This window comes from Miniopterus natalensis, chromosome 11 (assembly GCF_054644295.1).
Source record: "Miniopterus natalensis isolate mMinNat1 chromosome 11, mMinNat1.hap1, whole genome shotgun sequence".
Classification (NCBI taxonomy): domain Eukaryota; kingdom Metazoa; phylum Chordata; class Mammalia; order Chiroptera; family Miniopteridae; genus Miniopterus; species Miniopterus natalensis.
The window spans coordinates 14,974,974-15,047,062 of record NC_142091.1 but is presented as its reverse complement, the minus strand read 5'-3'; the positions used below and the strand labels follow the sequence as shown (position 1 = coordinate 15,047,062).

The 72,089-nt window shown below is 43.4% G+C and overlaps 2 protein-coding genes across 2 annotated transcripts in view; both read right to left on the bottom strand.

Annotated features, from left to right (window-relative positions):
• The window catches only part of POGLUT3 (protein O-glucosyltransferase 3), a 19,813-nt gene extending 8,956 nt beyond the window's left edge, over positions 1-10,857 (bottom strand). The window contains exons 1-4 of the mRNA XM_087821558.1: positions 10,656-10,857; positions 3,755-3,952; positions 2,906-3,192; positions 436-652 (exon numbers count right to left, since the gene is read on the bottom strand). Coding sequence (XP_087677684.1) covers positions 436-652; positions 2,906-3,192; positions 3,755-3,952; positions 10,656-10,857 — 904 coding nt within the window. The remainder of the gene's footprint in view (positions 1-435; positions 653-2,905; positions 3,193-3,754; positions 3,953-10,655) is intronic.
• A 4,788-nt stretch (positions 10,858-15,645) lies between these two features.
• EXPH5 (exophilin 5) lies at positions 15,646-47,435 on the bottom strand. Its single transcript, XM_016218211.2, has 5 exons — positions 47,277-47,435; positions 45,482-45,644; positions 36,163-36,211; positions 28,380-28,515; positions 15,646-24,368 (listed from the first exon to the last, which is right to left on the bottom strand). The coding sequence occupies exons 1-5, from the start codon at positions 47,326-47,328 to the stop codon at positions 19,003-19,005; spliced, it is 5,766 nt and encodes a 1,921-aa protein (XP_016073697.2). The 5' UTR covers positions 47,329-47,435; the 3' UTR covers positions 15,646-19,002.
• Positions 47,436-72,089: the final 24,654 nt, after the last annotated feature.

Below are 72,089 nucleotides of genomic sequence, written 5' to 3'. Positions count from 1 at the left end.
TTAAAAACGTTGGAGTCATAACATGCAAATTATATTGCTATCATATTTTCTTACACATGCATAGAATTTTATACTTCTCAAAATTCTCTCTCACTTCATCTAGCAATATAAAAGCACTGGAGTCAGAATTAAGCTAAGTGACAATTTTACCAAATATATATGTTGAAATAGTATTTACAAGTGACCAACTCAAAAGAGATTCAGATATGATAGGTTGGGACATTACTAGCCCAGCTCATGTATCTTTAACTTTTGGATTAGAAGAATCCTAAAGAAACCTCTTTAGAATTTAGGGCGCTGTTTTTCTTTTTTCTTGGTTAGAAAATAAGAAAAATGGTTATTTAAATTTATCCATATACTCTCCCTGCCTAAGCATCCCCTTCGCCTTTTCTTTTCACCTCTAAGCTTTTTCTTAGATGATGAGCCTGAATTTACCTGTATTTCCCTGAATAGAGAGGAGATCATTTGTAACACCCCTCATTGCTTCAAGTGTGGAGTGGGTGACGTCATACGTAGGAAGGATAATATCTCGTGAATCCAGAGAGCCACACCATGAAATGATAGGCAAGGGGCCAGGCGTCTCATTGACTTTTCGATGCTCCAAGGGCCAATCTCCTAGATTAATGTAAAATTCTAAATCTGGGAGAAGGACCTAGGTAAACAAAAATATGAACATCAGCGCTGGGAAGACCTCAGTCTTTGGTATAAATGCTTTAGTTCTTTGGCTTCCTTAAATATTTCTGATAAAACGGAACATTTAAAAATAGCATCAAGAAAGAGGAGAATGCCTCCCAGCCCTCAGTAGTGTCAGAAAATCTAGGCTGAGGATGCTGCAGGGCCAATTCACTTCACCAGGAGTCGGCTACCTCTGTTCAGGGGTGACGTTTTTAATAGTTTAGTATTATAGAGGTTGAAATTGTGTAGATAGGTATGAACGGGTGGCTGTCTTTCTGGTCATTGCCCAAGTGAGAATCTACAAAGATAGACTCAAGCTCTTGTCTTCCGTCTCTATAAAACCTCTTTATCGCATCTGCCTTTGATTCTGGAATCTGCTGCCCCTCTCCACCTCCATGGTCAATGCCGTAGGTTTAGGCCTTTAGCATCGCTGGCCTATCCTGCTGCAATAGCTTACTTACTAGGTGTTCTGATGCTAGACTCTCCCCACTCTAATCTGCTCTCCACATTGCTGCCCAGATTTCAACAACCCAAGTTAATATCACTACCAGGCTTCACAGAGACGTAAGCCTTTAAGGACCAGGTCTAAACTCTCTGGCTAGAATTCAAGGCCCTACTACCTTGCTCCAGCTCAGCTTTGAGCCTCATTTTCCATCTGCTTATGTGCCAGTAAACTTTAGGCTACTCTCTGAAAATGCCACCCACCTTAATATGTAATTCTCTGCAGTTGGAATGTTCACTCAGTGCTCTCCTTTCTCATCTTAAACCCAAATCTAATCTTACCGCCTCTATGACTCCCAGGCATTTTAACCTGGGTCCCTCCTTTTCTCTCAGGCCTATCATGTTGGGGTACAATTACTTATTTGCATTCACATCCCACTCTCACTTCCAAATAACAAAAACAAGTCCCACTAGAATGAGGAGCTCTAAGACCAGGAGTGAGTCTCATTTATCTTAGATTTCTTCCCAGTCACCAGGCAAAGAACCTGGAACAACAGGGAAGGGAAAGAGATGTGACTATATACCCTACTGCTTCTCTAATATCATTTACAAGCTCATTAATAAACCCCACACCAGGAGGTCTCACCACAGAGCAGGGTTTCTCAAGCTCAGCACTGCTGACGTTCTGTTGTGGGTAATTCTTTGCTGTGGGGGGCTGTCCTGTGCATCGTACAATGTTTAGCAGCATCCCTGGCCTCTACCCACCAGATGCTAATAGCAACCCCCTAGTGGTGACAGCCAAAAATATCTCTAGACATTGTCAAATGTTCTCTGAGGCAAAATTATCCCTAGTCAAAAACCACATGAGTACAAGATACAGGAATACAGGCCAGGGTGCCTGGTAGCAGCCCCAGAAGAAAGCACCACCTTTAGAATCAGGTGCCCCATGTGTTCATATTGTGGGATGGTGGGGAGGGGGGAGGCAGCTGCTATTTAAAATCAGAAATGATTGCAGCAGCACATTCAGCATGCTTGGGAAACTGTATTACTCATATCAGGAAAGTTGGCTTTTGGTTAAGAAAACGACCTTGATGGTCTTTCTGGCTGAGAAACGTAAAGTTGCCCATCTTCACGCCTCCCTCTACATGGTCAGGAAAAAAGAACAAAAGTCACTTGCAATTACTCTGCTTAAGAGTTTTGCAAATGGGAAAAGAAGGGCTGAACAGAGGAATCGGTGGTGGGAGGTGGTTGAAAGTCTGATTAACACAGTGATACCGGTTTTTAAATGTTAGAGTTTTTGTTTATTGATTAATTGATTTTACTATGTGCAAAATAACCATTCTCTGTTACTCCACCCTTCAACAAAATGTGCCGTACACAGTGTCTTTCAGAGGTGCTTAGGGCAAAACAAGGCAGATAATTTTCTAAAGTCAAGTCATGCTGAGGTTGGTAAGAAGAGAGCTGCAGAAAGTAGCGTCTGAATGGAAGGAGCATTCAGCAGGAATGGAGAACTTGAGGCTGCCGACGTCTGAGAGTTCACAGAAACCTTGGGATGCCCTGTACCCAACTCATCTGGGATGAAGGCTAAAGTCATTTAATGTAAATAATAAAGGAAATGGGGACCCATGGATGTGGAGAGCTTACAGACACTCAGGAGGTGGACACCTTACATGCACATTCCCAAGCCTGGAATCTCTTTCCATCCTTTGTCATTCTCCTAAGCATTTGAATGTGATGACTACGTACTTAAATTATATTGTTTTTAAAATCAGTGAATTCATGCTCGTACCTTTCTCGCCAGTGACAGCAAAATCTCATCTGAGAACATTTTGAAGTCCGTGTATTTCCCCAGAGGTCTCCGGTAGATGTGGTTATTGAGAATCGTGTAATGAACGATGGCACCCCTCTCTTCCCCAAACCTTTTTGGGACTTCATTCAGCATCTGCTGGAGATTAATGCTGGGGAAAGGAGCAAAATCTTCTGCAATCTGCGGTTCTTTGGTTGGACAAGAGAGAGTTTCTTGCCAGGCCCGGGGATCCTCTTCTGGACACTCACAGTACTCGTGGTATACTGGTCCTAGGGAAGGCAAAACACATATAATGCCACTTTATTAACCAGCAAGGCAGAGAGTTGTTCCTGGCCCTGATGTGAACATGGGAGGACTTCTTGGTGAAGTCTAAGATTATGCAGACAGGGAAAATCTGCCCTGAACACATCAGTGGGGAAAGCAGTTATGTCAGAATCCTGTGCTTCTACTTTCTGTCTCCCTTTCGTATCCTCCTAGACAACCTGGTACAGCACGTGCTCTCTCCCAATATAACCTACCCTCAGTTAGCTGACAAATTTATTTCTAATGGGTTGGCTGATAAATGAAATGCAATTTACCTTATACAAAGAATGAAGAGTACTGGAAATGGAACTACATGGCTAAATAGACAAGATTTTAAAAAATTATCACTTAAATCTCTTTAAATTACTTAGTTTTCTTTTCCTTAAAATTTCAAGTTAAATTGAGCTTCAGCAGGTACGTATTCTAGGTTTACTTGGTTACATATGATTTCAAGGTCATCATAATCCATTCTGAAAGGCCTAAAATCTACGCATGAGGCTGGCTCTGGATTAGGTAATAATCACTTACCTTTCAAAATATAGGGAGACTGGGCAACATGTTCATCACCATAAAGGACCTCTATCTTCAGCCCTTCATTGACAGTTTCATACATCCGATATCTCACCAAAAATGTTCCATCGTTCCTGTCCAAAGGTTTAGGGACATGAATCCGGACTGACTCTTTAGGTGAAAGAGATTTGATTACTACTTTGAATTGTGTTTGACCTGAAAGAAAAAGACAAATAACTCTACTACTTTGTAGTTGCTTTGCTGTAACAACCAGTGGATAGCTGTCTCTATAAAGAAGTTTCTTATTTTTCTAGTATCAATAGTTTGGAAGATCCTTGAGGCCAGAAACTATTCTGGTTTTTGTCTTCCAACCAAAGACCTGAGTCAGCACTGATTCATTAGTGATTCAATCAAGATTTATTGAATGAAAAAAATTAATTCATAAAAAAGCAAGGAAGAGATTAACTTTATGCTTATCTGATCTTTTCTCATCTGGTTAGGTTTAAAGCCCAAGCAGTTAAAAATCCGTGAATCTTGGAATAACAGAGCTCTAAAGCAATCAATCTTTCTCCTTGTAAGACACACAGAAGCTTTCTTTGTAAACCACTGTAATACCAAATAATCCCCATTTCTGAGGAAATTTTCTTCTTGCTAACCCAAATTTCAAGTTATACGTCTCAGTCCATTTCCTAAGAAGAGAGAGATTATAGCTAGTTACCAGACCATGCACAACTACACACACCCACTCATACACCTTTATAACTACTAGAGGGTACTTCTCTAAGCTTGTTTCACCAGGCTGAAATGAAATAGTTACACAATTTTGTGGGCTTTCTGTTCTAGGGTAAAAGGTTAGGGTTCGGTGGTGTGCAGGCAGGCTAAATAGCCATCTCAGACACTGGATAAAGAAAAACGGAATTTATTTAATTAAAAGGGAATGGGGATATCCAAAGGTAAGGGCTACACAGCACTGAGTCAAAGGGTATTAGGCCGTGATGGCGGCAAAACCATACTTGGGCCAGTGAAACAAGGCAGAGCATAGAAGCAGCGACAGGAGAGCCCAGGCTGGGCTGCTGGGGCTCACTGGGAAGTCAGAGGGAGAGGGGGCCTTGGAGACAGGTTCAGGGGGTGAGCCCAGGACGAGCTGCTGCTGCCCACTGCTCCCCTGGTCGCAAGTCTTGTGGGGTCCCCTCCAAGTGATGGAGATGGTGCTGGGATTCTCCCCTGCTGGGGAGCGCACACTGGGTCCTTTGTCCTGAGTATATTTATCTCTTTCTTGCAGGTGGGAATCTTAGGGGAGGTCTCAGGGGAGGGTCTCAATAGAATATTCATCAGCTTTCCAGATGTGCTCTTTCAGGGTCGTGGTCTCCACTGATTGGTTGGTGCCAGGGAAAGGGGTCCATAGTCAATGTACCTGGTCCTGAGGCAGCCAAGGTGCCATTTTTCTGGTTTGGCTGCTATTTTGGGCCTGGAGCTGAAATCCAACTGAGGCCTAGATGTTATCTTTAGGGAGGAAACACTCAGGGGGTCTAAACCACATGACCAGCAATATGCTGGGGAGGACAGGTTACCCTGGGGACAAGGTTCTTGTTTTCCCAGTTTCGCCCCTTGCTAGGCATCCTGCCCTGGTGAGTCTCCGTACCTGCGTTTCTGTACCTGGCCCATCTAACAGCAGGTTTTATTTTTTCTTATGGGTTAGGAGAAATGATTCTCAGTCTCTTCAATTTGGTAACAGTAATGTAGTATCTGACATCTTGTTATTAAATAATTAAATACCAAACACATATGTTTTCAGAGATTTGAAATAAATGTGACAAAATTATAAAAGATATCTGCTAAAAGAAATGACCTATAATAAATATAGGGAGTGGTTGTAAAAGGAAGATAATAATATAATGTGAAATTATTTAAAGTGTTGGCCAATTATCTGAAATGCTTAATGAAATGCTCAAGTTATTGATTTGCGTTACTGGTTCTAGAAAGGCAAGTAGAGTGAAAATCAGGGAGGCAGAGCCTGGGGGCTAGAAAGCCATTTCCACTAGTCCCTCCCAGACTAGAAACAGTACAGAAGAGTTTTCTTGTCTCCTGACCAGGTAGTCCTGCTCTCCATAAATTTATGATTTTAATAAACAAAACACATATAAGACAAGCAAAGTAATGACTGTGAGATCTTTTGTTTATTTTTATAGTAATCTTTCATACCCATGTCATTGTTGGCATAAATTAATGTTAGAATCAATGCAAAATAATAATAATAGAAATAAGCCATTCCAACCTCATAAAAGAGAAAAATGCAATTGCAAATTGCTTCAAAATGGAGGAATGTGAATTCGCATGTGCCCTGGGGGCTAATATAATGCAACAGAACTGGAGCTCAGCTTGTTTTTATACTCCAAAAATTCAAAAGCTAATGGAATGAGAATGCAGTGACTATGTAGACAAAAGGAGGTTGGCAGTTTCAAAGGCTTACATCATTAAAATCAGAAATTTTGAAGACTTTTGATTTGGAAAGAAATAAAAAACATTTGAAAAAAATATTCACTTAGCACTTCGTGCCAGTCCATGAGCTTGACGTTTTCACATGCATTTTCTATCTCATTTCCTACGAGAACTTGTTAGGTAGGTATTGTCACCCCCATTCTACAGGTCAGGAAACCAAGGCTCCCTTGAAGAAGTTAAGTAACTCACCAAAGTCACATACATAGGAGTCGCTGAGCCAATATTTGAACACAGCTTGAATCCTTTCAAAGCCCACCCTGAACCCACCTGGTCACACTGCATACTGTTAGCACGCAGGTTTGCAGAATTCAAAGTTGGAGGAATATCCTCTGGCACTCCTGGTGAATGGAGTTATGGCCACTCCCCCCATCCTGGTTGTTTAGAAAGTTTATGAAGGCTCTCTGCAGCTGCAACAAAAGTGTTGGCCCCACAAGACCAAGGGAACAGAGTCCCTCCCAGGAGGCCAACTGGTTTTGCCTGGAGGCTAAATGGAATCCTCCAAAAACCTCTGTCTGTCTGCCTGCTGACCATGCAGGACAATCCTGTTACTACTGGCGATTTGATTGAAGGGAAAGAGCATTGAACTAGGTATTCCACAGTTGGCTCTGACATTTAATAGCTGTGGGGCCATGGGCAAGGCATTTTAACTTCACTGAGCCTCAGTTTCTTGTGTGTAAAGTGAAAAAGAATAGTATCTCTCCTTCCTACATCACAATTTAGGAGTACACACTAAATAAAGCAAGTTTAGAAAGTAAAATGCTGCCCAACTAGGAGGTAAGACTGTTTAATGAGGATATATTACTGATGAAGGTAGGAGAGGACCTAGTAGAAAATGAATACAGTTGACCCTTGAACAACCGAGTTTGAACTGCACGGGTCCACTAATATGCTGATTTTTTTCAATAAACATGCAATTGGCCCTCCACTTCCGTGGGTTTCACATGTGATTCAAACCACCACAGGCTGGCTGAAAACAGTATTTTTTACCCACGGTTGGGAATTCATGGATGTGGAGGGATAACTCTGCATTATTCTATGCCATTTTATACAAGGAACTTGAGCATCTTTGAATTTTGGTATCCGTGGGTGTCCTGGAACCAATCTGCCTGTGATATGGAAAAACACTGTAAGTGTTTTGCTGGGGGTGAGTACCCCTAACCCCCACGTGTTCAAGGGTCAGGTGTATTTGTACCCTACCATCTCGACACATTCCAGCCCCCTTCCCTCCACCCCCTTTCTTTTCTTCTACAATATTTACTGAGACTCTCTGCCAGGCACTGTGCTAGATACTGGGAATATAAAAATAAAAATATCAACAGGTTCTACCGATATTTATAATAGAAGGAAATGCTCAATATACGTGAGGGGGTTAGTGAAAATAAAGATATAGGTAGGTTCTTTTCCCCATCCAAGGTCGTAGACACCCGAATCTCTGTCTGTGGACTCGTTTGAGATCCCCTGATTTAGACCATATGAGTTCCCAATACGTTTCTATACCTGGAGATACGCAACGTAACAACGGTATTCAGACACTGTTACATGAGAGCGATAATTACCGTAATGAGGGAATCTTGGTAAGCCATGTAAGACAAGCTACAGCTTGGGGAAAACTGCCCCCTTTCCAATTAGTTCTTGGAGCAGGAAACATTTCAGAACTTACAAATGAATGACAGTGGCAGAAGATGTAAGAAACTGGTTGAGTTTGCTCTTCAGAACTATAGTGGCCTGAAAGGAAACAAGTCGAGTCTAAGGGAATGAACGTGAGGTTGTCGGAAAAGATTTGGTGAAAGTCTTTTTTTTTTTTTATTCTTAAAACTTTTTGCCTGACTATAAAAACAGTATAATCATTTTGGGGTAAATTTTTCTTGGGAAAAAAGGAGAGTGAAAAAAATTTCCTTCCTTTCTTGCTATCACCACTGATGACACTAATGAGTGAGGTACAGGTTAATTTATTGATTGCAAAATTAGAATGAAACTGTATAGTTTCTTTTCTGTTTATTCCACCCTTAACCTAATATAAGTATTATTAAAGAATCTTTAAAAAAGTTACTTTGAAATTTTAAAAAACTAAAAACCCCACAAGACATAAATTTGACTATCTTAGCCTTTTTTTAAAAAAAATATATATCTTTATTGATTTCATAGAGAGGAAAGGAGAGGGATAGAGAGATAGAAACATCAATGATGAGAGAGTCATTGATCGAGCCTGAAACCCGGGCATGTGCCCTGACTGGGGATCGAACCCCGATCGCCTGGATCCTAGGTCGATGCTCAACCGCTGAGCCACGCCCGGCCGGGCATCTTAACCATTTTTTAAACCCTCACGCAAAGATAGGTTTATTGATTTGAGAGAAAGGAGGGGAGGGGGGAGAGAGAGGGACAGGGATGGGTTGCCTCCTACACGGCCCTGACCCGGGGACTGTACCTGTAACCTAGGCATGTGCCCTGGCAGGAATCAAACCCATAACCTTCCGGTGCACAGAACGACGCTCGACCAATGGAGCCACCTGGCCAGAGCAACCATCTTTTAAGTTGTACAGTTCAGTAGTATTAAATATATTCACATTACTGTGCAACAAATCTCTAGACCCTTTTCATTTTGCAAAACCGAAACTCTAAACCGATTCAACAACTTGCCATTTTCCTGTCCCAACAGCCCTTTGGCAAAACGGTACTTTTAATGGCTATCAAATATTTCATCACATGGATACACCATACTTTATTTAGCAATTACCTCACAGTTGGCTATTTAAACTTATTATAATAAACAATTATAATGCTGCAAGAATATCCTTGTATGTAAAAATCTTTGACTATATTCTGATCATTTTATCAGGACAGATACCTGGAAATCAGACTACCAGATTAAAGGGCAAAGGCATTTTTTTTTTTGTGAATGTCACTTACAAATGACATTTTCTAACTGTTGAAACTAATTTTTTCCTGTACATTAGGTTTGTAAATGTTTAAGACTTGCTACATTTGGACAAGTACTTTCCAGAAACACTTGAGCAGTTCGTGTTCCATTTGCAGAGGACGAAGGTCACCGTCTGAGAGTAACTTACTGCTCCCTTAACAGCTCTGAGTATTATTACTACTTAAAAAAAAAAAGCCAATTATTTTTAGAATAAAAAAATGACACTTTATTTGAATTATAGTTTTCATTAATAGTAAAATTCGCAGTATTTCATTTTGAATATCATTTTTTTTCCATATAGAAATTAATTTTTTCAGTTTCCCATCTTCTTTTCTTTCTAAAGTTCCCCCCAAAAGCATTATAAAATTAATTTTAGAAAAATAAAGAAACTATAAAGAAGAAAAACACATCCCATGTGAAAGACTTTGAATCTGGGTTTCAGAATCTTTTCTTCTAATTCTTTTTTTTTTTTTTAACTTTTTATATATCTTTATTGATTTCAGAGAGAGGGCAGCAGACGGGGAGAGAGATAGAAACACCAATGATGAGAGAATCATTGGGGATGGAGCCCGCAACCCGGGCATGTGCCCTGACCGGGAATCGAACCCCGATCGCCTGGATCCCAGGTCGATGTTCAACCGCTGAGCCACGCCCGGCCGGGCCTTACCTTCTAATTCTTATGACCCTGGAAAGTCTGTCTAAAACTAAAAGTTTTCCACTGGCAGTGGAAGAAGAGGCATTGGGTAATTCTGATTGATTCTTTGTTGATAAAACGGGGTGCCAATTAGCTGGACATAAATGAGACACACATTAGCAAATCCTGACTGGCAACAAGGTGAAACCAGCAGGGCACGTTGTAACAAGTTGCAAAGGTGAGATGTGAAGAACGTGGGAGGACGACTGGGCCCAGGGACTGGAGACAAGACCCACCCTCGGTAGAGGGAACACCTCCCGCGTTCTGAGTTTCGCTAATTCCTGCAATCTACTGGCAAGATCTCAAAACTGTAAGAGAACAAAACTCCAGCGAGCAGCTCCGCCTGCAGCCCCGACGTCTCCTCTCCGCGGGAGTTAACTGTTTCAGACCCGTGGGGCCGCAGCGATGCAACCGGACGCGCAGCCCGGGCCGGGTAGTCGCCGAGGCGCTCGGCGCCAGCTGCCGCAGCTCGGACACAGTCAGACGCGGCGAGGCCACTTCCCGCGGCGGCTCCGGCGCCGCCCTAGCGCCCTGGGTGCCGCGCCTTCGGAACCTCGGTCCCTGCGCACTACATGAGGCGGGGCCCTGCGACTTCATTCATTTAATCCACAGACTTTGGCGGCGACCCCCTCCCCGCTTTGTGTCCGCGAGGGGGAAGGAAGAGGGTGCGACCAGACCCGAGGAAGGGCGACGCGACACGCCCCGGGAGGGGCGCCACGCAGGCGGCGGGAGGCTTCCCGCGAGGCGCGGTCGCGGCGGAGGCGCGCCGCGGGGACGCGGGGGCGGGGGAGCCGGCGGCGGAACGCTACCTGGGGGCGCGCGAGTGAGGTTGTGGCCCTCCGAGTCGACCGCCTGCAGGTAGAAATAGCGCACGGGCAGAACGACGCCCGCCTGCAGCCCGGGGCCCCACGCCAGGCTCCGCGGCGCGCTCACCGGCGCCCCGGGGGCCCCCGCGGCCGCGAGCGCGGCGAGCTGCAGGGACAGCAGCCAGGCGGGCGGGAGGTGGCGCATGGTCACCGGGCCGCTGCGATCCCGCTCGGCGGCGGCGGGGCGGGGCGGGGCGGGAGCGCCGGGGGCGGGGGCGGGGGCGGGGCGGGGGCGCGGGGGCGGGGCGCACCCGGGCGGGGCTGCGCCCCCGCCCCGCCCCCCGCTCTCTCCCCGCCCCTATGCCGGGGCGCGCGGTGGCCAGAAGCCCTGCGCACCGCGTGGGGTGGGCGGTGGACGGGTCCCCTCCTCCCCGCCCCCGGCGTCCTGGACTCAGCCGGGGCGCAGATCGTAGATCTGACCCAGAGAGACCGGGGGTGAGAGTCGCGCCCTGATCGCCGTGGCCTCGGCGCGCCGGGCCTCCGCCTCCGGCTGCTTGAATTTGTCACCTGTTCAGAGGAAACTGATTTTTAAAGGAGGCGAGCTCAGGGGTGACTGCCAGGGACGGAAAGACCCTGCAATGACCTTTAATCTAGCTTCGGGGAAATGCCTTTAGACAGGGAGTTTCCCTGGTGGTGGACAGTGTTCCTTATACGTTGGAAAGATTCTCAGGAACTCGTAGTAAATCGCAGGTAAATTGTAGGGCTCAAGTGTGGCATTACTTTCATTGCTAAACTGTATTTTGTGGGGGCATCTGCACGTTTTAAATGGAAAGCTTTGCCCTGCTCTAGCTATCACTTAAATATTTGGGACACCTTGTTCACATGCTTCCAAAATCAAACTTAGAAGATTTCCAGAGAAATAATCGGAGGGTTAGCTGGTACTGGATAATAAAATGTGGCCTAATAAATTATATAACACTTGGGGTAACACCCAGGTGTTGCTTTTGGTTTTTTTTTTTGAGAACGTGTCAAAGAAGGCATATAATTGTATCTGAACACTCCTTTCGCAGTACTGAAACTGTACCAACCTGTTTTCTTTCTCATCTTAATCCACATCTTAAAAAGCTATCTCTTCAGATCAACAAGTGTCTGGCGAGATTTTTTTTTATCATAAATAAAGTTTAATTTACTCAGCAAGCATTAATTCAATGTCTACTATGTTTTGACTTCAAAGCTCCTGTGGTTTAGTGGCCAAGAGAGACCGTGGCAGTGTAAATAGCGTAATGGGTGCTAAAATATGGGTGTCGGGAACTGTGTGGGGTCTGGGATTTTAGCCTCTTACAAGCTAACAAGTTAGTCTTTATAGTTTCATGGATGGTATCAAAAGACACAGACTCCTGGGTGAGAGACAGAGAACTTTATTAGCCACTGCGAAAGCAGTAGCCAGAGCTTCATGTTGGTTTATGTTGGATCCTGATGATCATGGGCTGAATTGTATTCCTCCATAATTCGTATGTTGAGACACTAACCCCAGTACCTAAGAATTTAACTGTATTTGAAGATAGGGCCTTTAAAGAGATGATTAAGTTAAAATAAGCCATTGGGACAGGCCCTAATCCAGTTTAACTGGTGTCCTTATAAGAAGAGGAAATTGGGGCACACACAGAGACACCAGGGGAGTTTGGGCATAGAAGACAGACCACATGAGGATGCAGAGCCGTGTGCAACCCAAGGAGAGAGGCCTCAGAAGAAACCAAACCTGTAGACGACTCGATCTTGGACTTCCAGCCTCCAGAACTGTGAGAAGATAAATTCTGTTGTTTAAGCCACCCAGACTATGGTATTTTGTTAGGATGCTCCTGGAAAACTAACCTATCCCCCAGTTGGGGGGACAATGCAAAAGGCCTATCATGGATGCCTGCATTGCAAGAGAAACACACGGGCTTTAGGAGATGACTGCTTTTAGCGTAAGGTAAATTAAGCATGCTCTGTGTCCTGGAGGAGATGTTCTCTCATCCTTCAAGGTCGCTTGCTGCAAACACGTGAGAAACGGCAGGGGTAAAGAGTGACCAAGAACTGACATTCTTGGCCTACCCAGCAAAATGTTCAGGGACGTTCGGGGCCCATGGCAAACTGCCTCTCCCCATGTAGGTGCGTCATATGAAGGCCAGTTGGCCTAATCTTGGTAGAACTCAGAGAGGCTTTCTGAAAAAGATGACTTCCATGCCGAGACATGAAAGTCATGTTGCAGCAAGAGGGGGAAAAGGCCTTTCCTGGCGATAGAAAAGTCACACGCAAAACTTAAAGTAAATTGACATTTCAAGAAGTTTCTATTCCCTTTGACATTCATCTCATACTGAGTTCCAGTCTCAGACACGGAATTATAGTCTGTGTGGGACTCTGGAAGGTTTACATTTAATATACTTTTATGGATTGCACTGGCTCCTGGAATCCTCGAATTCAAGCTATGTAAACTTCACAGCTATTGCTTGTCCATGCAGTTCATAACATTTCTGCCCCTTTCTAGTAACTGCTTCTCTGTTTTTTACTCCACAATCCACAGTTAACAACGAAGTTTTATAAAGCAGCACCTTAACCCATGGCCACGGCTGATTGGCCTATAGTTTGGAACCTGTCTCATGCTGAACTAACCAGAATCTTTTCTTTGGGAGTTTAAAAATCAGAGTTAAGAGATTTCAATTTGTAACTGACTGTTGTCTTAAACAGAAGCAATGCAGACTTTACCATTTTTTGCCTTGTAGATGAGAACTCTTGAGTTGTCTATATAGTGTACAGGCTCGGTACAGTTCATAAGTGGCATCTTTGCCCTTGGTTTCAGGGATATCTCTGTTCCTTATGATAAATTCCTCTTTTGATGTTAGAGAACTGTATCATTTTCAATATCATTAATTAATAAAAAAAAGCTTACATGGGCTTAGGTGAACTTAGATCCCGTAAAATGCATAAATATTTAATTATTTCAAAAATATTTATTTAGCACCCAATTTATCATGCATTCGGTAAGGTACTAGGGATATAAACTTCCATTTATTACAGTTCCTAGGGTAAATTTTAGATTGTTAAGACAGTTGGTTTAAATATTAACTTGCAACCAGAATCTCATAGTTTAGGTGTATTTTTTCTTAAAACACAACTGCTCATTGGTCCAGCCTGAGTTAGGTACTCATCCTGAACCAAGCAACTGTGTGCAGACCCTTAAGGTCATGCAAGAACATTGATTCTTCCACAGTGATCGTGTGGTGGTGGGGTCGGTCAGGGAACGGAGTTCCCGGAGGAAGGAAAAAAGCATCTCCTGGCTAGACAGTTATATCAGCATCCACTACATATCTCCAAAACATTTCTACACGTACTTCTGAGTTTACAAGGACAATATGATCTGCAAAGGATGGCTGGGGAAGAAAGCGTAGAGGGAAAATTAACAATAGCATTTAATTTATTTTTTAAACAGTGTGCTCATTTTTAGAGAAAGAGGAAGGGAAAGGGAGAGAGAAACATCATGAGAGTGCAACATTGATAGCTCCCTCCTGCATCCCCCCTACCAGGATGGAGCTGCAACCCGGGCATGTGCCCTTCATCTGAAATCAAACTGGCAACCTCCCGGTGCATGCGATGACCCCCAACCACCTCAGCCACACAGGCCAGGGCAGCATTTATTTTATTAACACACATTTCCTAAAAGTTTCCATCACAAGGGAAAAAAATTTTTTTTTGTATCTGTATGAGAGAATGAATGTTAACTAAATTTATTGAGATAATCATTTTGCAATATATGTAAGTATTGTTATTATGTTGTATACCTTAAACTTATACAGTGTTATATGTCGATTATATCTCAATAAAACTGAAAAAACAATGTTTCACAAAGTCAAGTACAAATTTCAGTTTTTTAAAAGAAAATAAGATTAAATATTCTCCTGGATAGTAAACCTTTTAAAAGATCATCTTTAATTTTTTATGTGTATGCCCACTGATATATTCCAAGTGCATAACACCATCATAATTATATACATATTTCTATATATACATGTGTGTATTTGTGTTTTTTGAGGGGGTCTTGCTACCCCTCCCCTTCCCTGATGTTCTTGAACATACCCTCCAACAGCCTCCCACCTTCCACCACTACCCACCCCCACTCCCGGCCAAAAAGCAACGGATATTAACAGCCTTGTATGTGTCCCTCCATATGTACACATGCGTATGCAGGCTTTTGGTTAATAATTGCAAATACGAGTTTTGCTTTTCTCACTCAGGGGTAGTACTCATGCAAATTCTTCCAAGTCAACATATGTAGTTTTATTGGTAATATTACATATGCGTATGTCCCATAATATATTCAGTCATTTTTTATTAGGTATTCACTTTGTTTCCAGTTTCTGCCACAAGTGAATATTGTAGCAATAAACATTTTTATGTGTAGGTCTATACATACTGTTGCTTTTATTTCTGTTGCTTTCTGGGGAGAATGAATATGGTGATTTAGTGCGTTGGCTCACGCATCTTCCTGATTCTGCATCTTCCCGGTTATAATAGAGACAGCAGCCCCCATAGTAATCCACTTCTGTGGCACGGTTTCAGGAATTGGTCCTGAAATTTCAGCTTAAGGTCCGTTTCCTCAGCCCTACCAGTGTTGAGCAGGAATTAACATTGCATGTCTTATCTTCCAGTTGGAAAGGCCTGTTTATCTCTCATCAGTGCCACTGGGCAGTAGATGACCCAGCTCCATGTAGCTCCCTCTTCCTCTGTAAATGTGGGAGTTCTCAGAGAAATATCAGACTTGATTCATTCCTCCTTTATTAGGCAACCAGGTACAATGATCTCATTTGTCGGCTGGCTGTTTTGGGGTACAAATAGAAGAGAGAGGCCACTGTTTTTTAAAACCACTCCTATGGTTGGTCTCGTTCAATAGTCACCGAAAAGATCTGTTTGAATACTTTTGTACCCTGCCTCTCCAATTTGCAGTTTTCCTGAAACTTTCACATTTAAAAATCATCCCTTGAGGATGGGAATAAAAACTAAGTCATGCAGTGCATCTGTTTAAATCATTTATTTCAACACAGGCATTGTTTTAAATGTACACTTTGTCTCATTTCACATCTAGACAACAGGCCTGAGAACAAGTGCATGAAAGGATTATTTGACAACATTTTAACCAAAGTGCTTAAGGCTCATTTGTTTCAGGACACAGCAGTGCCTGCTACAAAGAGCGCCAAAGTAGTAAGACATCACAAACTTGCTTTGAAAATAAAATATTTACATATTTACACTGTACATTTAACTGGGATATTCTGAAGCAGTATTACTATTATTAACAATCAGCTTCTACCAATAAGGCCTCTTCAACCCTCTGGCATCCAGTGGAGCATATCACCTTTACAGAAGTGTGGATTTTCCAATTTGATTCCCATCTTCACCATCACCTAAGTGGACTTTCTTTAATCACCTCCAATATAGGCACAAAGTTACCTCCTACACAGTCACTTTTATTAGTTTATCATCAGCCCAAACCTTGTTAGTAGCAGCTGGAGTTTTACTAACATCAATGTATTTACAATGAAAAGGAGTAAATTCTTTAGAGGAAAATCTCTAAAAATTAAAATAATCTCGTTAGGCCCTATTTTAAATGGGCTTTACATGTAAAATTTTATGATTCTAGCCCTAGCCGGTTTTGCTCAGTGGTTAGAGCATCGGCCTGCAGACTACAGGGTCCCGGGTTTGATTCCGGCCAAAGGCACGCACCTCGGCTGCAGGCTCCATCCCCAGCCCTGGTCAGAGCTTGAGCAGAAGGCAACCAATCGACGTGTCTCTCTCACATCGATGTTTCTCTCTCTCTCTCCTCCCTCGCCCCGCTCTCCACTGTCTCTGAAAAGCTGAGGATTAAAAAAGAAAAAAAAGGAAAAATATATATGGTCATAGAAATCCATTATCTAAACAAGTTAATAATTTACCAGATACTTATTAGTATTGGTTCCCTCCTGGTTTATTCCATTTATGGGAATATTTATTGTCATAATGATTACATCTTTCAGAAAACAAATTATTAGTATAAAAATTACTATTATAAATTACTATTGCTATACCAAAAATGAGTATTAAAAAGCAGCAGTTTTCATGTTAAAATACATAGAAATTTGCTGTAGTTCTTTAACGGAGTGTTTTATAAAAGTATAAAACTATATAAAAGGTGCTATGTTAATGAATTTTCTGTTTTCTAGATTCTTAAGCCAGACCGACAGCAAACATTAGAAATCGTGCAAGTGAGCGTTGACCATCAGTTACCTTTGAATCAGATACAGCAGATTCTAGTGCAAAGAATCAGGGCCCCAAAGTAGTTGTTTAACCTCATCTTAATTTACCTATGTTGAGAATAAGTTACAATGTTAATATAGTCTAAACTCAGTGAAAAATAAACTAACTTCATTTCATCTTTTGTAGCATACACGTATAGTCAGGTATTTACTGAAACAGAACTCAAAAACCAATCACTAAAAAAGAAAACCAGGAATCTTAATATAAAAACACTAACTGAATATTTTAAATTACATAAAAAGTATAGGTCATGGTATATGAAAATTTTACTTAAATAATCAGATAAATAGAAAAAGGGAAAGTAGAATTTACAAACATGCATAACACAAAAATATAAAATGTTATTTCCTTTTTGCCACAGAAATTTAAATTGAAAAATTCAGAAGTTGATTTAAAATTCTACTATCAGTCTCTTGAGGATCAAGACTGGTCAGAGCCTGAAGTTTAAAACAATGTACAGATTTAAGGATTAGCTTTCAGGGTGGTTACCACATCTTCTGGTTTTGAGTCCCATGGGAACAATGCACTTGCCCTAGCATTTTGCTTCTAGGCAAGGTAATGATTAAGAGGGATTAATGATCATATAGCACTGTCTTGAATTTTATCAGTTCCAGATCTCCATACACTTCACCAACACCTACCATTATCCTTAATTTATGCGGATACAACAGACTAGGTGAGGGAGCAGATATAAACCAAACAAGATGAAATCCACTCGAGTTGGCCTTCGCAGTACGAAGACCCAGGATGGCATGCTTTCTGTGGTTTTAGCAAACTACCTTTATTCTGATTAGGAGGAGAGAAATCCCCAGAAGTTCTGCATGGCAACTAAAGAGTTAGGGAAGTCAGGTTATCAGAGGGCACGGTAAGTTATTTAGTCTAGATAAATTATTGAAAGAACCGCAGTGACGAGCCCTTAGAAGCTCTGCCTTGTCATTTCCTAAGGGTTCGGTAAATGAGCCCACAAAGAAGCCTGTGAATCTCAGGGTGTCAGATCTGACCTGGCAGGAGTTTGGGGACTAGGCCAAGGCTACCGCTTGATACTTAGGGGACTAAAATGCCCCACATGGAATGGAGAAAATAGAAAACTGTAGTGTGGAAAATAGGAAAAAGCAGTTGCTGAGAGAGCTGCAATAGGGATGTCAGTCTCATGAAGGGGGCGTCTACTTATCGCCCCTGCTCAGTTATGTTCTTTCCTAAGCAGACATTCTGTGGCCACTTTCTGTCCCCTCAGGTCTCCTGGCCCCAGTCCTTGACTTGATTAAAATTCAGATCTTAAGAATTCAGCCAATTCCTACAAACCACCTCAAAGGAATTCCTAAGAGTACAAGTGTTGTTTGGTTTACTAGGAATTCAGCTCCTCACCTATAATCTCAACAAGCACTTCAGACATGTGCCTCCCTGGCTCCACTGTGGATATAAGAGGATGTCCTTATAAAAATTCACTTATCTTTGAAAGAATAAAACCAAAACGCCCAAACTCCAAACCCCCTAAATGTTGATGAGTCAAAAAGGGGGATAATATTTACTCCATTGTCATCACCCCTACATTTCATTTAATGCCATGATACGAGGAGTGGGCCAGAGGAGGCCATACAGAGTTTTGCAGTTGTACTGGGTAACTAATATATTTTGTATGTGTCTGGGATATTAGGGTTGTAAATCAAAATGAAAGGTGTTAAAAAAAAAAAGTCAGGGGGAAAGTAGAGCAGAAAGTCAAAATTGAACAGTGAATTAGAGACTAAATTGGGTTTTGGAGAGGAAGGCTCCAAAATAGCAGATATTCCCTCAAAACAGGAATTTATTGCTATGGAATTCAGGAAACATATATATATGTTTAAACATATTTAAATATATATATGTGTGTGTGTATATATAGAGGCTCGAGGTGGGAGGGGGGGAATTTGGGTTCCTTCAGAGCATGTTCTGCCCTAGGTATTTTTTTTATCTGTCCTTCCCATGGACACACACACTTACACTTTATTTCCATCACAAGCTTTGGGAGAAAAGGTTATGAAAAGCCTCACAGTTCTGACTCTTTGTCATTTTCATCCAGGTAGTATTCATCATCTGTGGTTGTGTCTGTGTCGCAATCTGAGTCCACAGGGTCCTCTTCATAGATATTCAGTGGTGCCTTTGGAGATAAGCCATCTTCTGGCATCTGGTTGCTAGGAGAATCTGAGCTCGACGGCTCTGATGGGTTAGGAGGGTGAGTTACATCATCTTTCAGGAAGCCAGGGTTCTTCAGAAAACTTGGTTTCCACAACCTTCCTTGTGTGAGTGACCTCTTGACATTCTCCAAGAAAGCCAACTGCTGTTCTTTCCCAAATATCCCATAGTCGATAGGTCTGAGTATCGATGTTGCTGACTTGGGACCCATTTCTGTCCTGTCCCTATGCAGAGCCCAACTTTCATTTTCATCACAGGAAGAAAGTTCAGAAGAAGATTTGAATCTCCTACCGTACTCACTGTTGTTAGCGAACTCATTCCCCAGGGTCAGTTGGCTCAGGGCATTGTCAATAGAAGTGCTTTCAGAAAAGTGGCGCCCCCTGGCTTTGGGAGGATGGCTCTTGCGTAGCAGATCGCCGTGCACGTTGATGCTTTTTAAACTCTTTGACCGATAGGGATACGGCTCAGGTTCCCACTCCTGAGGTGCAGCGCTCCTCTGTTGTTGCTGACAACTGGCCAGTGGGATGCTTGCTGCAGATTTCTCTGCAGGCTCCAGTGAAAGATGAGGGTTCAGCCTCCTCTGACGGTCAGGGAAGTCAGCTTTCCTGAGGCTGGCGAATGTGGGGTGGGCCTGGGTTCCTGACTCGCTTTCCAAAATCCGAGCTACTGTTACATCTTTAGAATTCTCATACTTTGGTGGTGATTCTGAGATATTCCTAAACTCATTCTGATGAGGCTGGGAAATGCTGTTAGATTTCTGATTGTTTGGGTGTGTAGAAGCTTCTCTGTTGGATATTATAGTAACCTGGAGAGGGTTCTCAGATTTCTTCCCATCTGTTCCATCATCATTCAACCTGTTTTCATCTGTGGGTTCAGTGGACTCTGGAGTAGGTGCAGGAGACAGTGGGTTGCACTCTGATGTGTCGAGAGAGAAACTCCTGAAGCCAGAGCTGTTCTCATTTTGGGGGAAGATAGTAGCTACATGTCTTCTGGGGCTTAAATCATTAGCTGGAAATTTTCTGCTTGCTTTGGACATGGCGGCCAATCTGTGTTTAACCAGAGATCTGTTTTTCCCTTTTTCTAGGTCATCCAAGCCGGTTTTATTTTTATTGCTTCCTGCAGGAAGTGAGAGCTGGTCCCATGCCAACCTCTGCATTTCCTCTTTCGCCTTGCCCTTCTTTGTCAGCTTGACCTCCTGACTTCTTTGAGGTGGTTCTCTGGGTTCAGGCTGCAAACTGTGGAACTCTCGTTCACCCGAACAGGTCTCCTCCTCAAGATGCAGTTTATGCAAAGCTGGAGTAAGAGCAAAAAGTTGGCTTTCTGAGTCAGCAAGTGCTTTATCAGTCTTTTTTTGGAAATCTGCCCCTCCGGCTCTCCTAGGTTGCCATCCATTCGAGCTGTCATCTTTCGCTAGGCCGTTGATGGCTTTCTGAAGACACTCTGTGCTTCCAGTAGCTGTGATGGCTCTACCACCACCTGCACACTCCCCAGAACGTCTTCTGGTTTGGGGGTTTCCAGTGTTCCCCTCTGAACGGGCTGAAGGACTAGAAGGACCGCTGTGAGCAGATTCAACGGAGGGCTGGCGATTCTCGGATTTGTCTTGTGTGGCTTCTCCCTCCTGAAGCACTGATGAAGCATGCAAGGTTTCACTCTGCAACTCCTTCCCTCTCTTTTTCCTGCTCTGTGAATCACCTAGGGGCATTTTAGCTAAGTCATCTGGGGAGATCTCCCCAGTTTTAGATTCTCCTTTACGAAGAGAAACACCTGCCTCAACAGAAGCCGTTTCTGAGGGCCCAGTACTTGGTGACTGTAGAACAGTCTCCTTTTCAGTGTTGTGAGAAACACGGCTGCTGTTTTCCTGAGCAGAGCTGACCAGCACCTGTAGATCTTCAGGTGCAGATGTCCCTGATGGCTCTTGTATAGAATAATTCCGTTTCTCTTTTTCTAAAGCATCAGGGGATGTTTCAGTCCCCATTTTGGTCAATTCGGTAAGTGAGTCGATATTTTCCGTATACTTCTGGAGGAGGCTACAGAATTTTTTGCTGTGTTTCCTGGGCAGAGTGTAATACACTGACACTATCTCAAGACACTTGACATTCTCTTCGTCACCAGAAACAGAAAACATACTGGTAGTCTTAACTTTATGTAATGTTTTCCCACTTTTTCCCCCTGACATAGCTGAAGAAAAAGGTAAAGGGTCTTCATTTGAGGGGGAACGTGTGCCTGTCTCGGAGGCAGCCGTTGGACCACCGTTTTCAGCGCATTCTTGAAAGTGCTCCTTTTGGTGGTGTCTTTTGGCTAAGGAACTGTCCCTAACAGATGAGTCACTTTCCAGAGGGTTAATGGTTCTCTCCCAGGGTCTCCGTGTTACAGCAGAAGCATCCACGTCTGAGACCAAGCATTCTTCTCTTTCATCGCTTCCGAGGGAGGCATGCGGTACCCCCGAAGGACACGACACGGCCCTCTTGACGAGGAACGGAAGGGGCCCTTTTCTGATGAACGCCGATCTAGCGTTTGTCATGTCTGTCACCCTCAGGGTGGCTTCAGGTGTTACTGAGGCTGAGTTTGAAGCGACTCTGGAACAGCTGCTTCCTGACTCAGAGGCGGGGCTGAGCCTGTTGGACGGGCCCTTCCCTCTTGGGCCTTCCCCATGACTCTCAGTGTGGAGTGGAAGAGGCTCCTTCCTAAATGGAGGAGCCGGCGCCTTACTTTCTGACGTCCTGCTGTCAAGGAGAAGACTGGCTGCTTCTCTTGGTAAGCCACCAGGCGTCGTGCGAAGCTCGGGAGCCTTGGGGTGGCTCCGGTTCAGCTGAGCAGCGTCACTGCTGCCACTTGCGGGCGTCGATTTGCCGTCTGTTCTGCTCAGCTTTTCAAGGTAGGAGATACGCCGTCTTACTTTTCCCTTCCCCTTTCCAGCCCTGAAAGCAGGATGTGAGTGGCGTTTGCCATCAACCGCTTCATGAGGTACAAGCACACAACTGGCATCACTGCTTTCATTTTCTGAGGGGCTCAAGGCAGACCGATTACTTTCACGCCTGCTATCGCTGTCTTTTTCTTCTTTTTCTCCCAGAGATGGATCTTTGCCCCTAAGACTTTTCCTGGAGAACACCGTAGCAGGAGGAACCACCAGAGCACCAAGGAAAAACGTATTCGCCGGTGAAGGCCCTGGTACGGCCCCGGCTGGCAGACCTGAAGAGTCCCATGGGATGCTGTGGCCAGCGGCCGGTTTGCTCCTGTTGGTGGAATGAGTTTTGGGACACTCTTCTTCCCTGGTATGTAAAACAGGCTTTTCTGGAGACTGTGCGTTTTGGTTACCAGTAGGGTCAGCGCTCCAGTGGCTATTTTCAGTAGTGCTTGAAATAGCTTCATTGCTTACTGTAAATTCCTGGTGACAGCCTTCGCTCGGGCTGGGGAACGGTGATGGTGTTCTGCCCTCGTGAATGAGAGGAAAGGAAGTTGCTGGGCCAAGTTTTCCGTTTTCAGTGTAACTCTTATCTTTTCTTGGTTCACTGGCCTTATCTCTTGGTGATAGATGAATTTTGGAGATCTCTTTCCTGGAAAGGACTCTGGGTGACTTTTTGGAACTTATTGTGGTAGATGCATTAAAAACAGATCTGTTGGTCTTGGCTGAGTCTTGGGGGAGGGGACTTTGAAAATCAGCTAAAGGATTGGAGGTTACTGTCTCTGAAATAGGTTGGGGCATTTCACTTGTCGTGTTTGTCTGGTCCATCTTGTTTAGTTGTTTGTCTTTTTCCAAAATAGATCCATTCAAGTCTCGCTCGTCACTCACTTTTGTGACCAAGATAATGGGTTGGCTTTGAGTAAGAGGTGGAGAAGCAACTGGATCGCTGTTGGTCACGGTGACGTCCGGGTAGCTTCTTACTGGAAGAGAGGCAGGCTTAATTTTCTGCCAAGGGACTGGGGGACTCTGAGAGCTGGGACCCTGACGATTCCCATTGTCATCAGGAATCTGAGGGAAGGGACTTCTGAATGAGGAAGCTGGAGTCTGAGCAGTTCCAAATGAGTAAGGTTCTTTGTGCAAACGCACTTCTAGAGGAGAACTGTCCTGCTGACGTTCTAACCCACCGGATTTGATGTGATAGTTTGGACCAGCCATGGAGCCAATATCTGGTGTGCCAAAATGAGTCATCTGGTTCCCATGGCCTTGTGACACCTCCATGTTCTCCAGTGTGGATGTCTGAGGATCACACTGCCAGGGAGGTGGCTTTTCTTGGTCTCTGGAAATATTTGTTCTGTAACAAGGCGAAGACGGTCCACAGTGTTGAGAAGAAACACCATGGCCAGGACCAGCGGATGTACTATTTGCTTCAGCAGGAGTCATCTCAAAGTCTCTGTCAGAGGAAGTGAATGGTTTCCTGCTTTGATGAAAGCCCAACCAAGAAGAATGTCCTTCCTGTTGGCCCCCAAAAGGACTTTGTCCAAATCTCTGTTCCCTGCTTCGTCCAAAGGTATTGCTAAAGAAAGACCTAGCAAATGGGTTGTCTTGGTGGTAGAATGGCATGTTCTCTGAGTTCTCAAGTGGGTCAGGACTCACTGCGCTATCCATGGGGGAATTTAAACTTACATTTTGGTAAATACTCTGTGAATGATAAAATTCATATCTCCTATTCTCCTGAAAACACCTGGGATACGTATTCTGGTCAGCAGGGTCAGTTTCCATGGGTGATGGTGCCCTCAGGAACTCTTCCTGGTTCGGCCTTTCTCTAGAAGAATCTGATCTATTCCATATGATGGATGATAAAGGAGTTCTCTTTGGGCTCTGCTGGTGGCTTGGTGGTATAAACCCACTCTTACTCTGACTTGTGGCTGGAAAATGTATGCTTCTTGCAGTGAAACACCCTGTAGCAGGTGAGGCTAATCGTTGCCTGCTGTCAAAACACAGAGAAGCACTACCAAAAGTGTTCTTTTGGGCATAACCTTCTTTTAAGACTCTGGGCTCCCTTGTCCTGTACATATCATAAATAGTCCTCGTTCTAGGAGTAAAGGTTCTAAAAGCTTCTCTAGGAGCTCCTGGTCTTAGGATGTCATAGATAGACATATTAGAAGTTTCACTGGAGCGATTTTTGTGCCTTCCTGTGGTATTACCATGTCTGTAAAAAGGACTGAGCTGTGTTCTTGATGCATAGTTGAGAGGTGTTCTTGCATTCACGGTGCTTGAAGACTGTTCCTGAGCCAGCGTGCTATCCAAGTCATCTAAAACTGAAGAAAAAAAAAAGATGAGGAATTTTCTTTGTATAAAATTTTCTTTTCTTTTAATTAATTAATTAATTTTTAAATATATTTTTATTGATTTCAGAGAGAAGAAAGGAGAGGGAGAGAGAGACAGAAACCTCAATAATGAGAGAGTCATTGATCAGCTGCCTAGCCCGCAACCCGGGCATGTGCCCTGACCAGGAATCAAACCCTGATCACCTGGATCTTAGGTCGATGCTCAACCGCTGAGCCAAGCCCAGCCGGGCTATTTTATTTTTTAAAAAATAAGTTTTAATTGATTTCAGAGAGAGGAAGGGAGAGGGAGAGAGAGAGAGATAGAAACATCAATGATGAGAGTCATTGATCAGCTGCCTCCTGCGCGCCCCCTACTGGGGATCGAGCCCACAACCTGGCATGTGCCCTGACCAGGAATCGAACTGTGATCTCCTGGTTCACGGGTCGACTCTCAACCACTGAGCCACGCCAGCCAGGCTGTATAACATTTTATAGTCTTATAATAATTTGAGCTGAGGTCTCTCTTCAAGAAACATAATCATTTATAATTTTATATTTATCATATTATCATAGATGTGATGACATTAGTTTTGATTATGCTTCTATGATAGTCTGACTTTTACAAAGCTGTAATGGAAGTTTCTTTTTCATACTTTTCAAACCATACTTTTTCAAAGTTAATCTTCCATAATGCCTTCAAGGATATAAAGGACATAAACCTACATTTTTTTCAAACGACAGATTTTAATTGTGGTTTCTTGTAGTACATCTTTTATGTCACTAAGTAGCTAAAGTATTTCCAACTATGTTTACCTCAGAGGATTGTAACAGAAATGAGAGTCTGTAGACATCTGATTTCTTAGTTCCACCATTAAGAAAACAGCATCACCACCAAAAGTTTAGCACCTAATTTATAAACATGCTTATTTGGATGGATTTGAGCAATACCTAAAATTTAAAGCTCTATATAATATTTTTAAATGATATGCGAATGGTAGATTGTTTTTCCTAGAAAAATTAAGACTGATTAACACTCCTTTATTTTATTAAAATTTTGATTGATTGGAGAGAGAAACATTGATTTTTGTTTGTTTCTTGTGTGTGTTTTTCTTGTTAATCCTCACCTGAAGATGTTTTTCCCATTGCTTTTCAGAGAGAGTAGAAGGGGGAGAGGGAGGGGAAGGGAGAGAGAGAGAAAAAAATATCAATGTGAGAGAGAGACATCAATTGGTTGCCTCCTGGACATGCCCTAATCGGGGGTGGGGAGCAAACCTGCAACTGAGGTACATGCCCTTGACCAGAAATCGAACCCACAACCCTTTGGTGCACAGGCCGACGCTCTAACCACTGAACCACACCGGCCAGGGTGAAACACTGATTTTTGTTGTTCCACTTTCATAAGACCCATTAGCACTCCTTTAATACAGCCCTTTCTATGCGTCAGGCACAATTCTCAGCACTTAATTTATTAACTCATTAAATCCACACATAACCTTGTAAGATTGGTATTATCACCAGTCTCATTTAAAAGTGAGGAAACTGAGGCGCAAAGAGGTGAAGTAAGTTGCTGAGGTCACACAGCTGGTACATGGGTCCAGGCAGCCTGTCTCCTGAGGCCACGCACGAGACCGCAGGGCCACGCCAACCTCTGTGCCATAAACGTTCACGTTTCACTTTTTCTTTTAATGAAGTATAAAGATGATTTCACTATGAGCTCATAATGTTACAAGGCTGTGAAGCTGCCACTGTCAAACGATATTCACTTTTCTCTTGGCAGCAAGGTCAGAGAATGGTGTCCGCGTTAGGGCCCAGGGGCCTCCCTATACTACCAGGGACCTGGGCTAACCCAAGGCCCAGGGCTCATGCGTACCAGGTCCGCGGTCTCTGGGTGCTCAGACAAGTTACAGGATATTTTGGTTGGTATTTCTTTGAACTGTGTTTATTTCATCATATTTGACATCTTTTCCTCAATAAAAACCTGTTAGATTTTAAATAGGACCATAATCTCTTAAGGTTTTAAGCTTCCCTAAAGCCTACATTGCAGATATAATCTTACCATATTCATGTTACAATGAATATAAGTAGATTACATATTTATTGAAGAGATGTTCATCAAAGAAAATCAAATCTGACAGGACAAGTAAGTTAATGAGATTTTTGAAATTGCTATGACTTCTTGGTTTACGGAACTCTTTCATTCTGAGTTACATAAAATGGTGCATTCTCCTGGGTTATTTAAAATTTTTTTGTCATTAAAATATATGGTTTTACCTCTTCAATGACAGGGAAAGTGAGGCACATCAGCATCTGACTGACTGTATATGGGACGTACTTGTGACATGTCAATTATGTTAGGGCACGTGCTGAAGGGGTTTTGGGCATCTGTTCTGATTGTCCCTACCTTATATTATTTGTAAGTTGGTGCTATTAAGTTTGTTTAGCCAGTAGAAGAACTAATCTTTTTTTTTTTTTTTAAAAAAATATGTTTTTATTGATTTCAGAGAGAGGGAGGAAGAAGGAGAGATAGAAACATCAATGATGAGACAGTCATTGATCGGCTGCCTCCTGCACGCCCCATACTGGGGATCGAGCCTGAAACCCGGGCCTGTGCCCTGACCGGGAATCGAACCGTGACCTCCTGGTTCATAGGCTGACGCTCAACCGCTGAGCCACACTGACCAGGCAGAAGAACTAATCTTGAGCATTAAGGATCTGTAACTAAGGAATTCTTCAGGGAATCATCATGTCAATGCTTTAATGAAAAAAAATGATCTCATCTCTGAAATCATTTATCCCATATATCCACAAACAAAATAACCAAGCAATGCCAAACTATCAGGTGGGGCAAAAGCAAAACAACACACACACACGGAGCCAAATCTATGTAACGAGCAATATTAATGTGCCTTTAAAACTAATTATAATAAAATCTGCTGTTCTCCCTTTCGAGCTGTTCATAGTTTTCCTTTCCTGAAATAAAGTCTTCTGTTGACTACAAAAGCAATACGTGGTTATAACAGAGCATACAGGAAAAAATAACAGGAGAGGTAAAAATCACCTGGAAACCTCCCCAGAGGTAGCCACCCCTAACCTCCCCACGGCAGCATTTTCAATTATTCAAAATCACTTAGAATCCCAAATTAGCAATGCTGTTTTACTGACCACTCTTGAGGTCTAAAAACTCCCATCCTGCTTCTCCTCTTTCAGTTCAGAGAGGCCACGTCATTTTTTTCACTTCATGTACAGCAGCTCCTCTCTACTAGCAAAACCTTTTTCTGAACCCAGATTTCCCTCTGGGTTTCTTTCCTCTGAAGCAAGTTGTCTGCAGGGAACCATCTCACCAAAAGGCCTCCCTGGGTTGGCGGTCCAGCTGGGTGCCTCTCACTGAGCACCTCACCCGTCCCAACCACAGGGCCAAGGAGATGCCCCTGCCTTTGCCAACGGAATTAATTTCCTCAAGGTGAAGCTGTTGAGTGACTTCTGAGTTCACTTTTCCAATGGCCAGGTTTACTTTGATACAGAATAACCTATGTAAAGGGGAGCTATGCTCGTATGAAAATCACATTCATGGGCCTGTCGTACTTTTGGAATCTGTTTCTTTATTGTTATCTATTGTACAGGGTTAATTATTTAACAACAATTAGATTGCATTTAGGTAGGTCCTAATCAGTAACAATAAAAGTTTATTAAGGACAGTAAACTTTATAGATATATTTCCTAAAGCTGTATTTCCTTTTCAACGGAGGTGAAATATTAAACATTGATACTATCCCATAGATTTATCAGCCTTCGTCTAAAAATATTTGCTTAGGTTATATTTAAATATGAGTCTTTAATATTTGTGTTAATAGAATATAACAGCATGCTTTTTAAGTAAGGTAAACAAGAGGACTTAAAAAATAAAATACAGAGCTCGGTATGTTTTGAGCATTTTCATACAAGCTGTAATTATTCTTTGCTTTAGTACCAGGAGTTGCAAAGGTGATTAATGTGTAGACTTACCTCGGAAAAACTCACTGTCCAGCAGGGAAACATCCCACGGAGGCACAGCGCTTCCCTCCCTCATGCCGGCTGGCCTGGGGACGAATGCACCGCCAACTGGTTGATTTTCCAGAGGTGAGCTGTACAGTTTTACCTGCTAATTTTAAGATAGAAAATGCACTATTATTTCTGGACCTTCTGTAGTCAGAATACTCACATGTTCCCACAAGAATGTCCCAAGCTTAAAAGTACTAGTTCAAGGACTGCCATTAATTTTCCTAACACTTGTTTCTCAGCTTACAATGTTTTGTTGTTTCTGTCATTTTCAAATGATCACAGACTTCTCCGTACCTACATCAATTCTTCTTACTATGAGTCTTCAGGCAAGATACTGAGTTTTTTCTCTGCCAAAGATTCCTACTTAAACAGCACTACACAAACCTTAGGGAGATTCCTCAAAAATAGCAAAGAAATTGCTCTCTCTTAAGTCGGGAGTGTTGTCTCCTTGGCCCCAATGGCTAGGATTTTAGATTTCTTAATGCTGCACCTATTCGATCAAGAGATGCTTAGCTGAAGCTTGTAGTGGACCTTCAGATTTTTTGGAGGAAAAAAATCCGTATTTCTAGCCACAGAGTTCGCATAGAATGGTGGAGCCTCCCAGACAGCCATAAGATGCTGATGAATAGTTCTGAAACAAAGGTGCTCGAAAGTATCACCTTATAAAGTTTTTTAAAAAATCATTGCTAGTTTTACAAGACTTAAAAGAATGATGTAGGGCTAAAGTTGTTTTCTTTACTAGCAAATGTTTATTTTGATTTCATCAGATGCATCACTGCCCTACTTTCAAGCTTCATTTGTCCTCATAACCTTGGGGGAATTATCCACTCCCACATCTTCACTTTCTTTTGCCAAAACTCCATCTGCATTTCCTCCGTCAAACCGGCTCTGTCACTCCTGGCTCCACTTAGCTAATCCTGCACCCATCCCTGAGCCAGGCCACAGCCACTTCCCTCTCTGGCGTCTCTGTGTTCAGTCCACTCTCCTACCCAGTCCTTGCCCCTGGAGCCCCCGTCTTTCCTAAGTTTTCCCTTCCCTTTTGATGTTCACCATGACATTTCATCTCACCCGAATCCGAAGAACAAATCTTGAACCTTTCCAAAACTCCACTTTTTCTCCTGCTCCAGCACCGGTCTGTCCAGTTCTAAAGCTCAGGTTCCCTTAATCCTTACATTCCTCACAATCTAGTATTTTCACTCCCTCCTGTTTCCATTCGCAAGATCTAGGTCAGTTATTTTCTCAGAGAGGCCCTGCCCAAATTTCATTGACTTGTGGCTTCCAGTTCTATGGGCAAGCCGCAATTGAATGCACGCAAAGGAGATTTATTAATAAGAAAGAAACAACCCAATCATCATTTGTTGGTCACTGGATATAATTTAACACAAATATAATTGTAACCAAATGTTAGAAGCAAAACATAACTACAGTGAGATACCTACTGTAGGCAATAAAACCAGAAACGAATCATTTGAGGAGTTCGATCAGTTACAGTTACATTCTTTTCTTTCTAAAATGCATCAAAAATATCGTTCCCTTTTGTGCCCTTCCTACTGTCTTTTCAAGTCTTCATTTGTGCTAATAACAATTAGTCATGCACCTTATAAGTTTATTCTTCCCAAATCTGCAGTTTTGGTAGTTGGTACAGACTAGGTACATCTGATTAAGAGCGAATAGCAAGACTCATTCTCTCTCAACCATTTTAACTCCCAAACTTCAAACAAACTTCAAATTTCCTCTCTGCAGACCAGAGTGCATCCTTTTCGCCTCCTGGATCACAATGCTTTATAATGAAAATATACACTGAAGTGAAATACAGGAGCCGAGGGCTCAGGTGAAGAGATGAGCCCCTTCAAGCTGGGAAGGATTAGCACCACCTGGATACCCTGTATATAACCTCTTTGGGTTATATGTCTGCTGGATCCTCTACTTCAAGACCAATCCGACTCACCCAACATGTTGAGAATGTTTCCAACACACAGAGATCTAAATTATACGACTAAGAGAAAATATGGAGAGTTTATTTACACTCAATTTTAAATCTGCTAGTCAGTGGTAGGTATCAGACCCCTATAGACACCTTTTATTTAAGCTATATGTGAGATGTTATTTTTAGCAGCAGCCACTATACGTTAATTGTTCTAGGTAACGTGACTAGGGCTTCATATGGATTATTTAATTTCATTATTTTAACAACCCTATGAGGTTGGTACTATTAGAATTCCCACTTTGAGAAAAGTGAGGTTCTGAGAGGTCAGGCCTTTCTTTGCTCCAGGTCACACGGGTGGAGGGAAGGATTCATTTCCAGGCTGCTGGATTGCAGAGCCCATGCTGAGTCACTTCTCTCTACTTTTTACTTTAGTTTATTAGTTTATCAGTGTGCTGTATCCTGGCGGTAGGCATCTTCCGAGGCCAAGCTCAGGTCTTAGAGCTGCTGGACAGCACCTGGAATTTCCTGATACCCAGAGCGAGGCAACGAGCCCTGGGGCCCAAAGCACCCGGATCCGCAGTCAGGGCTGAATTTTGGACTCGGAATCCCCCTCAGAATAATGCTGCATGCCATGGGGTTGCCATAAACAATGAAGTGCACTTCCCGCTCCTGGCCTGGAGGTTCAGACACCTCTGCGCAGCAAAATCATGCCCAGATCAGTTTCCAGCTCTTGGGCTTCGCCTTCCCTCCCCGACTCTCTTCAAGGGCCCGAGCTCTGAGGGCACCACACGCAGCTCGCTAAAACGCTGAGCGCTTCTTTCTAGGCCTCCGGGTCTCTGCCCCCGCCCTTTGCTCTTTCCCTTCCTCTTCTGTGTGATGTCAACTCACCCTTCAGTCTAATTCACGTATCATGAGCTCCGGGGGCCCTTCTGCAGCCCTCCCAGGAAGTGAGTATATTTGCATGCGCCTCTGGTATGATAACCTGATATCAAAGTCGTTTACATTCCTTTCACTTTTACTTTCCCCTAGGCCTTTCCCCTTCCCCCCTACCACACATTTCAGTCCCCACCCTGATCTGAAAAACCAGGGATTTGAAAGCAAATGAATCAGGACCCTAGAAGTGGGCCAACCTCTAAAATAACTAAGAAAGCACAGTATTCTTTGGGCCCCAAGCAGCTACCGTAGCATCAGCATATAAGAGGTTGACGAATATTCACTGAATTGAATCCTCAGACTACTCTCCCCACAATATTATTTCACACTTCCAAACTTGAACACATTTTTGCACACGCATTTGCTACCAACTAGCTTATACTTGATAACATTACTCATTTATTCAGTTTCCAGCATACTTTCAAAGTAGCCTATCTCATTTGATCCTTAGAACACATTCGTGAATTAGATAAGGATTACCATTCCCATTTTGCAGATGAAAAAACTGAGTCCTGGTGATATGAATAATAAATGGTAGCTACTCACACTCCTATGATCTGATCCCTAAACCTGTTCTCTCCACTAGGTCACTTTTTTTTTAAACAAATGTCTTTTTAAAAAATTATTGATTTTATTTATTTTATAAATGTCTTTATTGATTTCAGAGAGAGGAAGGGAGAGGGAGAGAAAGAGAGAAAAACATCAACCTGTTGTTCCACCTGCGCTCATTGGTTGTTTCTTGTATGAGCCCTGACTGCAGATCAAATCCACAACCTTAGCGTATTGGGACGATGCTCCAACCAACTGAGCCATTGCTTTTTTTTTTTTTAAATCCTTACCCGAGGATATTTTCCCATTGATTTTCAGAGAGAGTGGAAGGGAGAGAAAGAGAGAGAAAAGCATCAAAGTGAGAGAGACACATGGATTGGTTGCCTCCCGCACGTGCCCTGACTGGGGCCGGGGCCGGGGCCGGGGGCTGGGGATCAAGCCTGCAACTGAGGTACGTGCCCTCGGCAGGAATCGAACCCAGGACCCTTCAGTCCACAGGCTGAGTCAACTGGCTAGGGCTGAGCTGTTGCTTTTTACTGTTGTTTTGCTAACGCAGGTATCTTCAAGTAGATGGTAAACTCTCTGAAGACAGGAACTTTGTTTTAAACATTCCATGTCCTCGCACATATCTTCAAGTAGATGGTAAACTCTCTGAAGACAGGAACTTTGTTTTAAACATTCCATGTCCTCCATGCACACTGACTGATTTACAATGTAGCAAGGTAGAAAATTACATTTATAAAATTTCTGGTAAAGATTATTACAGAAATTGAGACACTGAATATTCATAATAGTAGAATTCAGAAAAGTGTGTGTGAGGTGGGAAAGTGTAACGGTTAGACACATGAGTTCTACAGAGGTCCAGACCCTGGGTCTGCCCCTTAGCAGCTGTACAACTTTGGGCAAGTCACTTCACCTTTCTGTACCTTAGTTTCTTTTTTGGTAAACTGGGAAAAAATTATAATAACAGCAGCAACAAAATCGCCACCTCATACGATGAAATAAATGAATAGTTGTAGAACACTTTAGAATGGTGTCCAGCACTTAGTAGGTCCTTATTGTTAGTCATTACCATTCTTCTGTGGTTTCAGAGGATTCCTTGGGAGCACTGATGATGCTTGCAGTCTAATGAGCTAGAAAAATGTCCCTCAGGGTTAGAGGCCAGATTCTCAAAATGCTGGCTTTTAAAATCTCAGTTACACTCTCAAACATGGTACATAGAATAGGCTGAACATAATGAGGCCTTTGAGCCAACTCCAATTCACTCTGCTGATCTTGTTTGCAATTCTGACCCAACGAGACAAACAAACCTGTCACAGAGTAACCTTAAACTAATTGAAAACTTCCTGGGGCAGCTAAACCTGTAGAACAGCTACTGAAGCAGAAGTCTAGCTCATCCACGTTATCAAATGTCAACAAAGTAATTTTTCAAGGTGTTCCTGAATTTGTTCTGTGTCTGCTTTCCTGCAAAAGCAAATTCACCAATTCACTTTGTGGCTTAAAACCGCTCTTTCATTTCTTCTTCCAATTTCTGAGTGCTCAGGTTGTGCCAGGCAGTGGGGATACACAGGTGGGCAGACAGTCCTGGCCTCAAGGAGCCCACACTGGCCCAGAGCGGTAAGAATATTGGAGGCGTGTTTCTAGGGGTCCAGAGCTGGCATATCACCTAACAGTAGGCCTCACAAAAATTCGTTCAGAGTTGAGGCATGATCCAGTGGCCAAGGCCATATGTTTTGTTTCTATTCTCACTGATGGTGACCACTGTGACCCTGGATTCCTCACCAGATGGTTCTCAACTGGCACCAATTTGCTCCTTAAGGAACACTTGGCAATTTCTGGAGATTAAAAAATTTTTTTTGGGTTTGTTTTAAATATATCTTTATTGATTTCAGAGAGAGGAAGGGAGAGGGAGAGAGAGAGAGAGAAACATCAATGATGAGACAGTCATTGATCAGCTGTCTCAAGCCCTCAACCCGGGCATGTGCTCTGACTGGGAATCGAACCTCGATCTCCTGGATCCTAGGTCGATGCTCAACCGCGGAGCCACTCCGGCCGGGCTGGAGATTTTTTAAAAGTATTTTTATTGATATTTTAGAGAGAGAGAGGGAGAGAGAAACAGAGAGAAACATAGATGGGCTGCCACCTGCATGCCCCCTACCGGGGATCTAGATGGCAACTCCGGCATGTGCCCTGACCGGGAATGGAACCGGCAACCTTTCGGTGCATGGGACAACGCCCACCCAATTGAGCCACACCAGTCAGGGCTGGAGATATTTTTGATTGTCACAATTGAATGGAGAACTCCTGCTATCTAGTAGGTAGAGGCCAGGACACTACTAAACATCCTACAATACACAGGACAGCCCCACAACAGAGAATTATTCAGCCGAAAATGGCAATAGCACCGAGGTTGAGAGAAACTCTGAGCTACATGTCTCTTAAGTTTCTCTCTGTTTTCTCAAACCCTTTGTAAACTGAAGCAAATGTTTAAATAGCAGCTTTCTTCTCTTTTAACTGGAAGGTTATCTAATAATGTAGTACAATCTCCTATAAAACACCAGGATCCTTTTTGCACCATTCCCGCCAGGCTGCCAACCAAGTGATGGGAAATTCATTACCTTGAACCTTAGCAAGAGGCAGGCGTAAGGGGCTAGGACTTCCAGGAATAAGTAATAGAAATCTACATATCATACAAAATCTTTGTTTTAGGCAGCAGTTTCATTATTTTCTCCCTCCCACTTTTTATAAAAGTTATTAACCAGGATCAACAGTCAGCGGTAGGAGTTGCATTTATTTTCCCCGAGCTTGATCACTACTCTAAGGAAAAGCGCGAGAACAGGTGCCTCCCTGAGCAGGACGCCGTCCTCGCAGAGAGTAACGCTCTGCGCTTGCCACCTCAGTCCACCGTTCCCTTAAAGGAGAGTCCGCAGCTGGGGCTCGGGTACAAAAAGGGCTTTGGGGCTGACGCAGCTGAAGGCATTATTAACGTCTGGCTGTGGCGTTACAGAGACCCAGATTTCCTAATCCTGGCTCTATCACTGACCTTGAGTATGACCTTTAAATTCTCTAAAGCTCAGTTTCCTCATCTTTAAAATGGGCATTTTGCACATTTCCTCTGGGGATGAAATGAAATGACCTCTGTCAAGTGCCTGGACGAGAGCAAGTTCTCCATTAGAGTGTGGCAGCTGGAGCTGGTGCCTTGGTTGGGGCTCAAGCACACAGAGGAGAGACAGGGTTCAGTGTCACCGAGGAAGGAGGAAAGAAGTAGCATTACTCTGGAGGAGAGAGGGGGCTCATTCTGTTTTTCCAGGGCCTCTGTTTATATGCATTCCTCGCCAGAATTCTACCCCATGCTTTTTTTTTTTTTTTTAAATATGTTTTTATTGATTTCAGAGAGAGGAAGGGAGGGGGAGAGAGAGATAAAAACGTCAATGACGAGAGTCGTTGATCGGCTGCCTCCTGCACGCCCCCTGCTGGGGATCGAGCCCGCAACCCGGGCATGTGCCCTGACCGGGAATCGAACCACGATCGCCTGGATCATAGGTTGATGCTCAACCTCTGAGCCATGCTGGCCCGGGCTCCCCCATGCTGTTTACAAAAAAATAAACAAAAAAGAGAGAGAAAGAGAAAGGTAGGTACCAGTACTAAGACCACAATGAACTGAGGAATACCTGTACCCTTCTCCTGCCCTCAGATCTCTTCCATGGTTCTCATTCTTTCGTCTCCAAACCACAAGAGTTACAAAGAAAGACGCAGGCATGGGTAGAACCAAAGTCAAGACCGTGAAGAAACAAGAAACAGAAAACGGACAGCTTCTCAATCTTGTGAGCTTATGAACACAGAGATCGATTTAAGTCTAAGCCCTTGAGGGAGTCACGTCAGGTCAGTGCCCTCATGGGTACTTGTTTGGGCCAAATGCGCCTCACCGATCAGTGGCTTCCTCTTTGAATACAAATGATGATCTTACCCAGAAAAGGTCCAGCCCGGACCCACATGGGCTTGCAAAAGTGGTGGGGATGCCTCTTTGTCTCTTCCTCTGCCCAAGGCTTTAGCGCTGTTGGGGGGGGGACATGCGGTAAAATATCAGATGCCACCGATGGTGGGAGTGGACACCCAGCGGCCTGGCTCCTTCCTGGCAGAGTCTGCCGTGTGAGCGTTTCAGGGCCAGGGCCAATGGGAAGCCAACCACAAATGGAAAACTTGGAACTCCCTAGGAGCAATCTAAGCTTAAGTAAATGGAAAGCTGAGCCAGAAAGACTCCTGCTTAAATAGGTAGCCGGCCAGGGAGTGCATTAATTCTGAATTCCTTAGCATAACCTTTAGCTTCCAGTTACTTACCATGCCGGTTCCCCTCACAGGCACAGGAGGTCCTGCGTGGCCGTCATACCTGTGGAAAGAATTTTAAATCATTTCTTTGAAGACGTGCCTAACTTTTAGCAGGAGGAAAAACCAACAGCCATCTGCCATTACGCCCTGAAACCTTGAGAAGATACATTTCTAGTGCTCTGGAGGAAGACATTTCTCGGTGAGCGCACTGTTGAAAAAAAATTCAGAAACCTTTTCCTGTGATTGCTTAGGATGGATGATTTTACGTCTTTGTTACTCAGGGAGCCGAGAAGAAATTACGTAAGAGTGGGTTTGTATCTGAACAGAGCATAAGACATTATAGCAAATGGTTACATGTGTTGAGTGCTTACTACGTGCGCAGGCACCGTTCTCACACTCCGGGCTCCTGTGAGCTCTTGTTTTGGTTTTGTTAATCTTCACCCAAGGATATTTTTCCCATTGATTTCCAGAGAGAGTGGAAGGGGGGGAGGGAGAGAGAGAGGAACACTGATGTGTCTCAGGGCATGGGATCAAACCTGCAACCCAGGTATGTGCCCTTGATTGGCAATCGAACCCACGACCCTTCCTTCCCGGGGCCGACGCTCTAACCACGGAGCCACCCGGCCGGGGCTCACGTCAACCCATTTAAATACAGAAGTGGATACTGTCTCCTCCCGTTTTACAGACGAGGAGATGGAGCTACAGAAGAGTTAGAAGATCCTGCCGAAGCTCTACATCAGCGGTTTTCAACCTTTTTCATCTCGTGGCACACGTAGACGAATTACTAATATTCTGCGGTACACCAAAAAAATATATCTTTTTGCCAAACCGACAAAAAAGGGGTATAATTTTGATTCATTCACACCAGACGGCTACTGTGGTGTTGGCTGCTGTCATTTTTTAAATTTGACAGTCTAAGGGACAAGAGGTCAGTGCCCCCGACTAAATAGTCAGATATTGCACGTTGCAAGAATTCTTGCAGCTCACCGGTTGACAACGGATGCTCTATATTAATAATATTTATAAGTTAAATACTGCTTTTAATGCTTCCTTTCCCTACAGCTGTATTGAGCCTGCATGACTCCTACACGCTCGGCACTACTTGGAGTGCTTTGGAGGAAACAAATATAGGGGGCATGCAGGAGGCACGGGGCCCCGTCCTCCGAGAGCATTTATAACGGGAAAGATTAGATACGCAAAGAGCTGAAGTACAAGCCGAGATGCGGTAAGAACACTAAAGAGATGTAAGTAAAATGCGCTGAGAATGCAGAAAGGGCAGTGAGGATTCCTGGGAATGAACCGGGGAGTGGACGGGAAGGGGACCCGGTAGGAGAGACGAAGGACAGCATGGGCCAAAGCCCGGAGATGGCAAAGGGCAGGGGAGGCTGGCAACCGGCAAGTAGTTCAGTTTGCCAGGAGCCAGGAGAACGTGCCAGATTGTAAGGATTCTTCCCAGAGCCCTGGGCGGCTGCAGCCTTCCCGGTGCACCCACACAGCTCGACACTCACCAGCTGCCCGGGCCCCCAGTCGGATTCACGACGAGGGCATCGGGTGCAGGAGTCAAGTTTCCGAGAGTGGCAGGCGTGGAAGATGCAACTTTAGAGGATGCCTGGGGCACAACTGGGACAGAGCACCGTGGAGTGCCATGGTGTACTGCGAGTTTAAGGATGCATGCTCCCCGAGGGTGAGCAGAGCTGCGTGCCGTTGTGGATTTAGGCAGCAGGTGACAGGACTCAGCCGGCGTGGAGGCCCAGAGTCTCTCTGCCCACTCCCAGGCCCTCGTAAAAGTCGAGTTTCTGATGCGAATGGCTTCCACTCGTGAGTCAATAAAAGCAATCGTGGCATCATGAAAGTTCTGCACAATCCTCTGGACTTAGTGCTTTCAAGGGATACAGGGCCACCTCACCTTCTGCAGTTATTCCTACTGACCCCACGTCTTAAAGATCTCTCACCTACATCCCCACTTCTCCAGCTCCACAGTTTCTCTCCTGGACTTCTCTGCATCCTTTCTTTATACTCTCCCTAGAGAAATCTGTCTAAAAATGCAAATTTAATCTTGTCAGTTTCCTACTTAACATCTTACAAGGTATCATCCAACATCTGAACGTAACAAGGCTTTTCTTTTATCTGATGAGCCCCCAGGCAACCCTCCCGCGCCAAGCTTTTTCTCCTCTCTTCTATAGGTACCTGCATGCCAGACTTACCAAATTTATTCTTCCCCCATAAAATACTCTCTCTCGTCTCTATCCCTTTGCAGATACCATTCAGAAATTCCCATTCAGTAGATTAGACTATGGCTCAAGAATATTCTTTTAAAAAAATATTCTTTCCAGCCCTGGCCGATGCGGCTCAGCTGGTTGAGTGCCGTCCCATGGAGAGGTCAAGGGTTCCGTTCCCTGTCAGGGCACATGCCCAGGTTGTGGGCCCGATCCCCAGTAGGGGGCATGCAGGAGGCACCCGATCGATGTTTCCTTCTCTCCCTCCCTTTCTCTCTAAAATAAATAAAAACATATTTTTAAAAATATTCTTTCCTAACTAAAACCCCTGGTCATTTCCCCCACTGAAGAGCTCCACTTGCGTGAACACAGGCAATTCAGACCCTCCAGGTCCTTCTTCCTGTCCTGTGAATGAATAGAGCCTGTTGATTCAAACTCAGAAATCCCTCTCAAAACCATCCCTCTCTCTACATCTCCCTGCCTTTTCCCCCGTTAAGACATTTATCATCTCTTGCCTTTATTATTAGTCCCTCACCTGTTCTCCTGTCTCCGGGTTTTGCCCTCAATTCAATCCATTCTCTATACCAGTGATTTTCAACCTTTTCATCTCATGGCACACGTAAACTAACTGCTAAAATTCTGCAACACACCAAAAAAAATTCTTGTGGCGCACCGGTTGGAAATTGCTGCTCCACGCTTCTGCCGGAGCGATCCGTGTAAACGGAAACGTGCCACCTCCCTGCTTAACATTTCAGTGATTCCTGTTTGCACCCCGGTGACAGTTCAAATTCTTCTCTGCCTTCAGAAGACCCTCTATCACCTAGGCCCTGAAAACTTTTGGGCCTCCTATCTCACCTTCCCATATGCCTTCTGCCATAGGAAATCAGCCCCGATCTCACCTTCCCGTATCCCTTCTGCCATAGGAAATCAGCCCCGATCTCACCTTCCCGTATCCCTTCTGCCATAGGAAATCAGCCCCGATCTCACCTTCCCGTATCCCTTCTGCCATAGGAAATCAGCCCCGATCTCACCTTCCCGTATCCCTTCTGCCATAGGAAATCAGCCCCGATCTCACCTTCCCGTATCCCTTCTGCCAGAGGAAATCAGCCCCGATCTCACCTTCCCGTATCCCTTCTGCCAGAGGAAATCAGCCCCGATCTCACCTTCCCGTATCCCTTCTGCCATAGGAAATCAGCCCCGCCCCTGAACCCACGCCCTCGTTGCTCCTTCGCCCAAAACAGTTTTCTACCACCTGTTTGCCCGAACAGCTATCTCATCTTTGAAGAATCATTACCCACTTTATTTTCCCTGGGAGACCGGCCCAAATGCGCTCCCAGAGCACACAGAGCGTCCCCTTCTTAGCCCGAGTCTATGTTTCTATTTCCTTTCTGTCGTCCTCGCAGGATGAAGGCCCGTGAAGCCAGGGACCGCTGCTCTGTTGCCTAGTGCATCGAACAGGATTTGTTGAACCCATGAGCACGTGGCTCATTTTTACCCTCAGCTCACCTGCGACACTCTTCCCTGCCACCCGTCCAGGTGCCAAGCCGAGGGTTTGCCTCCACGGACTCTGTTCCTCACCACCACACCCAACGACCAGGCTCTCATGACTCCACCTTCCAGACCAGGGGTGGGGACCTCCGGCCCCACTGGCCGTAGGCAACCGCAGGCGGAACTCGGAAGTCAATAAATCTAGGAGCTTTGTTCATAGCTAATTTTTAAGTTGATCATTTTGTATGGCCCCAAAACGATGTTATAAATATCCAAATGGCCCTTGGCAGGAAAAAGGTTCCCCACCCCTGTTCTGGACTATGCGCAAATCTGTTCTCTTCTGCCTCCCTCATTGCCACGACCATCTCAACAGTCTCTTACCTGGTCTCTCTGCACAAATCTGTTCTTTGAGCCACAGCTAGAGCAGTTCTCAGCCTTGGCACTACTGGCCTTTCTTTGGTGTGATGGTCTGTCCCATGCACTGTAGGCTGTTTCGCGGCATCTCTGACCCCCACTCACTAGATGCCAATAGCACTAACCTTCGGTTGTGAAAAACAATAACATCTTCAGATATTGCCAAATGTCCTTTGGGGGAAAAATTGCCCCTGATTGAGAACCACTGAGTTAAAGTGATCTTTCTAAAATGAAAATATGATATTTCACTTCTCTGTTTAAAAGTTTTCCATGGGCCCGGCCGGCATGGCTCAGTGGTTGAGCATGGACCTATGATCCAGGAGATTGCTGTTCGATTCCTGGTCAGGGCACAAGCCCAGGTTTCAGGCTCAGTGCCCGCAGGGGGTGTGCAGGAGTCAGCTGATCAATGACTCTCTCATCATTGATGTTTCTCTCTCTCTCCCTCTCCCTTCCTCTCTCTGAAATCAATAAAGACATACTTTAAAAAAACAAAAAACTATCAATGGAAAAAAACCACACATATGCACATGCACACGTGCATGAAATACACTAAAATACTAGTGTTTGTCCAGTGGGTTGTGGGTGGTTTTTATGTGATACATATGCATATATAAATAAAATAAACACATATAATTTATATAATGAGGAGAAGAAGTATTATTCAAAAAAGTGCTTTATGGCTCCGTGCTGTCTACAGGATCAATTAAGCCCCAGCTCCTTAGCATTGCATGTATGAGTCCCTGTGCTCTGAACTCTGCCACCCTCTCCCACCCCATCTCTTATCAGTCTCACCTCACATTGGGTCCCTGAACCTCGGTGACCTAGATGATTGCCTTTTCCAGACTCCATATTTTTGCTGTGTCATTTCTTTTTGCCTGGTGCAACGTCCTAACTCTTAATTGCTTAGCTCAGTCGTATGGGTCCTTCAAAAATTGGCTCCCTTCTTCCAGGAAGCCTTCTGGATCCCCCTGTCTGAGCTGAGTGCTCCTCCTCTATGTCCCCATGGCAGGAATACCGTGCACCCACCGTAGCACTCACCATATTCTACCATAGTCACCGGAGCACCAGGCTGTCTGCAGGTTGCAGCGAGGCCAGATGGCATCCCTGTGCGAATGCTAAAGGGCAGCCCTTCCTCAAGATCCTTATGGTCATTTGCCAGAAAACTGCCATAATAAATATGCGAATCGGAGATGTGACTGGCACTTCCTGGAGAGCCACGGGGCGCCTCCTGCCCAACCCTGTGGGCAATCTGGTGATCTCTAGGAGATTATAAAGTCCTCCAGGCAAAGATCGGCTACATTTTCACGATTTTATCTCTAACACTAAACACAGTATCTGATCCAGAGTCGGGCTTCGATAAAAGCTTGATAAATAAACGAAAGGGAAACTATCACCTGGCTGCCGGTACCCACGCCAGGAACTCCCTCAGCATAGACGGAGTAGGAAGCTATGCTGCGTGGTTCCCAAACCTGACCGAGCATCCAAATAGGCTGCAGAATTAAAAGTAAATTACAACCGAGAATAAATAAACGCCCCTGCGCCCTACTTCAGACCTTCTGAATCAGCACCTGGAGGTTGGGGCCTGATTACGGCCCATTATTGTTAACTTGCTGATGAGATTATGATAATGGTCCCCTGGGAACCGCTGGCCACCCAGGATGAAATTCAAGACCCTCCCCTGATCTTGCTTCTCTCCCTCAAGTCCACACGAGCCTGCTGTTTATCTGTGGACACCACGCCTGGTGTGGAGCATTTCCAAAGGAGCTCGCTTACTCTGACCTCTTCAGTCTGGGTGTCACAGATTTCTGCGTGTTCCAACTCAAGCAAAGGCACTCAACCGGGACAGGGGAAGAGAGCACAGCAGGACATCTGCAGTGCATGAGAGAGAAAGTCAAATAGCAACCAGCGAGAATCTAGGAAAATACTAATCTGCCTTTTGAATTTTCCAAAACAGTATTTGAACTTTTTGCTTAGGTAAATTGAGGTTACAGCTGGACAGCCTAAGCGGTGCACACCCTGCGGACCAGGCAAATGTGGGCATGTTTGGGGAGCAGCTAGCTGGATCCACCAAAGCATTTTGCATCTCAAGGGGAAAAAATTACCCCAAAGGAACAGGGTTGTAGGGGTGCAGGCACTCACTCCAGGATAGCGTTATCTCTAATCACACCTGTGGAGGGGCGCTTACCATATGCTAAGCACTGTGATGGTCCTCAAAGGAAAGAAGAGATCTTAAACTTAATTGCACATGTTGCTCAGGAGCCTATGAACTAATTTCTTGTATTTGCACTTTGCCCAGTTCTTGGGATTACAACAGAGGAAAGAGTAGGGGGGCAAAAGTCCATATCCCTAAACTCGCCATAATGAACTGGTGGCACATGGCTGCACGGCTCTGTGGATGTGTGTGGACATGAAGGTGTGGCCCTCTTGAAGGAGCAACTTTACTGCGGAGCATGAAACAGAGCAGCATGTACGTCACCTACTCAGGGTGGGCAGGGCATCCCTGCAATCATCTGGGGGCTGGATTAAGAAACTAACAGCCGTAGGTGCGACTCGGCAGCCAGGAAGGCTGCATTTGTAAGCTCAGACACGCGCTGTTGGTTACCTGCTGAAGTGCGTGGAAGGAATCTGTGGGGCAATGGAGTTACTGAAGTATTGTGGTGGGGGAAGAGCACCATATGTCACAGGCACTAGATTCCCCGTAGCAAGACGTGAGGAGATACGACTTAAAAGGAAATGTCGAGGGAAAATGCATGTAAAACATGTATACTTTTCTCAAAGTTATTGGCTAGCAATACATAAATTAAAACATGAATAAAAATTATTTTTCCCTTTTTCCTGGGGTTGGGGATCACAGAGGGTACAGCATGACCATTTATATATAGGATTAAAATAATAATGGGGAGAATATGGGAAGCGCATAAATTTGGGAGGAGAAACTTGACCTGTTTGAAGCAGAAATGGCAGAACTTTCTGCCTTCTTATTAATTCATGAGTCACTGTGTTCCCATGATTTTTTATCCACTGATAATAGGAAATCAAAGCTTCAACCGTATGCTTTTATTGGCTGGGCCTTTCTAAGATGAATAAGTATATCTGGTGAAATGATTCCCCCCCCCTCCCCCGGGGAGAGTGACCCATTATCCAGTGTCATTTCTCAGTGAAGCCATAGCTTAAAAGAAGAAAAGAAATTTCTCTGACACTCAACTCTTTTAGGGCTGGGTTTTGCCTAGAGAGGCTGGTTCTCTTTCTGCGATTTGGAAAAGATCCTGTAAACTGCCTTGCTGACGCGTTTGCCAGAGAAGCAAGAGTGACCAAGCCAACCTTGATGACTTCAGCAAGCAGGAACCGGGCAGGGAATGACTCCACTGCCCCGGAGCCCTTTGCCCGGTCCTCCCCGCGCACTCAGAGGCAGGAGGAGCTCCAGAACCAGAGTCTGCATTTTGGAGGATGACTTTGTATTTCGAAAGATCAGAACTGCCAAGCAAAGCTCGGTTCTACTTAAGAATAAAGAGCCCCTTGGAACTGATATTCTCACCACAGAATAACACTTCCTTAACCATACACACTCAGGATTTACATCCAAATGTTTAGGTCAAACTGATTAGTTAAAAATAAGGACATATTTTTACATTTTATCTTCTGAAACCTCCTAGGAGCAAAAACAGTGCCCTTGTGATATTTATTAGCATAACTAATAAATATTTATTCCCAATTATGTTTTGAAAGTAAAATATATTTAAAGATAGCAAATCCTGAAAACTGCTGTGCACACACACATACTTAAAACGATGAAATGTGTTTAATTTCTGCATGCTGCGTTAAGTTTCAGTTCACCTGGTTAAAAAAGAGCTACAAGTCATTTTGGTGTGCGAGAAGGATGGCTGCTAAAGAGAATTTTGCAGGCGTTTCCATTTTCTTTTCAGTTTCGCGTATAACAAAGACACATGCCACCCAGAATGAAGAGTGTAGGTCTTTCATCTTCTTTGGTCTGCTCTTGCAGTAACTTGCAATCTGAGCTCAGAAATAACTTGTCCGTAGAGTTAACAGGTTTTTCAACTTTTCCTGGTTTACTGATGTTAGATTGTTCAGCGATATAAAACTCTGCCTCAAAGAAAATCACCTAAAACACCGATTACATCACCAGTCCCAGCTACAGTACACATTGGGATTATTTCTTTTCTCCTTAAAAGCAATTTTAGCTACCAAGGAAACACTCCTCAGTTTTAATTTCCCAAATGAGAGAATTACTTAGGTTTCAAACATTTTTATAAAAAACAAAACAAAAAACAGCAACTCACCTCTTTGAAGAGTATCCACTTGTAAGTGCCTCTGGTGGAGCCGGTCAGGGAAATCTACATTTTGTTCAGCTCTTTATTATTTCGTCAAAGACAAAAGAGCCTCCGGTGAAAGCTGGAAGCAAAGAGCCTTCCATCCACCCCAGAGGGGACGACAGAACTGTTCCCGGAGCCCAGCAGCTTCATCACACGCCCGCCAGCTGCTTGCTGCCTATTGTGTTTCTGCAAGAGTGACCTCTAACACCTTTTGCTGGAGCAGAGCAATGCCCTCCCGACGGCTGGGCGCACACACGGAACACACCGCGTGCCAAGGCAACACCTTAAGAGGGTGGGAAGCTTTTCAACCAGGAAGGCGTGCTGAAAATATTTAGCAGTCAGCTCAACTGAATGGGAGCAAAGCCCTGCTCGTTTGTCACAAAACAATCCAGCAATAGGATGAGTCAGGTTGGACAGATTTACGCAGATCTAAAGTAGGAACCTTCTGGAACTATTCCTCCGCTGCTCCAAAAGCTTCCCCTCTTTCATCTTACATTAAATTCTGGGTAACGACGTCACAGTGGTTTTAATTTTCTCTAGTCTCTTTGGCCAACTCGCTTAAACTCATTTAGTACCCCATCTTTCCCTGTGACCACAGACACACATACTCCCCAAGGAATGCCTGGCTCTATGTCCTGGTCGGGCGGTCGGAGAATTGTCAGTAATTATTACCTGGGACCTGTGCAGTTGGTGAGAAGTGGGATTTCAGGTGAGCCAAGTTTCATAAGGACTTTGTCCCTCTGCACGCTAAGTCCTGTTTCCTTTGTTAGTACCTGAATTTAAATTCTAAGAGCAAACATTGAACACTCTGAACTCAAACAGGCTGCCGGCCTGGGGGCTCGGGTAACTAAGGAGCTGTCACATGACCCGAATTTGACTCACCCTTTCTGCCCCAGCGACTGGAGCTTTAAAGTCTCCTTCCTGGGCTTTCGGAATGAGAACAGGGACGCGAATGATGACCTGAAGCTCAGCCGGGAAGGAACGGACGTTGGGCTTCTTGGAGTGGGTATATTTGTAGACCTCGATGTTTGCAATTCCATAGGATCTGAAAGAATATGGTAACAATTCTGTATCACTAAATATTTCCAGGTAAATGAATCTCAGAGAACTAAGGCCTCATTCTCGATTCCCTCCTCTCTCTGTGGAGTCTGGGGGCGCACCAGGCATCTCCGTGTGAAGACCTCAGGCGCTGAGGGGAGTCCTGTACCTCTCGTGGTTCTGCTGAGTAGAGAAGAGCCTCTCAGAGACTAAGGGGGGTCCTTTCATATGCACCATGGGCCGCAGTCCTGGAACCCCTCTCCCACGTGTGGATTTTACTCAACTTGTTTTCCCCATGGCTCTCTCAAACCCGCGGGAGGTGCCAGGGACCCCATTCAGTTCTCATGTTGCTCTTAACCCCCTGTCCTTTGGAAATTCTTACTTTAGTATTTCAAAACACAGTGATGGATATGATGCTACTTTCATATCAAAGAGAGTAAAGGAAAAGGAACTTAAGCCATTTAGAGTATTTCTTATTCCTGTAAAAAAAAAATCTATCTCTATCTATGTATATATATTCGCTACATATATGGTTTATATGTGTGTGGATGTAATATAAATATGTAGAATATATAGAGATAAAATATAGTTTTACATATGAGTATTAAAAATTCTAAGGCAACATCAACATAAACAATGTCCATAATACTGTAATACTTTTGGACATGCTGAATTGATAAATATTAGAGGAGTTCAAGATAAGGGGAAGCTCACCATAGTATATATGGGGTTAATCTAAATATCTGAAATGTGAGTCTTTTTAGGCAGATTTGTTTATTAGGAGAGTTGCAAAATATTGTCAATATGTAAATTTAGAAATACTGTTACGTGTTTCTCGATGTTACTGTTAGGAACATATAAGCAAAAGCAGTCAATGTGACTATGGGTAGGAAGATACTTTATACTGTTATAGTATTTTATAATTTCTAATGCACTTTGTTATCCTCACTACAGTCCTGTGAGAGGTTTTGTTATCCTCATTTACAGATTAAAAAAATAAGTGATTGGTGAAGGTAAGCGAAATGCTGGGAGTCACATAGTTAGACGTCAGAAGAAGGCATTTACTGGAGCGCACAGGGTTTAAGTTACCAAAGTCCCAGAAGGGTGGCAGCTCCTCTACCACCTTCCCCCTCCCCTCCCCACCCTTCCTCTGTCTCCCCCTCCTCCTGCATCATCCCCACACTTATTTAAGCGCTTACTGTTTTCCAGTTCAGTAGTTAATACATATAATTTTATTGAATTCTCACAACCACCCTATGAGGCAGGAATTATCAAATCCACTTAAAGGTGAGAAAACTGAGGCTTCTAGAGAATAAATAACTTGAATAGAGTCACACGGATTCTGATAGAATAAAGAATATACACAGAAACAGAGTGGAGATTTGAATCCAAGACTTTAAAAAATATTGATGTCTGTGTTCTTAACCACTAAACTACATTGCCTGATTCTAAAAACATACACCCCAGACATTATAGTACATTTTCAGTTCGCTTTTTGTTGTGTGTGTTATGAAACTTTTGTAACATATTATTTCAAAATAGTCCTAAACATAGATTGGTTAAGTTGGAGAGCCAGTGAGCCATGATCTATAATACTGTGCCATAAGAAAAAAAATTAGAAGTAACTATTTTTTCTCACCATTTTCTGCCATCCCCTTCCTTAGCCGGTATGTGAGGGGTTGTTTTAACATTTGGCTAACATCTGTTTCATTGCAAAACTTTTTCCTTTGAATTTCTTCAAACCATTCACCGGTCACTCCTTGAAGCCATCTGATATCCCTCTTCGTCTTCTGGAGCTTGCTGAAATAAAGAAAAACATCAATATACCCTTTAAAGTCTTCACATCAAGTGGAAACTAGTGTGATGGGCTCAACTTTACCTAACGGAGAAGCTCTGTAAACGATATGTCGGGGGGGGGGGGGGGGGGGTTGGGCTGGCTGTAGTCAGAATTTCTTTTTCACGATTGTGTAGATACATTAGCTGCATTCTTCCAAATACAATAACAGTCCAAAAGTTTTTGTGAGTATTTCAAATAATCAAATCCGTGAGGACAACCTGAATTGAACATTGTACAAACCTGGCCTAATAACACAATTGAATGACAGATGTTTTAATGACATGTTGAAACTAAAATATTCTAGTTCTGACCATTCATTCATTCATTCATTCATTCATTCATTCATTCATTCATTCATTCAGTTTATTGAGCAACATTCATGTACCCGTCCCTGTGTAGGCAAAGGGGATTCAATAATGAATGTAACAGAGGGGGGTTTTACTTGCCCATCCAGTGGTCAAAGATAAAAGCTTACACGCAGCTTTTGTTGAATGTAAGTGGTCTTAGATAATGGAATTCTTTAAACACAAAAACACAAAAGCTCATGAATGAGCACAGGGCTAATGCTCAGGTAGTAAGAAACCGTAATTTGAGATAGACAAGGAAATCCAAGGGCAAATGCGTCTGCCCCCCACTTTCAGAATACAAGAACTGAAATTCTATCATCACTTCTTCCCTCTCCCCTACCGTGTCTGCTCAGTCCGCTTTCAAATGAAAAGCTGCTCTAAGTCCTTAATTAAATCATTGGTTGTGATGGTTTTTATTTTTTTGTTTTTAAATTACAGTTGATGTACAATATTATATTAGTTTCAGCGGTACAGCCTCATGATCAGACATTTATATAACTTACGAAGCGATCATCCCGATAAATCTAGTACCCACCTGACACCATACATAGCTATTACGCTATTATTGATTATATTGCCCAGGCTGTACTTTACATCCTTATGACTGCTCTGTAACTACCAGTTTGTACTTCTAAATCCCTTCACCTTGTTCACCCAGCCCGCCAACCCCTCTCCCATCTGGCAACTGTCAAAATGTTCTCTGTATCTATGGGTCTGTTTCTGTTTTGTTTGCTTGCTTGTTTTTTAGATTCCACATATAAGTGAAATCATCTGGCATTTGTCTTTCTCTGTCTGACTTATTTCACTTAACATAATACCTTCTAGGCCCAACTATGTTGTTGCAGATGCAACATTTCATTCTTTTTTTATGGCTGAGTCCTATTTCATTGTTCACCTATGGGTGGGCACTTAACGTTGCTTTCATACCTTGGCCATTGCAAATAACGCTGCAATGAGCATATGGATGTATATGTTTTTTATTTATTTAGTGTTTTGGGTTTCTTTGGATAAATACTCAGAAATGGAGTTGCTGAGTCGTTCTTTGTTTCTTGTTATAGCCTTTGGTTTTTTGTTTGTTTGTTTTGTTGTTGTTGTTGTTTTTTAAATATATCTTTATTGATTTCCGAGAGGAAAGGAGAGGGAGAGAGAGAGATAGAAACATCAATGATGAGAGAGTCACTGATTGAGCCCGCAACCTGGGCATGTGCCCTGACCAGGAATCAAACCCCGATTGCCTGGATCCTAGGTTGATGCTCAACTGCTGAGCCACGCCTGGCCGGGCTAGCCTTTGTTTTAAGTCTATTTTGTCTGACACAAGTATTGCTCCTCCAGCTTTTGTTTTGTTTTGTTTTCATTTTCATGAAATATCTTTTCCATCCCTTTCAGTTTGTGTTTGTCTTTTGATCTGAAGTGAGTCTCTTAAAGACAGCATATGTAAAGGTCTTGTTTTTGTTTTTTTTTAACTTTTTTAAAAAATATATCTTTATTGATTTCAGAGAGAGGAAGGGAGAGGGAGAGATATAGGCACATCAATGATGAGAATCATCGATCGGCTGCCTCCTGCACGCCCCCTACTGGGGATTGAGCCTGAAACACGGGCATGCGCCCTGACCGGGAATTGAACCGTGATCTCCTGGATCCTAGGTCTATGCTCAACCGCCCAGCCACGCTGGCCAGGCTGTAAGGGCCTTGTTTTGTTATCCATTCAGTCACTATATGTCTTTTGATTGGAGCATTTAATCCATTTGCATGTAAATAATTGCTGGTAGAGAGATATTTACTGCCATCTTATTATTCATATTTTTGATACTTTCTCATCTTCCTCTCTTCTTTTTAATCCCCACTCAAAGATATATATATATTTTAGTTGATTTTCAGAGAGGAGGGGAGAGAGAGACTGAGAGAGAAACATCAGTCGATTGCCTCTTGCACGCACCCTGATGGGGGATCAAACCCTCAACCTAGGTACGTGCCCTGACTGGAAGGGGAGCCTGCAACCTTTTGGTGTACGTGACGATGCTCCAAACAAATAAGCCACCTGGCCAGGGCTTTCTTCTTCTTAAAGAAGACCCTTTAACATTTCTTGTAATGCTGGTGTGGTGGCGATGAACTCCCTCAGCTTTCTCTTGTCGGGGAAGCTCTTTATCTGACCTTCAACAGTAAATGATAGCTTTGCTGGGCAGAGTAATCTTGGTTGCAGGTCCTCGCTTTTCATCACTTTGAAGGTTTTGTGCGAATCTCTTCTGGCCTGCAAAGTTTCTGTTGAGAAATCAGCTGACAGTCGTATGGGAACTCCCTTGTAGGTAACGAACTGCTTTTCTTTTGCCCCTTTTAAGATTCTCTCTTTGTCTTTAACTTTTGGCATTTTAATTATGACATGTCTGGGTGTGGGCCTTGTTTGAGACTCTTAAGTGCTCCTGGACTTGCATGCCTAGTTCCTTCACCAAGTTATGGAAGTTTCCATCATATTTTTTCAAATAGGTTTTCAATTTCTTGCTCTCTCTCTTCTTCTTCTGTCCCCATGATGTGAATATTGGCAGACCTGAAGTTGTCCCAGAGGCTCCTTGCACTATCCTCATTTTTTTGGATTCTTGTTTCTTTTTGCTGTTCTGACTGGGTGTTTTCTGCTTCCTTACATGTAAAACCTCTGATGTGACCCTCTGCTTCATCTAGTCTACTTTTGATTCCCTATAATTTATTCTTCATTTCAATTGGTGTATTCTTTATTTCAGAGTGGTTCTTTTTTATGGTTTCCACATCCTTTCTTATGCTGTTGCAGTTCTCACTAAGTTTCTTGAGCATCCTTATAACCGCTGGAAACTGTTTCTTTGTCTCCTTGTTTTGGCTCCTTCCCTGTGTTTGTTTCTACGTATTAGGTAAACCTGCTACATCTCCCAAACTTGCTAGAGTGGCCTTATGTAGTAGGTGTTCCTGTAGGGCCAGTGGTGCAGCCTCCCCAGTCCCCATGTGAGCAACCCTGCAGTGTCCTATTATAGTTGAGCCTTGATTGCTGTTGACACCTCAGTGGGAGGGATTAACTACCCCTGCCCAAAGTGATTGGTTTCAAGGATTGGCTATGACTACAATGGAGGATCAGCTGTGCCAAGACTAACCTCATGGAGAAGGACTCACTTCAGTAGGGCTTTGGTGCTCATTGTGTCCGCCCCTTGAGTGTGTCTTTGGTGAAGTGGTTGGGGAGTGCTTTAGTATGGTCTGAAGCTGTCCACTGGGTGCACTGCCTCTGGGGCGTCTTGGGAGGTGAGGCCGAGGTCAGCTGCCACCTGATTCCTACCTCGAGCCACCCAGCATGAGCTACAAAATGATCTGCAGATGGCTGCTGCTTGTGCTGGACTTGGAGGTTCCCAGGCAAGGTCAAGTTGCAAACCAAGGCCAGCTGCTGCTAGTGCTGGGCCTGGGGCCACTTAGTGAAGGTACATAGCATGCAGATGCCAGATGCTTGCTTGCTTGAGGGATTTTAGGAAAGTCTGAAGCATGTGCAAAGACAGGCCCTATATATGGAAAAGCCGCTGGAAATGGCTTGGGTGGATCCAAAGTTGGTGGAGCAAGGTCTCAGGGAATCACTAGGGTGGGGTGAATAGTGTTAGCCAGGTTGATGGAGACTTAGCCATGGTACCCACCTGCTGGCTCTGTGAGAGGAGGGCTCAGCAGAAGAAAAATGGCCTCTGCCAGCCCTTCTGTCTAGGAGAAAGCTCACCCTCCAGCCCTCATCCTGAAGCCAGACAATTCAGTTCCTCCCCTTATGTCCCTGGTGGCTTTGGAGCTGCTGTCCCAGCACTGGAACTCAGAGTGAGTCTAAGTAAATCCGTGTGTAGGCCCTTTAAGAGGAACACTTGGGACTCCAGTAGCCTTTGTCTCACTCAGTCACAATCCCCACTTGTTTTCACAGCCAGAAGTTATGGGGGTTTCTCTTCTTGGCACTGGAACCCCTCACTCCTTCCAGGGAACCTCCTCAGCTGAGATATCCCTTCAGATTGCCACACAGGGTATGGACCAGCCCGTTCCCATCTCTGCCCCACCTATTAGTCTCCATGTGGCTTCTTTATATCCTTAGTTATAGGACTTCTGTTCAGCTAGATTTCAGGCAGTTCTGAATGATGGTTGTTCCGTAGCTTAGTTGTAATTTTGATGTGGTTGTGAGAGGTTCTGAGTACAACATTTACCTATGCCACCATCTTACCAGAGCCTCATGATTGTTTTTAAGAAGCAGGTCATTTTGCTGTATTTCAGGAGGCCCCTAGAACTGTTTGGAAATGGGAAGTGCTCGATCCAGAAGCAGACAGCCCTGGACTGAGGCAAACAGAGAAGAAAGGAGAGTTTGAAGAACACGATGATAATTCTCTAAAGCAGTCAGTTTCGCATTGCACTGAGGAAAAAGTCGGGCTTGCTGGAAAGAATTTCATGTGACTGTTCAGTAATTGTCCTCTATCCAGGGTCCTTTGTGAAGCACAGGTTTTAGGGATTTTTAATTACTAAGAAGGTGGTGAGCCAGACGGCTGCAGAGTGGCAAATTTGGAGTTAAAGGCAATGAACTGAGAAGGTTGCAACTCAGGCTCCTGCTTGGGGCTATGATACTCTCATTTTATAAAATAATTGAGAAGGAAGCCAGAGGCCATCTTGCCCAGACTTGCATTTTGAAAAGCATTAGGCAACAATCATTATGTCCAGCCCACATAATCTGCACCAGTGCTTCCCATTTTACCATTGCCACCCTTCTGACACCAGGTCACTCCTGTCTCTTGTTGCTCCTTCCCTTACTAACAGACTAAGAGACCAGCAGCTGCCTCCAACTAATTAATACCTCATTTTTTAATACCCTACATTTGACCTCAACCTTGACTTCCTGAAGCCCTCCCAAATGGTCCAACCCCACATTCAGCACCAGCACTTCTCAGCACGTCCGTCTGGTTTTCGAGCACAGTAAAGCTACCTGACTTAGGAACTCCCTAATAAACATAACTTAATATTTTTTCCCTAAAGGCGCGATGTAACACTGATGGTCTTTTAAAATAATCATATTACTGCCCGAGCCGGTTTGGCTCAGTGGTTAAAATGTCGGCCTTCGGACTGAAATGTCACGGGTTCGAGTCTGGCCAAGGGCATGTACTTTGTTTGCAGGATAGGCCCCAGCTGGGTCCATGCAGGAGGCAACCAATCGATGTGTCTCTCTCACATCGATGTTTCTCTCTCTCTCCCTTCCACTTTCTCTGAAAAACAATGGAAAAATATCCTCAGGTGAGGATTAAAAAAATAAAATAAAATAAAATAATCACACTACTTAATTCTACTTCAAGCACTCATTCCATGCTTGCACACATATCCATGATTGCCTTTTTTTTGTTCTATCTTCCAATGAAGTCGGAAATCTATACCTCCATGTCAGAGTGGGGAACGCCGGCCTGTGGGCTGTATGCAGCCCACAGAATCATTTGGCTTGGCCTTGCCGAGGCAACTGTAGGCAGGACTCGAAATTCAATAAGTCTGGGAGCTTTTTTCATGGCTAATTTTTAAGTCTGTATGACCCGCACGGTGTTACAAATATCCAAATAGCCCTTGGCAGAAAAAAGGTTCCCCACCCCTGCTCTATGTGAATATTCGTAGTTTGAATTCTACTCCAGGAAACAAATCTTAAAGAAATACCATTCCAAAGTGCATTGATTTAACTCGACATTATGCAGCTGCTAAAAATAATTATGCAGGCCGTGTAGCATCTTGGAAAAATGCTTGAGATGTAACATGATTAGGGAAAAACAAAACACATTTTATCTATAATTATAAGGTATGTAAAAATGATGCACCCATTTGGACACACTTGAGAAAAAGAGAAACACCTGATCTATTAGAGTAAAATAATTACAGGTACGATTTCTATTTTTAGCTTTGTAATCATGTTTATTCAATACGTACAATATCTTTTTGTTTAATTGTGAATTTTTATGTATATTCTCATTTTTTCTATTATAATTTTTCTTGGAGATAGAGGAGAAAAATCAGTCACCTTTCCAGAATCTTCACACAATCTTATTGCCCTTTAAGTGTGATTTTTTTACCTCTACATTTTTCATGGTTCTAGGAATTTTCACCATAACATTTTTGGAGTAAACTTTGCCACAAGCATTTTCTCCACCCAATTAATTGGCCGTAAGGCAGTTTTGCCTTAAAAGATAAAATAATGGGTTGACAGTTTGGTAGACTTCATGTATTTAAGCTAGTTGTCAGTTCGGTTTCATTTCTATATTGACAAAAGTTCTTGCAGCTCCCCCACATTTAGATTATATAATCTTTTTTTAAAAATTTTTTAATTTTTTTTTTTTTAAATGTGTCTTTATTGATTTCAGAGAGAGGACAGGAGAGGGAGAGAGAGATAGAAACATCAATGAAGAGAGAGTCATTGATCAAGCCCGCAACCCAGGCATGTGCCCTGACTGGGAATCGAACCCCGATCGCCTGGATCCTAGGTCGATGCTCAACCGCTGAGCTACGCCTGGCCGGGCAGATTATATAATCTTAAACCTCAGAGGGTCTCTACAATGAGGAGTAGACATGGTGGTCTTAAAATAATGGATGATAACAGCCAAGTATATAGCCAGATTGCAAAACTACAGTAAAGCCGGCCTGCACGCTATACTAGAAAATGGTAGCATCTTAGTTTGCAAATCCTTCACGGAGCTCCATCATCCTTCCCACCCATCAAAACCAAAAATCTGGAGCAGGAAGAGATTAACCAAAGAACTTACATGCATGTATGCATAACCCATGGACACACACAACAGGATGGGGAAGGCCTGGGGTGGGAACTGGGTGGTGGGGGACATGGGAGAGAAAAAAAGGGGGGGACATCTGTAATACTCTCAACAATAAAATAATGAAATAAAATTCAAACAAACTAACAAAACAAAACAAACACCAAAAGTCGACCATGTTATGGCAAATATAAAAGAGGCAGCTATTATTTCCCATCAGCCTCCCAGAGCGTTAACTCGGTTCTGTAGCTAATTTAGATACAACAGCTTGTTCCTAGACGGTCTGCGACATTGGACTGTATTTCGTGGCTTTTCACAACGCAATACGAAGCTCAGTTATACATATACACCCCAGGCTTTGAGGACAATGGACTTTCACTTTTCACAATAAAGTCTTTTTAATTTTGTTATTAATGTTTCATGTTTCATCATGTTCTTTTCAATGTCCCTCTTTTATGTTTTGTTATTTTGTCTTTTACCACAAAATTGCCTTACAGCCAATTAATTGTATGGGGTGAAACTGCGGCAAAAATGCTTACAGTGAAAATGCAGGACACGGTTTTTCACATGGTTGTAATAAATCTTACTCGATATATATTTGTGGAAAGCCTCCTATGGTGCAGATACGGAGATACAATAGTGAACAGAGCAGATACGGTTTCTAGTGCAGGGATTACCGTCTGATGGGAGAGACAGACGTGACTCCAACAATGATATAGATGTAGGTAACAAGGAGAGGTGAGTATGATTTATTCTTTCAACACATGACTGAACTCTGGGTAAAGACCAGTGAACAAGGTAAGTCCTTGCCCCCATGGAATTTATATTCTGCTGGGGTAGGGTGGGGGGGTGGCACAGAATAAAAAAGTAAATAGATGCTATGAGAGCACAGAACAAGGGGACCTGGTCTGAGGCAGCCTCAAAGATTTCCCTAAGATGACACATGGCCTGAGGTTGGAAGATGAAGAATGAAGCAAAGGGGTCCAGGGCAGGGGGGAGAGTTTCCTAAGCAGAAGAACAGCAGCTGTGGAGCAAGTGCCTCAAGGAAGACACAAGGAACTGAAACGGGGCCTGCCTGGCTGGAGGGTGAGATGGAGGGGCCACACCGAAGGGGAGAGGAGGCGGCGGCCGGCTGCAAGATTGGCCAGCGTTTGGGGTTGGGTGAGGCAGCTTGGCATTTAGTCCTGGAGCAATGAGAAAGCACTGAGGACTTGGCAAGGCATGACATGTCCGATTTGCATGTTAAAAGATCACCCCAGCTGCAGGTGGAGAGGGAATTCCAGTGCAGTACAGGCGAGTGGCGAGGCTGCTTGTAGAGTCTGGGAGAAAGGTGCTTGCTTGGACCAGGGAGGTGTTGATGAAGCTGCAGAAAAGTAGAAAGTGTTCAGAGCTACTGAGTGGGGAAAATTGACCCCCCAAGTGTCTGCCAAGCAATGAAGTGACTTTGCAGGGTTAAGAATAGAGACATGTCTAAGAACACCCCTAGATCTCTGATTTTCATGGGTCCATAGAAAATGCCATCCATAAACACAATGCTTATGTAATCTAAAAAAAACCCCAACGTTGTATATAAACACCTTCATCATTACTCATCTTTGGACAATCATTAAATATTTGCATAATATTCAAGCTGGTATGTTTTCCATAATTCATTTACTATTCCTCTAGTGTGGAACATTGAGATTTTCCCCTTATAAATATTGCAGTAATGAGTATCAGTGTGCATTTTCTATTTTTACAGTGCTTCTGACAGACACTGAAGTAGAATTATAGAGTCAAAACATTTTTGTGGTTCTTTATACACACTACCAAAATGCTCCTCAAATGGCTGTAGTGATATTTTTAATGCCAGCAATGTACAAGGCTATTAGGCATCCTTGGAAGACCGATATTATTATTTTGAGTATTTTTATTTTCTGAATTTAATACTTTCAAGGTCCCATGTTTATAATTGTGGGTAGCTATTTTTCTTAAAAATTTTTTTTGTTTTCTTTGCTTAATAAAATATGCTCATTTCCCATGTTTGTTTACTAATTACATTTTGTGTTTTGGGAACTGTACATTTTATCAATTTATGAATCAATGCCTCAGAGTTTTTCATGGGAATAAGGCATGTTTAATAAAAATATGAATTCACTGCTCTAAATATTTCTCCCAGGTTTCTGACTTTCATCCTGATTAAATGTGAATGTTGGGCCATAGAAACCTCAATCTAACTCGGGCTAGAATAGGTACAACATAATTGATCTGTAGGTCTGTGTATGCTAATATTTGTTTTATAGAAACAATGAGAAATGAAATGCAGACAGTAGTTATGTGCAGATACATGAAAGGGCAAGAGACTGAAGAAATTCCGCAGCTTTCAAAGAAAAAATATTTCAAGGATAACCCAGGGGATTGTTGTCAGGAAAGTGGGGAACATATACAGCCAGAAAATTCAAGGGTAAAGTAGTAAAAAATAGCATTGTGTTTACCTATTACCAACAAAGCAAAACATAAACAGTTCTAGCCTTTAAAGTAAGGATAACCCAGAAAGGGAAACTGAGAATGACACAAACATGTCAACTCTTTGTGTACTTATAACTCAACTCCTTAATCGCATACATTCAAGAATCCTACGTACTATAAAATAGTCTGTACATTTATAATGGTTAAATGAGATTTTTGTACTAAAAGGAACATAATTGTAAAACCAGTGGTTTAGACTCATTCGTTTACTTAGAAATAAAATAGCAAATTAGTTCAACACTAGCAAAAAAAAAAATTAAAAAAAATTCTGAACATAAAGTAGGGTGCCCTGATATGTGAAACACAAGAAGACAGTATTTTTAAGTCTCAGCTGGCTTTAGTCTGACAGACATAACATTTGCTTGCAAGTGGAAAGCAGCTCAGTTCATTGCCACCCTGCATGGGACTCTTCCTCACCTATGCTGATTTGTTATCTACTCAGCCAGCCATTTAGAGCAGACCATCCGCTTCATGCCAATGAGAAGAACCTCACGTAGGGTTACCCATGGCAGCACAGGGTCACCCATGGCAGCACAGGGTCACCCATGGCAGCACAGGGTCACCCATGGCATGCGTAGGGTCACCCATGGCATGCGTAGGGTTACCCATGGCATGCGTAGGGTCACCCATGGCATGCGTAGGGTTACCCATGGCATGTGTAGGGTCACCCATGGCATGCGTAAGGTTACCCATGGCATGCACAGAGATAAACTACAAGTGCACGACTTAGCTGCTCCATCAGTCCAGCTTGACTCGACATTTTCATGAGGGACTGCTGTCTACACTTGTAATCTGTTCTACCCCCAGGCGGTTTAACTTGACTAAGTGAAATCGGGTCTTTTCTTGCTGGGCCATCCAGTGTCAGTCCTCTGCTCCAAGTCAAAACGCTCCTCCTTCACTCACAGGAATCTTTTTGGCCGTGTGCTGCCTTGGATCCCACTCTGGCATCCCTGACCCAGTCTGCCCTCTGAGGCTCCTCCTCCTGAGTTAAATTTATGTCTTTGAGTCACTCCCTCTCTTATTTTCCCCAACTGTGCCCTTGCTGACCTTTGCTACCGACTCTTCTTCGTTCACCCTTCTCCTGAACCAGGGTTAGCACTCATCTTTATTCCCACGACTAATTAATCATGTCCTACCCATGAAGGAGGTGCGCGGTAAATGACAGCTGTCCCTTCATCTCCATTCTTTGGCCCCACTTGTCTGCTTTCTGTGAATCAAATCCTAGCCCGTTCTTGAGTTGCCACCAGCTAGTAAAAAGAGCGCTGGATGAAGGTCAGGTTCTAACTGATGATCTGGGACCAGTATTTAACGTCCTTGGCTTTATTTTGCTTATTTGTTAAAGGGGGCTAGATGAAGTGGTACCCTGTTACAAAGCAGGCCTCCGCAACGCCTCTCGTCTCCGAAGGTCCACTCTTTCTCAATGTGACTTTGTCTCTTTGAAGTGTAGCACATAAAGCACTCCCATCTCAGCACTCCTGGTTTCTACCCTGACAACCGCTACTTTGAAGGTGAGCAACAACAACAAAATTTATTGAGTAGAAACAATGACCTCTTCCCCTTCTCCTGGCTCTTTGTAAAAGAATTTTGCCCTCAAAATTCCAGGGAATAGCTAACCGAAGAAGGTTGATTAGCGCTCATCTCAGCTTTTGTATATTGCTTCGCTAGTTCCCCCACCTGCTCCCCTTTAGCCAAAGAGAACGTAGCTTTTGCCTTTATATTCTCCCTGCAAAGGCTGTTGGGGCTGCGAGTTTTGTTTTGGGCAGGAGCCCGCTCGTAGTCGCCGGCTAACAAACTCCAAACGGTCAATTTGCTCTCTGTGTGAATTAAACTCGTGAAAACTGGGTATAACATCTTCTCCTCCCCTTTGAACCTGGGCTGCCTTGTGCTTGCCTAGACCAGCCAAGAGTGACAAAGTGAACCCTGAGGCCTGTGGCTCCTGCTCTCTCCCTCCTGGAATCCTGACACTGCTGCACACAGAAGCCCAGGCTGGCCTTCTTGAGCACGCGGTCACCCTCAGAGAGAGGCCCAGCGGAGCACAGCACCAACCACCAGAACAGGAATGAAGCCATCCCAGACCAGACGCGGTCAAGCCCTCAGACCACTGGAGCCAAGTGACTGATCGCAGGCGAGACCAGAACCACCCAGCGGAGCCCAACCCAAATGGCCGTCCCAAAGACCTGTGAGCTAAGGAACACAATTCCTTTAAGCTTTGGGGCGGATTGTTACGCACAATTTAAAAACATGAACAAAGATGAGATTGTCCTGAGGTTCTCTTCTGGTCTAAAATGTTTGACAAAAAGACTCATCATTCCTATATCAGATTGAAATCTTTAAGAAATCTTCTAAAACTGAAAAGGGCCTTAAAGCATCATTCTCCCTGTCTTCAGGTGAAATAACAACAACAACAAATAATAACAGCAGATGCTACATATGGATCGCCTACTGTCTCCAAAGATTTTGAAATCTGTTTTGCTAACCCTCAAACACTGCAGAGGCACTGGTGTCCTCATTTGCAGAGAGGGCCCTCAGCTGGGCAGACTGGGTCTGTTGAACTGGGACGGGAAATCACACTTCAATTCTAAAGCCCACGTCCTCTTCATCTTCCATCGCGCTGCCTCTGTGTATTATTAACCCCATTAATAAGCAAGGCAACTGACATAAGCTTAAAGTTACTTCTGCCAAAGGAAAAGGTGGGAATGATCATTCAAAAATGATTGACAATTTTTGGAAGCAAACAAGTCCCTGAAGCCATAAAACAGGAATTATAGCTTCCATTTCCTTGTCAGGAAAAAAATCTCAAACATTTCTCAAAATAGTTCCCTTTACCAGCTCTTCTGGCCAAGGGCATCGATTCCTCTTTCTGGCATTTTCACACCACCTTCTGTCTCACCATTCACATGTTTTCCTCCACTTCTCTTACTTACTTGGCGTCTGTACACTTATTGTGCTTTCACAGTTGATCTTCCTGTACCTGGCCCATCTTATTACACCTTGTTCTGGCTTCTAGGAAGCTAAGCACCCTGATCCCTATCAACCTTCTACTCTTGGTTTCAAGGCCCTCTTGCCAAACAGTCTCCAAATCCCCTACCCTCTGCTGGTTTTCCAGGTTCGGTCATCAGTGAACCCCAGAACGAATTGTTCAATTATACCGGATCCTGTAAAAGTGGAATTTTTGCTTGAATTCTAAGAGATCAAAGCACTGTGAAGTTTTCCTTCCACACAGGAGGAATTCAAACACATTTTTGTTTCCTATTGCCTAGCAACCACAACACACAGAAAACCACAGATGGGGTGTATGGGGCAAAAACTGTATCCCCAGGCAGAGTTTAAACATTGGGTTAATGCTACATGGAAGCTGGACCCGTCTGTCCATGGAAGGACCTTTTCAAAACCCTGAAATCCCAAGGAAACTTGGGAAAGTGTTGCCCCTTTGCTTTTCTGCCCCAGAAAGGTGATACTTCCTCTAGGGAAAGCTCTAGGTCAACTCTTGCGAGTTCTCAACCAGGGAGGGGCGCAGAGTAAAGAAAGCAAAAGCTCTGGTCAATGGCTGCCCCAGCAGCTTTACAATCCAGGGCCTGGCTTCTCTTCCTGTTGATCTTCTAACAAGATTGTTTTTTGAGAGCCTTTCCCGTCATCAGAACCTGTTCTTGGGTTTAGCTGACAGCCAAGACTCAGGGAAGGGCAGGGATTAGACAAAGCAAGAAGGTTTATGGGGGAAAACCCCAATGTGTTCTCTTGAGAGTAGTAAAGTTAAACCACAGGAGGAAGTCCGAGGAAGGGAAGCTTAGATAAGGAAAAGCGATTCTCTAAAGCAAGCAACAATGACAAAAACAACAAATCTTTAGGACTCAGGGTAGCAGGAAAATAGTAGCACCCGCACTCAAGCCAAGCTGGCTACCAAGCCCATTGAAACTCCTTGAATGGCTGTGGTTGAGATTGCCCAATCTAGAATGAAAGACAGTCTCTTCTATATATTTTCAGTTGAGAATTGTAACCTTCCTGGATATTTATTCTCACATGACACACAGTCGCAACAGAAGGAAAAAATAAATTGTCTAAGTAACACGAATGATGCGGAGTTCCCATACTCGTTCAGATCACAGTGGGTGAAGTCTTACCAATTAATCACCCTGAAGAGGTGCCGTAGAAAGTCTGGCTGTCCACTCTAAGGTCAAACTTAGAGTCTAAGGCCCAATGCCTCATGAAGCTATCAGGGCTTTTCTGTCTTCCTAGGTTTATCTTATCTTTTTAAACTCCATTTATTCCTTTTACTCAAGCCACCTGAGAAAGCACCCAGTGTCACCTCTGTTTTTACCAAGTTATATTGAATTACTTGTCATGTACCCGCTTGGGTCTCTGTATTTCAGCCTGAAGAGTCCCAATCTTCCATATTGTTCTCAGGTGTCAACTGCCCTTTCACGACCTTTGCCTGTTGCTTCTCTCTGGATCTGTCACATGATTAAAACGGAACTACAGGAGGATTTATGATTCCAGATTCAAAATGACAGTACTTTTACGGAAGACGGAGGTAATATATTGTGCTGTATCTAGTACCTTCCTGATATGCTGAGTGTTATGGGAACCCTGCACACTGCACCCACACTGTGCTCCCTGGGGAGGAAACTGGGCCTGTCATTAAGTGTTCAGCGTATGTTTTGGGACAGCCACTGTGCTGGGTGCTTCCGCATAAGTTACCTCACTTAATCACCACAGGTGCCCAGTGAGGTAGATATTATTACACTCATTTTACACTAAAAGGAACTGAAACCATGAAAGGTAAAAAAAAATTTGCCTGTGGTTATAAAGCAGTGAGTGAAAGTTAGGCTTCTACCCAGCTTCAGATTCCCACTACCCAGCATAACATGTGTTGAGTGACTATAGGTATTATTTTCCAGAGCCTGAATTATTCAACACTTGCCTGTCTCTGTACTTTTTTCATCTTAGTTGTCTTGCCACTACATTGTTAGCTCACTAAGCAGAGTTCCAGACTTTCTGAACACACAGCAAGCAGTGACGAAATGCTTGTTGAATAAACCAACAAATAAATACAAGAGAATTAAAAACTAGACTTTTAAGCCTTTGTTTCCTACTAATTCCTCTTTATATAGATGCTCAGACACCTTCCACTGAAATTTGTAAGGCAAGAGTTAATGCAAATTGGCAGCATTATTTAAAATAGCCAGGACATGGAAGCAACCCAAGTGCCCATCAACAGATAAGAGGGATAAACAAGCTGTGGTACATTTACACAATGGAATATTACTGGGCCATAAAAAAGAATGAAATCTTACCATTTGAGACAGCATGGATAGACCTGGAGAGTATTATGTTAAGTGAATTAAGTCAGACAGAGAAAGACAAATACTATATGACTTCACTTATATGTGGAATCTAAATAACAAAATAAATGAACAAACAAAACAGAAACAGACTCATAGGCACAGAGAACAAACTGATGGTTGCCAGAGGGGAGGGGGGTTGGGGGCTGGGTGAAAAAGGTGACGGGATAAAGAACTACAAATTGGTAGTAACAAAAGTCATGAGGATGTAAAGTAGAGCACAGGGAATATAGTCAATAATATCGTAATAACTAAGTATGGTGCCAGGTGGGTGCTTGAAATATCGGGGGAATAACTTTGTAAAGTACATGATTATCTAACCACTATATGGTACACCTGAAACTAATACAGAATAATATTGAATGGAAACTGTAATTGAAAAATTAAATTAAAAATGTGACAGAGGGGAAAAAAAGAGTTAATGCAAATTGGGTGTTAGGGTTCTACAAGTGTAGGAAGCTGCCTGTAGCTGCTCATAAATGCCTGTTGTAAGGCTGTTACCAGCACAACTGCAGGGCATGTTGGAGCCAGTAAGTTCTGGTGCATAAATAAAGTGAATGATCTCAATATCTTAGATTTGTCGTTATAGTATATATTTATTTGTGTGCATATTTGTATATTTATATATACTTATTATTATGGTAGTTATAATACAGGGTGAGGTAAAGTAGGTTCACAGTTGTTTGTGTGGAAAGTAGTACAATAATTAATAAATAATAATGCAAGAATAAACTCTGTGTTTTGCATATGCACAACTCTAAACCTACTTTTGTCCCACCCTGTATATCATATCATCATATCATATCATATCATATCATATCATATCATATCATATCATATCATCATATCACATCACATCATCATATCATATATCATTCATGGCTTCTTTCCTAAGATGACTACACCCCAAATGCTGATGACACCCTCTGTTCTGCTAGTTATGTAGAGTTAGGCAACCAGACAGAACTGTACATGTGCGTATCTAGTACATCTCTCCTTCATTTTTATGAATAAGAATGGAGAGCATTTTTTTTCTTGTATTCAGGTAATTTAATATCATATCCTGCCAGGGAAAGAAGACAGAAAGAGGATCAGTATAGGAGGAGCACAGGCAACTCCGCAAGGTTGAAAGTAAGTGATGCCACCCAGCCAGGCGGGGCTCAGCGGCTGAGCACCGACCTATGAACCAGGAGGTCGTGGTTCGATTCCCGGTCAGGGCACAGGCCCGGGTTGTGGGCTCCATCCCTAGTTGGGGGCGTGCAGGAGGCAGCCGATCAGTGACTCTCTCATGATTGATGTTTCTCTCTCTCCCTCTCCCTTCCTCTTTCTGAAATCAATAAAAAAATTATTTATTTTTTAAAAAAGAAACTGATACCCCCATTGTTTCTTTCCTGGTCCAGGCAGAAAGGTCACAAAACTATACCGCCTCCACTAATTAAGATCCATAATCATTATATTCAAATTAATTTACCCTCTGTATCATGAAAACTTGAAGATGGTAGAAAACCAACTCAAATTCAACATTCTGGAAGTAGATTTAACATTAAGGAACTTAATATTGCAATATGAGACTCCCCTCCCCCCCCCCGACCAAATATGTAAGCCAGGAGGAAAGAAAGATAGTTCTCAAATAGCTATTCAGTCTTTGCTTCAGGACACAGAATCCTGAGAAATGCCACCACCATGAATGCAGTGCCCCCAGATTCCCATCAGGGATCATGGAGACTCAGTAAGTCCGCTCTTTGCAAGTCATTATCCCCTGCAGGATTCACTGACTGGGTCAAAGACAGTTTGGTAAGGACATCAGTTAAAGCGCATTGGTTTGGATTAGTGTGTAGTGACCCTTATCCAAATGGTTGCTGCCTTTTCCAAGTCCTCTCTAGCAAACCTGCCTCCAATGAGCAACTTGGGTTTAAACTGTTTTTCTCCATCTACTGAGCTGATAAGCCAACACTCCAGTTCCTCAGAGGCCGCTGCAGAATCACCCAGCCAAGGGCTTTTCTTTGAACATTTCCCCCTGAATCCTTGTACGAAACTGTCAGAATTATTACTCTGCTGATTAGTTATTCTGCACACACATCATGCTTTCATATGGTGTTATCTCATCTAGAAGAGTTTATAAAGTTTTGTCTTTACATGTAGTTGCACTTATTTACCCAAGCACCCGCCTAAGGAGCACTCCCAGGATGATTCTATCACAAATCAATACCTGGGGAGAAGTGGAGTAATGCTAGCAGTACAAATGCATGTGTCTTCTCCTAATTCTATAACTTATTTATGGAATCTTAACATTTGCGTAAAAGTTATTTTACTGGTAATATTGTTATATGCTATTATTTGCTTTCTTGTTAACTTTCAGATTTTAGTATCTAAATTCTTTCTCAATAATAGACAAAATTGGTGATCATTGTTCATAATGTATTAAATGCTTTATCATAAAACCTCAATGGGTCTTTATATAAAAGGCCTAAATGAAGCTCTGTTACACAATAAAAATGATAATGTAACATTGGAGGCTATTGTGTACTTTAAATGAATATACTTCAGTTCATCAAGAAGAGGTATAGGATAATTGTAGTTAATCCATAAACAATCAACCTATTTCTTAAAAATTAAAAGAAATGTCAATGCAGTGAAGTAGTAATGCCAGGTGCATTTTTCAGAAGAAAAGTGAAAATGAAAGGAACTATTTACTTGGTATAAGTATACTGGGGGCCTTATTCTTTATGAACAATGACCTTGTATTTTAAAAGTCATCACCTCTTTAGCTTTGAATCACTTTGGCCTTGTTTGCAAAAGTGATTGTTTTTTTATTTATTTACTTATTTATATTTATTTTTCAATTACAGTTTACATTCAATATTATTCTGTATTAGTTTCAGGTGTACAGCATAGTGGTTAGACAATCGTGTACTTTACACAGTGGTCCCCTTGAGTTTCCAGTACCCACCTGGCACCATTCATAGTTATTACAATATTATTGACTGTATTCCCTATGGTGCAACTTACATTCCCATGACTACCGATCTGTAACTACCAATTTGTGCTTCTTAATCCCTTCACCCTTCTGTTTTCTTTCAGGTCGGATAAAGTAATATATGACAAAGGAAAAGAAATCTGGGTATCTGATTCCCCCCATCTTTTTGTTTTGTTTTGTTTTAAGTCATTCTGGCACCTCTATTCTCTTTCCTGATATGCAAAAAACAGAACTCCGGCAACAGAAATAATGAATTAAATGTGGTGGTAGATCTGTCTGAGAGACGTGGACCACTTTTCTAGCACAAAGGCAGTCCACAACCTGTTGGGAGCGTGTGCCACTTGCAGCAAAGTGGTCATAGGTAGTTGCTGTGCTTCGGGTCATGTGATCCAAATTTTTTCCATTCCTGGCCCTCATCACCAAACCAGGAATTTGTGCTTAACCCCAACACTAAATATGAGCAAATATACTGCCCAGAATTTTAAAAATTCTTTGATTATCAGAGAGGTTAAACATTATTTCATATGTCTGTTGAATGTGTCATTTTTTATGACTTAATCTGCTCAATGCCTTTGCTTATGATTTGAACCCAGGTGTCACTGAGAATATTAGTCTTTGACAATAAAGAAAAAAATAAGAAAATATTCGTTCTCTGAAGTGGGGCAAAGGGCCAAAAGGCTGGCAGAGTTGGCCACTCTTGGTATTTGCTTAACTGTGTAACTCATGGACTGGTGTGTATCACTAAGCAGGGCCACAGAGCAGCGCTGAAGGTTGTCTCCGGTGCCCCTAGTCTTCTTGGTTGTTTGCTTTCTATTGCTCTTGCCTCTGTTTAGGTTGCAGTGCTAAGTACAAAGAGAGGTATGATGTGGCTGAATTAAAAAGACACTATTGTCCTGGACACTCTCTAATACTATCTTGATCTTTTCCCAGCCAATTGTCCCAAACTGGCACGGCTGCATAAAATCACTGTCTGAGCTATTGTGAGGGTGCTGGGCCTGGATGGTGGGAACAATCGGATGGTGGGTTCTAATCCCTTTGTCACTTGGGCTGATCAAATGACATCTATGTGTCTCATTTTTCTCATCTGTAAAACTCAATTCTTCATAACCAGACCCCATGCTTACTTATCTGATTGTTTCCCATTTTCTTCTCATTTAAACCCTAGGTACTGACCATTCCAAACTCTGTGTCATGATCTCTGGGTCTTTTTCCAGATTTCCCTTCTGCTTGCAAGGATCTTCCTGATACAATCTTTGCCCCATGATCTAACTCAGTGCAGGCACTTAGCTAAATGACTGAAAAATGTTCTTGGAGCAAAAAAAAAGAATGCAGTTCAACTATAATGAGCATTTAAATTTGTAAAAACAATTTAAAGACACTAAGACATTTAAGATGTAACAGTGGAAAAGATATGCACAAAATAGCTGTGATACAACAGAGGACATGATAAATCATTAAAAGAGAAAGGTTCTCTACTCACAACACTCCGACATCAACCACCTGGGATAGTGCAGACCCCACAGGTTAAGGGCTCAGTCCCCCAAAACTGACCCCACTTCAGACACCAGTCTCAAGTCCAGGCCTCCAGTACTTCTGACTGACTATAGATCCGGGGTTCCCACAACTCCCTCTTCAGGTTTAATAATTTGCTAGAACAGCTCACAGAACTCAGGTCAAATAACATATAGTTTACTTACTATTACAAATTTCTTACTAAGGATATTTTAAAGGATGCTGATGAACAGCCAGATGAAGAGATATATAGGAGAAGGCCCAGGAGGGTCCCGAGCACAGGAACTCTGTTCCCGTGGAATTCCGGGAATGCCACCCTCCTGACACACAGACACATTCCTGTTCACCAACCCAGAAATTCTCTGAACTTTGTTGTTTAGAGAGGCTTCATTATGTAGACATGGCTGATTAAATCGCTGGTTGCAGCTGATTGAGTCCATGTGCAGCCCTACCCCCTCTCCTCCCTGCAGGTTGGGGGGTGGGGCTAAAAGTTCCAGCCCCCTGATCCCAGGTTGGGTCCTCTGGCAACCAAACCCATCTTCCTAGAGTCACCTCGTTAGCATAAACCCCAGGGTACTTGAAAGGGGCTAATTATGAAAAGACACTTCTCTCTTACCACTCAGGAAATTTCAAGGCCACACAAGGAATGGGGGCAAAGAACAAATACATATATATTTCTTATTATATCACTATCATATATAGTAGAAAACCAAGTTTCTTGCTTTGGGACCATAAAGAAGGATATGATTAATTCTGGCTAAGGGCTGGAAAGCATTCACAAAGACGGGTCTCAGAGGACATGGAGTGAAACTGCAGAACCAGCTCGAAATGGTCCTATGCTGTTTAACCAGACACTGAATTACTTTTCAGAGACAACAGACCAAAGCTGCAAGTCATGCAGCCAAAGCCTGCACAGAGGAGAGAACTTTGACCTCCAGCTGCATCCGGAAGCAAAGTCTCCCACTCCCCCACCCCCCAACCCTCCTGTGGGACCAGAGGACTGCGACAGAACCTGAACTTGACCACAGGAGCCATTTCAGAAGCCAAGGGTCCCTTGTGCAGGAAGATCCGGTGCTGACGTCCCTTTACTGTAAATGGCCAAGTTGCAAGGTGCTCCAATGAAAACTTCCCCCACCAGCACCTCTGCATATCTGTTTCTCCAAATCCCTGAAAAAACCATCACTACAGTCCCAGGAGCAAGATGAGTTTAGGCACCATGAGATCTCCCATCTTCTTGGTTGGCTTCTTCTCAATCAGTAAACCTTTTCTTACCGCAAACTGATGTTTTGAGTTTTGGTCTTTTGAAACACTGGGCACAGGACCTTGGGTTCAGTAACTTACTGAGTCTAAACCCCATTAGGGCAAAGTCTGAATCCACCACTATTCTTTACTAGTGATGCTCCTTCCCTAGTGCAGGATTCAATGATTTGTAAAGTAGATATGGGATGTGGGTGTGGGTGGGGGTGTGGGGGGTGGGGGACCTGAAGGCCATTAGAGGAGAGAGAGTAATCTGAGCAAAGGAAATGGAGAGTGAAAGACTTGGTTTTGTTTTGAGGGAAGCAGTTTGCAACCCCCAAACATGGCTTTTATGGGATAGTGATTGTTTTAAGCTGGATATTATTATTATTTTTTAAATGTGTCTTTATCGATTTCAGAGAAAGGAAGGGAGATGGAGAGAGAGAGAAACATCAATGATGAGAGTCATTGATGGGCTGCCTTATGTACGCCCCCTGCTGGGGATCGAGCCCAAAACCCAGGCATGTGCCCTGACCAGGAATTGAACTGGGATCTCCTGGATCATAGGTTGATGCTCAACCGCTGAGCCATACTGACTGGGCAAGCTGGTTATTTTTAAAAAATGAAAGACTCAGAAAAGCCTTTGACCCTTCCCCTAACTACCTAAAATAATTTATTTATTTACTTATTCTAAAAATATGTTTTTTATTGATTTCAGAGAGAGGAAGGGAGAGGGAGCGAAAAATAGAAACATCAGTGATGGAGTCATTGATTGGCTGCCTCCTGCATGCTCCCTGCTGGGGATCGAGCCAGCAGCCTGGGCATGTGCTGTGACTGGGAATCAAACGCTGACCTCCTGGTTCATAGGGCTACGTTCAACCACTGAGCTATGCCAGCCGGGCCTAAAATAATTTAGATAGAGGACCTGCTCCAGGAAGGGAGCTATCATCATATATAACTATAGCTTAATACCAACTAGGTGTGATAAAGAGGTACCTAGCAAGGCCCTTTTGTTCAAAATCCTCTCTGTGTCCCATTGTTAAAGATAGTCCAGAAAACATTTGTTTACCAAACATTTTCTTTTCATCTCTATGTGAATTGCTTTCCTGCCCTTTGAAGTCCCAAACCACAACCTCCTCCCCTCCTTAGCTCCTTGGTAAATAAGCCTCAGTTGCCCCGATTTGTCCTCTGGTTCCATATGCTTCCATATGTACATATGTAATAATTTGGTTATTTCCCCTGTTAATCTTCTCATGTCAATTTGATTATTAGACCAAACAGAAGAACATAGAAGGGCAGAAGGAAAATTATTTTTCTACCCCCACAGTTTGTTTTTGTTTTGTTTAAGTTGTCATAAGAAGTTTTTATTTGCTGGCCAAGGGAAACGGTCGAAATTTACTCATGGAGGTCAACCAGTTAATATTTTCATTGCCATCCTGTGTCATTGGGCTATATATAAGAATCCCTAAAACTCTGATATTATCTCAATTCCTTGATAGATATAGTATTGAGGAGAAGGTCAATGCTAAGATCATGCAACAAGTCTTCCGGAGGCTTCCTATGCTCTCATGTAAAGAACAAGGCTTGGAGGGGAGAAGCTAAAGGTATCTTTTTGTGGCTTTATGCCTGTCACTCACTCAAACACCAACACACTGGGAGAATGCTCCCTGATTCAGCAGGTTCAACTAAAAACCTGAGATGTGGAGGAAGATACCACATAACCCTATAACACATAATTAACTTCTGTTTTATCAGAAATAATTCTATGCTGTTCTGCTACTTATTTATAGAATAAAAAAAGAAAAAACATTTAAACTAAATCTCTATGTGCAAGGTAGTTAAAAAACAGTAGACACTTAGTAGAAGCTGCTGAAGGTGAACAGGTCCCTGGGAGGGGGAGGGAGGGAACTCAGGTGTGATGGAATGTTCTAGCAAGCCAGCAGTTACCCACAACAACCAAACACAAACAAATCTTTTTTAAAGGACTTTAGTTCCCACTATTGACATAAATAGCCTTTCTGAATTGAAGATTTACATATTCCAACTATTAATTAAAGTTCAGTAAGTGTGTTATGTAGAACTGGTTCAATGGCAGTGTTAACAAGCCATAACTGCAAGACATTCTCCCTTTATTCAACTTCCGATTATACACCTCCAATTACCCTTCAAGGCCAGCCTCTTTCTGAAGACTTTCTTAATAATTTCAGTTCCTATCCATCTTTTTTTCACTCCAAAAACCTACTGTCTATTCCACTCATTAGGGCACTTAGTCATGTGCAGCCTTATTTAATTTTTCACGCCTTATCCACCCGAATAGATTATCAATTTCTTGAGCTCTGCGCTTTGCATTTATCACAGCCGTCTGCATAGCCCATACAAATAGGAGATCTTCAAAATACTTCTCAAGTATCTTTTATTTTAATAAAAATGAAAATACCACTAATCTTAATCTCCCAAAGATGCTGGGATTTATCTAAGTAAATTCCCGTCGTGATAAACTTGGAAAGGGGTATCTTTTTCATTTATCATCATGCCTGCTGAAGATAACATTCTCAGCCCTGCTGCTCTGAACCCAGAGGCGTGCACTCAATATATCCAAGCAAATTCTGGAATACCAGGGCCAAATGATCTGCCAGGGTGCACACACAGCAGCTTACCTGATAGGTGCTGGGTAGCACACGGCAGAATGATGGCTTTGCCTCTCTTCTCAGTGACTCTGGACAAGCTTCCAAACCAAGGTCCCCAGTGTCCCAAGCTGGTGGGCAGGGCACCCCGAAGACAGAGAATCCCGCACTTGCTGAAGGGGAAACACACCTCTGCTGACCCTGGACCAAAGAGGAGGGTGCTGCTGAAAAGCCGGCTTGCCACTGCTTTACAGGTAAATGGCCACTTGAAATGAAATGTCTTGGGGTTTTTTTTTTTGAAGCAGGAAAAGGGTGTTTCAATGATCAGTTGGTCTTAATTATTTTTGCTTAGAATAGGAGACAGCTAAAGCTCTGAGAGAATTCCAAAGCTGAACGGGAGGAAATGAAACCATCTGCAGTTGCATCTGGCTAGCCGGGCACCTGCTGTCTGGCAGGCTGTTCACCTCCGCTTGCCGGGGTGGTGTCCCTGTGGGCCAATCAGTCCCTCTGCTGCTTTCAGCTTCTTCCCAGAAGTCCTCTCCCAGGCCATCTGGAGCTGGGAACAAGTTTAATCTCCCTTGCCAAGATTCTGCTTGGAAATGTGCCCACTCCTCACTTCACCCCCAATCCTGCTCACAGGCCTGAAACTTGACCTGAACTGCCAGCAAATAACTTTCATCCAGAGATAATGTAGCTAAATGTTTGATGCCTTTAATATTCAGAAATATTACCTCACTCCGGACTCGCAAAGTGTAGAGTCCACTCGAATGCACCGGCTTCAGCGTAGACAGTAGGTCAAATGCCAGAGACATCAGAGCCAGAGCCTGGGTTCATCTGCACCTCCCTTCTCCCCCTTCCAGCCAAGCAGCCACGAAGTCCTGCTGATTTCACCTCCCATATATTTCTTGAATCACTCCCCTTCTCTTCATCTCTAGTCAAGGTCCCTAAACACATCTTTCTTCTAACCCAGGCCTAACGCTTTACCCAGAGCTGTCCACCTAAGAAGCAAATTTGACGTTGCCACTGTTGCTCTAAGCATTTCGATGGCTCTGCTTAGCCTGCAGTTTGTACCAGGCTCTCCCTGGTCAGTCACTGCCTCTCATCTCGCATCCTAGTGATATCCACCGCTGAAGGCGCCTCCAACTCCACCATCGTCTTCACATCGCTGTGCCTTACCTATCTCTGTTCACTCCATTTGAATGCCCTTCCCATCTTCATTCACCCCACACTTCAGGATTCAGTTCAGGCCTCACGTCCTCCAGCAAGTCTTCCCTAAGATCGCACATAAGGTCAAAGGACCTCTGTATCCCT

What these genes read in the sequence shown, in the direction of transcription:
- EXPH5 (XM_016218211.2), bottom strand. Translation starts at nt 47,328, where the DNA reads ATGTTAAAACAACCCCTCACATACCGGCTAAGGAAGGGGATGGCAGAA. An exon ending in GAAGGGGATGGCAGAAAATG is followed by an intron (nt 45,645 to 47,276) that starts GTGAGAAAAAAT and finishes ATATTCTTTCAG; the next exon opens with ATCCTATGGAATTGCAAACA. An exon ending in GGACAGTGAGTTTTTCCGAG is followed by an intron (nt 24,369 to 28,379) that starts GTAAGTCTACAC and finishes TTTTTTCTTCAG; the next exon opens with TTTTAGATGACTTGGATAGC.